This window comes from Citrus clementina, unplaced genomic scaffold (assembly GCF_000493195.1).
Source record: "Citrus clementina cultivar Clemenules unplaced genomic scaffold, Citrus_clementina_v1.0 scaffold_5, whole genome shotgun sequence".
NCBI classification, from domain to species: Eukaryota; Viridiplantae; Streptophyta; class Magnoliopsida; order Sapindales; family Rutaceae; genus Citrus; species Citrus x clementina.
In genome coordinates, this window is record NW_006262201.1 from 11,151,201 (window position 1) to 11,221,083 (window position 69,883).

General features: G+C 33.0%; 5 protein-coding genes and 1 non-coding gene across 7 annotated transcripts in view; 3 read left to right on the forward strand and 3 right to left on the reverse strand.

The window, feature by feature from the left end:
• Positions 1-10,703: 10,703 nt before the first annotated feature.
• On the forward strand, positions 10,704-12,106 carry LOC112097931 (putative disease resistance protein RGA3). The gene is made up of 2 exons (XM_024183519.1): positions 10,704-12,054; positions 12,095-12,106. The coding sequence occupies exons 1-2, from the start codon at positions 10,747-10,749 to the stop codon at positions 12,104-12,106; spliced, it is 1,320 nt and encodes a 439-aa protein (XP_024039287.1). The 5' UTR covers positions 10,704-10,746.
• A 20-nt stretch (positions 12,107-12,126) lies between these two features.
• Positions 12,127-15,643, forward strand: LOC112097700 (disease resistance protein RGA2-like). Of its 2 annotated transcripts, XM_024183059.1 has the most exons (7): positions 12,127-13,681; positions 14,070-14,131; positions 14,334-14,598; positions 14,688-14,782; positions 15,108-15,169; positions 15,452-15,539; positions 15,632-15,643. In XM_024183059.1, exon 1 carries the CDS (start codon positions 12,133-12,135, stop codon positions 13,645-13,647), a length of 1,515 nt encoding a protein of 504 aa, XP_024038827.1. In that variant the 5' UTR covers positions 12,127-12,132; the 3' UTR covers positions 13,648-13,681; positions 14,070-14,131; positions 14,334-14,598; positions 14,688-14,782; positions 15,108-15,169; positions 15,452-15,539; positions 15,632-15,643. The 2 variants fall into 2 exon arrangements, 1 of the variants encoding a protein (XP_024038827.1); XR_002905199.1 differs by lacking the exons at positions 12,127-13,681; positions 14,070-14,131; positions 14,334-14,598; ... (1 more) ...; positions 15,108-15,169; positions 15,632-15,643 and adding an exon at positions 15,186-15,220 and having other exon boundaries at positions 15,452-15,557.
• A 2,624-nt stretch (positions 15,644-18,267) lies between these two features.
• LOC112097932 (putative disease resistance protein RGA4) lies at positions 18,268-18,915 on the forward strand. Its single transcript, XM_024183520.1, has one exon. The coding sequence runs from the start codon at positions 18,268-18,270 to the stop codon at positions 18,913-18,915; it is 648 nt and encodes a 215-aa protein (XP_024039288.1).
• A 16,523-nt stretch (positions 18,916-35,438) lies between these two features.
• On the reverse strand, positions 35,439-37,063 carry LOC112098347 (probable S-adenosylmethionine-dependent methyltransferase At5g38780). Its single transcript, XM_024184449.1, has 3 exons — positions 36,944-37,063; positions 36,152-36,817; positions 35,439-35,887 (listed from the first exon to the last, which is right to left on the reverse strand). The coding sequence occupies exons 1-3, from the start codon at positions 37,004-37,006 to the stop codon at positions 35,540-35,542; spliced, it is 1,077 nt and encodes a 358-aa protein (XP_024040217.1). The 5' UTR covers positions 37,007-37,063; the 3' UTR covers positions 35,439-35,539.
• Positions 37,064-57,439: 20,376 nt separating this feature from the next.
• Positions 57,440-57,546, reverse strand: LOC112098761. The gene has a single exon (XR_002905869.1). It is a non-coding gene; the product is annotated as a small nucleolar RNA R71 (small nucleolar RNA).
• An 11,483-nt stretch (positions 57,547-69,029) lies between these two features.
• LOC112097933 overlaps positions 69,030-69,883 on the reverse strand; it is a 7,489-nt gene continuing 6,635 nt past the window's right edge. The window contains 1 exon segment of the mRNA XM_024183521.1: positions 69,030-69,145. Coding sequence (XP_024039289.1) covers positions 69,030-69,145 — 116 coding nt within the window.

The following is a 69,883-nucleotide window of genomic DNA, read 5'->3' on the forward strand; positions in this document are numbered from 1 at the left end:
TGTGAGAGAAAGCGGTTTTTACCATAAAACAATTGGGCAAGGGATTTCAGCCTAATATGGGGCTAGACAAGGAGAATTTGGGGCTGAGTCTCAGGATTTGTGAAATTGAAGTAGATTCGAGAGGTTAGAGGCCTCTAATAGTGCGAAATCGGGCGGGACAGACTCAATTTGGGGTAGATTCTAGGGTAAGGAAACTGATAATGCCTATTTTTTAAGGCGAGGATGCCTATGGATGGATGTATAAGATAGAGCACTCTTTCGCCATCAATGGACTCTTCAAAAGGAAAAAGCTGACGGTGGCCGCGTTATGCTTGGAGAGAAAGGCCCTTGCATGGTTTCAATGGCGAGAACAATGACAACCATTGATTTATAGGGTGAATTCAAGGACCGACTATTAGAAAAGCTTCAGGCCACTCAAAAGGGAGATTTGTATGAATAGTTTTTTGCTCTGACCTAGGAAAGACCAATCATGGAGTATAAGGAGAAGTTTGAGTTGCTATCAGGGTATTTGGGGGAATCCAAGAGGCAGTATTGGAAGGGAATTTTATGAAGGAACTGAAGCCAAAAATCTGAGCTCACTACACTTGTTAGGGTAGAGAGGGTTAGAGGAGTCAATGGAGCTGGCATAGACGATTAATGATAAGAACACAATAGAACGGGGTAATATGAACAATTTAGTCTGTTTTTCATACTAAAAAAGAACACCATTGATAGACAGAAAACCCAAACTTTGGGGTTTCAGCCAAAGTTCCAAAGCACACCATTAGAAGGCTAAAAAAATGCAAATGATAGGGTTATAAAGAGATTCCTAAAGGGGTCGGGTTAGTTGGGCACGACTAGGGGTGACTTTTAAATGCCTCACAGAGATAGAGATTCAAGATAAGAGGACAATGAGGTTGTTTTTTCGATGCGATGAGAAATTTTCATCGAGTCATCAATGTAAGGATAAATCACTATAAGTCCTAACTACGTGTGATGAGAAGGAAGGTAGGGAAGAAGCCAAGGAAGAAAAAGCAGCAGTTTCCTTGATTTCACCTTGAAGACGAGGTGTATTTTTAAGAAAGAAGTAATGTTAGCCGCAAATATAAAGGGTGGGAAGAACTTAGTAATTTTAGGGATAGGGTTAGTTTAGTAATTTTATTTATTGTTAATTTTAGCTCGGGTATAAATAAGAGATTAAGGAGTCATTTAGGATTTATGTTGAGTTTTGTCTAGTGGTATGAATAATTAGGAGTTTTGGGAGAGGTAGGTCAGGATTGTTCTTTATTTTGATCTAATCAATAAAAGTCAGCCCTAATTTAGCCTAAAGTCCTATCACAATTTCCAGGCAGAATTAAAGAAGGTATTGTTAAAAGGGCATTTAGCTTCCCTATGTTCGAACATGGACCTACAGAGAATAAAATTGACCAATTGATAACATTAGTTCGGTTAGGAGGTTACTTAGACTCAGTCTGACATTCATACTATGTATCTTCGAATGTCCAATACATTCAGACTATGTATCTTCGAATGTCCAATGTATTGGTATCCTTTCCACCTTTCTTCTTCGATTTTGGGTTGATTTCAGTTTTGATCTCTGCTTGTTTATTATTCCAGCTTTTCTTCCAAATCAAATGGTGCTCTATTTGTCAAAAAATTTTGCGTTGTTCTATCCTTGCTTTGACAATGCTAAATGCATTTTGTCTCTTTCCTTTCTAACAAAAACATATAAAGGACATCACATCCTACTTTTGTTGTGAAAACTTTTGCAAATTTTGGACTGTCTCAAAGGAAAGCGAAGAATACAACAAACATCTAACTCCATTTTGATGTTGGCCTAATTATAAACTGAACTTCATTATTAAGTAAAATACACACGTAGATATTAAGTAAAATACACACGTAGATAAGGCAAGAGCAAAGCTCATTACAATGGGATATTCACCACCCAATGATGTCTTACAAGAGATACAAGGCTCTCTAACTTACCAAAGCTCACCATTTAAGAGGATTACAAAAGGATATAGATATTCACCATCTAATGATATCCTATAAGAGATACCGCACTTCTCAACTCACCACTCTAAGGAATCGAACCAAGAGATATAGAGTTGCATGAAGAAACCCTAACAAGAGCACTCTTCTAAGTTACATTATCATAATCACCCTGTTTTGTAAAGTTACAATGTAATACTTTTTTGTATAGACAACTTGGAACATCCCTCCGAGCTTAGGATAAGATCTCTATCATTTAGAATTCAAATCAACTTTGAATAACAGGTCTTAGCTATCATGAGGTAAAAGAAAACAAAGCAAAATACAATTTGACATCAAGGCCAATTTCAACCGCAAGTGTAAGCAGTCAACACTCGTTTAATCATATCTTGATGTAGAAAACTCCAAATAAAACATGTAAAATTCATTGAACTCTTGACTGAAAAGCTTTTCACTGATTTGAAGCTTTTTAATTAGATCTTGATGCATTAATGTCAGTAAATTCAAAACTTTTTTGCTATGTGTAGAATTTCTAACAGTTGTGATCTTCATTGACAAAGTCATGAATTTCTTTAAGAACAGAAGTTTGAATTTAATTCCATAAAATTCTTCAAAAACTAGACATATTCACCTTTCTAACAATATATATTTTATACGTAATTAATTATGTCTAGAAAAATACAATCAATGGAAACAATTGGAGTCATAATCTTGGATTGTACTTGTCTCTTGGACTAAATCTAAAACACGCTTGTGTCACATTTACGGCTTTACATTATCTAGAATAAATCTTTTGAGATTTCTTCAGAATAAATCTTAGTTTTAGGAAAAGTGTGTCTGTTAGAGAAAATTTACTTTTCATTGGAACCCTTAACCCAGCTGGATTGAGGCTCTGTTTGTATGACCTTTTTGGTCACTCTGCTGCCAAAGATAAGTGTTTTAGTAAATAATTGCAATTTGGTTTTGGCAAAGGTAACCGATTACTGCCCACAACTATTTACTAAAGCATAAGTTCTAAATAGCATACCAAACAGTTTTAACTTGACAATTAGTAGTGTTTAAGAAACACTCGTCAACTTTCCCTTTACACTTTTGTTTTGCAACAACAATGACTTGAAAATTGATTTCATTTTTGGTAACTTAGAGCTTCAAGCACTGAGGTACTGTTTATTGAACTTTTGGGGCTTCAAAACTTGTTTTTTTTTTTTTTTGATTATATGAGACTATTGCTCAAATTACAACTTATATTACATGAGAATATAACTGATATTTACAAATCAGACTATAACTGGGACCTACATACATCAATGCTAATGGAGTGCTGTCCAGATTTTAACCGTCTCAAATATTCGAGGGATGTCTACTCCTCGCACTGGGGCAAGGAAACAATATATGTTTCGTCAGAACCGAGGTTCCTTTCGCCATAAATCTATGGTCAAAATTTTGAATATCAAAACTTTGTCTATAGATCTCTAGTGACCGGAAGCTCTATTTCCAGTGAAACATGTACGTTGCAGTCCTCCACCGATGAGGATTTTTACGATACCAAAAATAACATCAAATAAAACCAAAATGTGGTGTCGGCGCTGATTTGTGGTGATTAGCGATGGTTGATGTGGCTGTCAGTGATTTATTTTTTTGTCTGTAAATTAAATTAATAAATGTAACATAATAATAATAATAATAATAATAATAATAATATAAAGTATTAATAAATATACATAATATTAATTTCACATAAATAATGATATAAAATATTATTTTAGATAATACAATACAGTGGAACACCAAACATCATACAATATTAATATAATAAATTGTCAATACAATGACCCTTATTAAATAATGCAATACATCATAATACAACATGGCAACTTGCATTATACTGCATTGCATTGCATTAAAAGTTAAAACACGATTCTTATGTTAACCCTCCTTCGGCTGAAATTTCTAGTTGCATTGCACAATATTAAAAAGATAGGTAATACAATGAAAGGTATAAAAATAAAACCAAGCGGAGATAGAGTTTAGGTTGTATTGTATTAAAACATTGTTCATATTTTAAGTATAATCATTTAATCTTTATTATTTTATAATTATAATAAATTTATATTTATTAAATATTAATTTATATTTAAATAAAATTTAATTTAAATAATAATAATATAAGATAGTAATGAACCTAAATAAATAAATGATAGTACATTATTTTACTTTCATTACATAATAATCATATTATACCATATTATAATATGATTATACTATATTATAAAAAGTAATACATATAAATAAAATTATATTGTAATATAATAGAATTAATAAAATAACATAGTATTGTAATATCTTATTAATTAGTAATAATATACTATTAAATTTTTTATATTTATAAAATTAAATACAAGAATATTTAATTCTTAATTAAAAATTAATAATAAAAAATATTAATATATTTAAATAAAAATAATTTAATTTTAACAAAAAATAATATTATTTTATTATATACATCAAATTTAGTATTGTATCACAACTCAAAGTAATACATTCTAATGAAATAAACCATAATATAAATACAGCGTGTCAAAACTCACCATAAGAGTACTAATATTCTATTTGCTATTAATAAAATAGGGCAGTTTGGGCTATTAATAAAATAGGGCAGTTTGGGTTTACTGTTAATAACTCACCTCGAACTTTTTTCGTGTGTGTATCCCAAGAACGAGAGAAAATAATTGACGACCGACGAGTCCTCTCACAAGCTTAAACGGATCAGTCTGCAATACCTTTACTTGTATTTCACCCAATTTTTTAATATAATATCAGCTCCTGGAAAAAATTTCAAAAAAGCTGTTCCTTAATTATCTTTCGTACATTTTCTTCGTAATACGAGGAAAATCCATAGTATGATATTCATCTTAATTAATTAAAATGATTATGGAATTGATTTAACTCCGACTTCTCAAACAATTAAATGTCTATTAATATTTATAATCAGAAAATCTACCTACTGAGACCACTCTAGATCAAATTAATCTACTATATTTAACTTCAGAATGTTCATAGATAGATCGCTCAAAGCTTTTTGTTGTCGTTTACAAATATTTTATTACTTATCTTAAGCGCTGCAACTACCGAAATACAAATATAAGAGATTTTACAAGTGGTGATGCTGAGTAGTCTGCATAATTATTATGAATCAAACAAGCTATACAATTATTGATGTGGTGGAGTAAAAAGCTAGGAAACAAAAAGGAAATAAAAGGTAAGAACAGGAGAGTGTAAGATATTAACATTAGGGGAGTCCTATCATATTTTTTTAAAATATAAAGATTAAACGTGAATATAACTTAAAATATAAGAATTAAATAAGCATCTATTCATTCAAACACAACAACTAAAATTGACCTAAAATAAAGTTCTATAATAAATATGAATATAATATTATAAATAAAATATGTAATATTTTTTTAATAATTAAAATAACTTAGAAAATTAATATTATCGATCAATCATTCATGTTCTTTTTTGTTTGTTTTAAAGAATTTCAAATCAATAAAAAAAATATGCTACCTTTTCTTGATTAGATAAAAGAAAAAAATTAATTAGGGAGCGATTACTTTCTTAAATGACCTATGAACGATGAACCGCATTCGCCTACCTAATGTTCCACTACTTTTTTTTAAATTAATTTGTAGTGGTCGGCTGCATGATTTTTCAACTTTTGTTTTATTTTTTCTGTTTTTGACTGGCACGGGCCCGACCACTGCAAATTTATTTGAGAATATTATAGTTAACAAATATGTAACACAAAGTGTGAAGTCGAAACAGGAAAATTAAAGATGCTACAATGATTAAAACTTTCATTGAATTCTAAATTCAGCTTTTCAGAAGGGACTCCTTTGCATAATTGTTGATAGAATATCGACTATTAGTAAATATTTTATCATGCAGTATAAAGAAGAATAATCTAGCTCCTTTTGTTTCAGCATAGCAGCAAAAGCACTGATCTCCAAAATAATAACTCATCTAAAATTAGACAAATCAATAATCATCACTGAGCATAATAATTTCATGCCATGAAAGTACTGATACTATATACTCCACCTTAAATGAGGTGAATTTTAAATAATTTTTGAAGAATGGGTAGAGAATGAGGAAAAAATAATTCTCAAATTCTTAATGGGGTGGGGTTAGTTTTGTACTTCCCACCCCAAATCCTATTATAAATAAATATTTTTTTAGTTTTTATTCAATAATTTTATTTTATCAATTAAAATGTTGGTTAATAAATTTTCTTTTTATTAACCTAATATAAATAAGTTATAACTAAAAGAAAAACCTACATTATAATACTTATTTAACCCTAAAGCATTCTTAAGTTTTCTTTTTCCTCTTAAGATACTATTCTCTTCAAACATTTTTTAATTTTAATATTAGTTCAAGATATTATTTGAACCTTTTGGAGATTTTTTAAAACAATTTAAATAATTTGTAATATGATAATGAATTTATTTAAGTTTCTAATTTTTAATTTACTGAAATCATTTATCTATACCTATTATAAAATAAGTAAATGGAGAATAGGGTAGGGGTAGAGAAATCATTCCTCACATGAGAATTCTCCATCCCCACTCCACTAAATTTTATTGGGGAATGAGATGAGGAATAGAGGGAAAAATTTTAATGGGGTGGGTAATGAGGTAGGCCTCCCCACCCCCACCTGACCCCATTGATGTCCCTACATAAAAGAATAGAAGATCACTCACCTTTTTTTTTTTTTTATTTGATGTAACTCTAAATCAATAGTGACTACAAAACATACGTATAAGTATAGAGTTGTTAAATAAACATATGAAATGAGAGCATAGGAAATTGAGTACTTTCTTGAATCAAAGTAAAGTTGTCTTGATAACATGTTGCAAATCTAATTAGGAAGTATCTAAACTATACAAAGAACATGAAGAAAGTGTTGATAACCAAAAACTTAAACTTTGAGATGGAGAATTCTAATTCCTTTCTCTTGCTAGTAATATTGTTTGAGGAAAAATGAGATGATATTACATGTAGAGATGCTACCAATTTATAGTAAAACAAAACTTTTCAATTGTTTACAAGTGTCAACACAAAAATATTATATTAATATGATAATAGAACAATTTGGGTTTAGTAAATCTTCTTTGACTCACAATTTAAATAAATTAGAGGATTTTATATAAAGTGGTGGAAAATTCATAATAATCATAGCATATTGTCACGTCATAAATAATTTGCACAACAATTCATGTGGCACTTAAACAACTTCTAGCACAAAAGTTGCTAATTAAACCTATCGAACTTCTCAAACTAGCTAAGAAAAGATGATTGTAAAAAAGCTAGAGAGAAGAGTGCAATGTAGCCAAAACGAATTTTATTACTTGAAAGAGAGAATACAAGAGAGCATTACAAGTATGCTTGATCTACTTATGCTTGGTGTGTGATGTTGTGCAAAATGGTGGATGCCATGCCCTATTTATAGGGAGGCTTGCCTAGATCTAGAGAGTTCTATGCAACTTGCGTAAGTTGCCTAGTTATCTACTAAGTTCTAGAGTACGCAACTGTAGAATTATCTAGATATTTACAGTTGCTATTGTATTATAGAGATTTCTAAAATTGGATTGGACTTGGTTACCTTGGATTTTGGATTGAGCGCGCCTTGCTACTTAGCATACTTCGTGTTTGGGCAGTCTTTTATTGAGCTCACCTTGGCAGGCTAGTTTGGCCTCCTTTAGTGGTAAATTTGAGTGGTCCGTGACAATATGCTATCTTTTCTTAGTTTTAAAAAAAATTAATTATATAAACCTTTCTTTAAAAATGACTCCGATGAATTTGCATTTGTCTTTATATAGGAAAAAAAAGGCCTGACCACTATAATAAATGTGTTTATTTATTGGTAATCGGAATTAAATTAATGATATGTTTACTTGCTTGAATGAGAGAAGGAATTTGAATCAAAGTGATGGGCCCAAACTAAAATAAGGAGTGATTACTAGAGTTCACATTCCTATGGGAGGAGGTGCAAATGGGAATCCCATTCCCTGAGGTAACAATATTACCCCCACTCAAATTTTAAAATTCTTATTTTTTCCTTCCTTATATATTATTATTATTATGAAAAATTTATTGATGATGATGATGATAATTTTTATTATTTTTATTATTATTATTAATTACTATTACTTTTATCAAAATAATTAGTACTATTTTATTTTATAATAATAATAATAATAGTATTGATAATAATAAAATTTTTATTATTGATATTATTTATAATCATTATATTAATAATAGTAATTATTATTATAGTAATTTTATTACTAATATTAATTATATTTAACAATTCTCATTTTATCATGACATGCAAACATAATGAAGTTATGTATTGACTGTAGACTAAAACAGATTCACTACTTTATGATACTGATTTGGCCTACCGGATAACAAAAGTTGTCGGCCATACGTTAAAGCTAAATTGAAAAGTATAATATTAAATAAATTGTCAGGAGATGATTTTATCTGAAATCTCACTTGCACGGTCCCGATCGCATACAAATTTGTGATGAAATTCATAATGAATTTATATATCAGGGCGAAATTGCTTTATATAGTTTCATCAACATATGTTATATCATAAAAAATATACTGATGTTTATAATAAAAAACTAATGACTATATTATATCGAATTTATTAAATATGAATTCAGAAGATTCATCGATAGATTGCTATAAGTTTTATGTTGTAGCTTACAAATATTTTGTTACTAATTAGAAAAGTAAGAAATTTTACGAATGCTGATGAAAAGTAGTCTGCACAATTATTATGAATCAGAGAAACAGGGGAGATCTAGACAATTATTGACGTGGTGGTGCAGAAAGCTAGCCCCAGACGATGACTCCTTTGGGGGCTCCTTTGATTTCCAGCACAAAAGCATTCTCATTGACATTGACTCAAGGGTAAAAATTAAATGTTTCATGTAGTATAAGAAGAATTAAAAAATGCTTGAATGAGCATTCTTACAGAATTCATAAAAGCTACTTTCTTTTGAGCATTTTCGCAACAAAAGCAATTGTAACATTTAGCATTTAATCTAATATTAGAATGGCCGATGCGATCGTTTCCCATATCTTGAAGAAACTGAATTCGTCTACCTCATATTGCAATAAGATAGAAAAAGTGACATGGACAAAACCAGTGTTCATACTTTAAAGATGCGACAAATTTGAGAATATTTATAATTATGTACGACAGCTAGTGGAGTAGAATCAGGGAAATTAAAAGATGCTACTACAATTACTAACGTATGGGTTGGGGATAAGCATAAATTTTTCATCTGGTGCCAAATTCCTCCAAATAAAGAGGGGGGACCCCTTTGCATAAATGTTGATTAAATATTGGCTAATATCTTATTAGAAATTAAGATATGTTTATATATATATATATATAGTCGTTATCTCTCCATAGATTTCCACATGAAACAACATGTAAGCATAGTGTTTTAGGCCATCGTCGATAGTTTTTCAGCGGTGAAAGTTATTTTCTTAGACTGTGACATGTCAAATTCGGACTCTATTTTGCGTGGATGTATGCGGGAGAGAATTTATATATGAGTGATGATACAGTCATAAACTGCTGTACAAACTGATATTATACAAACTGATGTGGCATTAATTCATTGGTTGAATGAAAATATAAAATAATATAAAGAAATCATGTGGGCCAAGAAATATTTAATTCAACCAATAAATTAACACTACATCAGTTTGTACAAGAGTTTATGACTATATCATTACTCTTTATATATATATATAAATTTGTTAATTCAAAATTTTAAAGTACAAAAAAGTTTGGGAAAACTTTAAAATCGTGAGGTTTTAAAATTTTCTTAGACCTTTCCTGCATATATATGTAACCTCTTTCTTTTTTCTTTTTTTTAATGCAGACACTCTGTTAAATCATACGACTTAATAGAGTTAATTTTCAATATACTATAAAGTCGCATGGTTTAATATCATTAAAAAATTAACTTTATTAAGCCATGTGGCTTAAAAGTGTGTTCCTATAAAAAAAAAATGACGGCGCCCGCACTCGAGAAGGAATGTGTGTGTGCGCGTGTGTGTATATATATATGGGATGTATACTTGAGATTAACTAGTGATGAAACTGGGAATTTTTTTCTCAACCTAAGCCAAAAATATTTCAATAAATATTGATCATGGAGACTAATAAGATTTTTTAAGTTATACATAATAATGTTGTAGGGACTAATATGAGTATTACTAATTTTATTGAGATTATTAAAAAAACAATGTGCTAATTTACCAATATGATTTTTCCAATCTTTTTTCTTTTCGTTATTTATTCCTTTGTGAATTTGAGTAGTACTAATAACATTAATGCTTGATATTATTTTGTGCTTATTTTTTAAATTAGTAATTAAATCTGAACCCTTATAGTAGAAGATTACGGAAAAGTGAACACACAGAAATCATATAAATCATTACTAGATCCAAATTTGTGCTATTTCATATATAATTTGTGAATATTTATAATTACGCATCACAACTAGTGGAGTAGAATCAGGGAAATTAAACATTCTACAATCATTGACGTGTGGGGTGGGGATAAGCATAAACTTTTTCTATGCAGTATAAAAGAATGCAATAACTCCTTTTCTTTCAGTATCATCGCAACAAAAGCACATCTAATAACTCTTCAGAATTCTCGTCTTCTTTGTCAGAATGGTTGATGCGATCGTTTCCTCTCTCCTGGAGCAGCTGATCTCTGTTGCGGCTGATGAAGTGAAACAACAGGTGAGGCTTGTGACTGGTGTCCGAGAAGAAGTGAAAAAGCTTACCAGCAATCTTCAAGCCATTCAACTTGTGCTGGAAGATGCAGAGAAAAGGCAAATGCAGCACGACAAAGCTGTTACTTTTTGGCTGGATCAGCTCAAAGACGCATCTTACGACATGGAAGATGTGTTGGAGCAGTGGAGCACTGCAAGGCTCAAATTGCAGATTGAGGGCCTTGACGATGACAATACTCTTGCTCTTGCTGCTCATAAGAAGAAGGTATGTTCCTTCTTTCCTTCTACCTCAAACTGCTTCGGTAGTTTCAAACAACTCAGTCTTCGTCATGACATTGCTGTCAAGATTAGAGAAATCAATAAAACGCTGGATGATATTACCTCTCAAAAAGATAGGTTTAAATTTGCTGAGAATGTGAGTAACAATGTCAAGAAGCTAGAGCGAGTGCGAACCACCTCCTTGGTTGATGAGGGGGAGATTTGTGGTAGAATTGACGAGAAAAATGAGCTGTTAAGCAAGTTATTGGGTGAGAGTAGCGAACAACAAAAAGGGCTTCGTATCATCTCACTGTTTGGGTTAGGGGGTATAGGTAAAACAACCCTTGCGCAACTAGCCTTCAACAATGAGGGGGTGAAAAGAAAGTTTGACATAGTTATATGGGTGTGTGTATCAGACGCTTTTGAGGAGATTAGGATTGCTAAAGCAATTCTTGAGGTTTTAGACAAATCTGCTTCTAGTTTAGGCGAATTCCAATCTCTTATGCAACAGATTCAGGAATCTATTAGGGGGAAGAAATTTTTTCTTGTTTTGGATGATGTGTGGGATGGAGATTACAAAAAATGGGACCCGTTCTTTTCTTGTCTAAAGAATGGCCACCATGAAAGTAAAATTCTAATTACCACACGTGATAGGTCAGTTGCACTCCAGATGGGATCAATAGATATTATCTCTGTCAAGGAGTTGGGTGAAGGGGAATGTTGGTCATTGTTTAAGCAGGTAGCATTTCTAGGTAGGTCGTTTGAGGATTGTGAAAAATTAGAACCAATCGGACGAAAAATTGCATGTAAGTGCAAAGGCTTGCCTCTTGCTGCAAAGGTAATTGGGAATCTGTTGCGCTCTAAAAGAACAGTAAGCGAGTGGCAAAGAATTTTAGATAGTGAAATGTGGAAGGTGGAAGAGATTGGGAAAGGTCTTTTGCCTCCTTTGTTATTGAGCTATAACGATTTGCCCTCCAGTTCTATGGTGAAACGATGTTTCTCATATTGTTCTGTCTTTCCAAAAGACTACAATATAAGGAAAGAGGAACTAATTACACTATGGATGGCTCAATGTTACCTTAATTCAGAAGAAGATGAAGAGATGGAGATTATTGGAGAAGAGTATTTCAACATCTTAGCAACACGCTCTTTCTTTCAAGAGTTTGTGAAAGATTATGATGATAATGTTATGAGTTGCAAGATGCATGACATAGTACATGATTTTGCCCAACTTGTAAGTAGAGAAGAATGTTTGTGGGTAGAAATTAACAGTAGGAAAGAATCAGTCATAAACTCTTTTGGTGAGAAAGTCCGTCACTTAGGGTTAAACTTTGAAGGAGGAGCTTCATTTCCTATGTCCACTCCTGAATTTAATAGATTGCGTACCCTCTTAATTTATGATTTAAGTCCTTACAGTCCGTCTCTTAATGGCAGCATCCTTGTGGAGTTATTTAGTAAAGTGGCATGTTTAAGGGCACTAGTTATAAGGCAATGGTTCGTACCCTTAGATGACCAAAATTTCATTAGAGAAATTCCAGAAAATATTGGAAAATTGATACATTTAAAATATCTTAATTTATCTGAATTATGTATAGAGAGACTGCCTGAGACTTTGTGTGAATTATATAATTTACAAAAGCTAGCTGTTAGATGGTGTACAAATCTTAGAGAATTGCCTGCGGGGATTGGAAAGTTAATGAACATGAGGAGTTTAATGAATGGTCAAACTGAAAAGCTGAAGTACCTGCCAATAGGGATTTCCAGATTGACCAGCCTTCGAACATTAGAAAAGTTTGTTGTGGGTGGAGGTGTTGATGGTGGCAGCACGTGTAGGCTTGAATCTCTGAAAAATCTTCAACTCCTTCGTGAATGTAGAGTAGAAGGGCTGAGTAATGTATCGCATGTAGATGAGGCTGAGAGGTTACAACTTTACAATAAGAAAAACCTCCTTCGTTTGCATCTTGAGTTTGGTAGAGTCGTAGATGGGGAAGGCGAAGAAGGGAGGAGGAAGAATGAGAAAGATAAACAACTTCTTGAAGCCTTACAACCGCCTTTGAATGTAGAGGAATTATGGATTTTATTCTACGGAGGCAACATTTTTCCCAAATGGTTGACTTTGCTAACCAATCTAAGGGAACTAAAACTCTTCTCGTGCGTTAACTGTGAGCATTTGCCTCCACTGGGAAAATTGCTTCTGGAAAAACTCACCCTATACAATTTGATTAGTGTAAAAAGAGTGGGTGATGAGTTTTTGGGAATAGAAGAGAGTAGTGTTGATGACACATCTTCATCTTCATCAGTTATTGCCTTCCCCAAATTGAAATCACTCAAAATTGAGGACTTGGATGAATTGGAAGAGTGGAATTACAGGGTTACGAGGAAGGAAAGCATCTCCATCATGCCGCGTCTTTCTTCCTTGGAAATTGATTGCTGCCCCAAATTAAATGTGCTGCCAGATCACCTTCTTCAAACGACGACACTGCAGGAATTGAGTATTAGGGGGTGTCCTATTCTAGAAGAACGTTACAGAGGAGAAGACTATCATATGATATCGCACATTCCCCACACCAAGTTGTAAATTCTCGAACGGTTGCAATTACCATCCCCCGCCGGTAATTTCTGCTCCTCCCCTGTTTTACTTTGTTGTTACTTGTAATGAAATTAATAATAATAATGATAATCATTATATTTTGAATTAGATTTCTATATTTTGCCCATGTCTCACAGGAATATGCAATATTTTCTGGGAACTTTTCCCGAGACACAATTTCTTTGATGCTTTGTAGCAGTGTTTGAAAACTAAAGTATCAGTTTTACCTTTTCTAATGAAAATCCTATTTTTGATATATATAATTTGTGTGACACTCATTCTTGAGATTTGTGAGATGGATAGAGTAATTGTGTAACTGTTTTACTACATTAGCCCATTTTGTTTTGAGGAAATGTCAGAACTACATTAGCAATTCACATGTCCATACTAATTTGGTTTTACTGATGCAGGCAGCAGAGCAAGTCTATGAAAATGACAAGTACTGTGAAAGGATTGCCAAAATGTCCTGCTGGTAATTCACTTGCTTTATTTTATAGAATTTTATTTCCATCTTCTTCTATTGATATCTGTGTTGCGTATAACAACAACAGAGAAGTTAATAATTGAGTACTGCGTTGCACTAGATTCCCTACTAGTACTGCGTTGCATTTTTATCTTATCTAATTTATAGAATTTTCATTTCCACCTGCATTGCATTTTTATTTTATTTTTAGGTTGACTTTTGAAGACTCTATGGAGAAAATTGGGGTAACCAAGGATTATCACTGTGGTTATTGTGCAACGTTTGGTTTCTGGACTTTGAAGAAGTGATGGCCGGGTCTGCTCTGTTTCAATTGTTGATGGATAGCCGCCTGAAAGTTATGATGATTATTATTGGTTGTAATAACAATTTGAGGTACTCAAAAGCTACAAAGCAAAGCACATGTAGGCTGATCATATGCTTCCATGAAGGAATTCGGTGTTGACACTATTATGCAGGTAACCACAGTTTATAATTTGCACAGATCTGCATTGTCAGAATAACCTTTAATATTCATTGTGTTTCTTTGTGTTATCTTGATATGTAGGGTATCGTCTTCAAGGATTTGTAAGAGCGTTTGCAGTAAAGTTACCAGCTCGTGCAATTGCACTTTCATTCGGAGTACAATTTTGGATTTTCAAGGTTTGTATGTTTGGTTGCGATTAAAATGTTTAGTCACTCATTCCTAATCTTTTCTGATTTTCAAGTTATTTAATATTTGTCCATAAGCAGTTTTCCAACTCAGTGAGAATATCTTTTTTTTTTTCTCCACACATGTTTCAATGCTTGTACCTGTTTTGGCCGATTTTTCTAACTGGTAGAAATTCATTTCCAATGTTTCCTTTTGGTTTGAGCACAGACAGAAATAAACAGAGCTCTGGTCACAGACAGAATATCATCTTCTTTGGTATTTTGTCTCTTAGGTCTAATCTTTAGTAAAGTTATTTTTGTTTCTGTAAGTTATCAGGTTAAGGATACCAAGCAGCTTATTAAGGCAAATGTCAGAATGAAGATTGCTCACCGCACCCGGTATGTATGATGGCGAGGAAGATTAATTGTTCACAAGCCAATTTGATGAGTGTTAGATTTTTGGCTTTATATATTATTAGAGCTCTTCCTTTTGAGAGATGTCTGATCAAATTTGAGTAGAGAATCTTCGATGAGAATTTTGTTGTAAGAGTTTCACGGTAGTGAACATTGAGAGCTTGAAGTCTCTTGAGAGAGAGAATCGTTATCCTTTCAATATTGGTAAGCTCTCATTTGTTTGTAAAAGCATCTTTATATATCGACTGTGTTTCCTTGTGCTATCAGGTAGAGTATCATCTTCAAGGGTTTGAAAAAGTCTCTGTAGTAAAGTTCCAACCACGTGCAATTGCTATGGACAGGCATATTCATTTGAGTAATTCAGTTTCAGATTTTCGAGGCATGTATGCTTAATTAGTTTTGATTAAAATATTTAGTCAATCATTCTGAATCTTTCTGATTTTCAAGTTCCTTAGGGCCACAGCCAGTTTTTCAAGTCTGCGTGTGGCTGCAAAAAGATTGATGGTCATAAAATTATCTTGAGGCTTGAGGCATTGCGTTTGAGCGCACACAGAAACAGAGTAAGGGAAAAAAACTTGACAGTAGAAGGTGCTCTAAATATAGCAAAAGTATATTTCTACTTCTTGTGGCTATTTTACTTTTGTTTCTTTTGACATCATATTTGATTAATTCGTTCGAATTCGCACTCTCACTCATTATTTAAAACCATTTTCAGGTGGCTTGCAAGCTAATTAAGTTAATGCAAAAACAATACTCTATACAAAGAGGAGCAAATTGAAGGTGATAAATGCGTGTATAGTTGCCAAGTCGCTTATTTTACTTCTTTCCTTACACTAAGATGACTCTGGATTTGAATTTCCATAACTAATTGTTGGGCTGGTGCAGATTTTCTTAAGAGGGCCTTTAAGCTACCTTATGAAATTGGAAAGTTATTATTGCTTAAAGCAAGCACCATCTTCTGTTGCAAAGGCTTTCCCCACATGATGAGATGCAGTGATTGTTACCAGCCCCGTGTTTGTTAACTCAGGTCGGTATTATCAACTACGTCCTCTTCTTCACCATTTAAAGATTAAAATTTAGAACGCTTGTTTCGGTTTCTTGTGTAATCAGGCTAATAGAGCAAATATCAGAATGAAGATTGTTTAGTGCAACTGGTATGGCATGGATGATGATGGTGAGGAAGATTTTTCACAGGACAAATAGAGCCCTCCATTTTGTGAAATGTCACCCTCAAATTTCATTTGTTGAGCATTTGAAGTGAAGCTAATGCCTTAATAATAAGACTTTCCTGTGAAAGTTTCATTTGAGTGAATTTTGGGAGATTGAATGTTCTTAGATTGAGTGAGAAATTAAGCACATATCAACGATTTAGGTCGTCGGTGAATGTTTTTCTTTAATATTCGTACACTCTCATTTCGTAGTAAAAATCTCTTGACAGCTATTGGCTGTGATGTAGGCTAATAGCCAAACCATGAAGAATTATATTGTCATTTCTTTATGCCTGTTTTCTATATATCATTTCTATACTATCAAGAATGTAATTTTGCAATTATTTAACTCTGCTTCCGCTAACAAACAGTATTACAGGTGACAGCTTGCAGATTTTTTTCGCCCTTTTTCTTTCTCCATTAAAATTGCCAGAAAAGGAAGTGATCGGCTTGATTTTAGCTCCTGCAAAATGTGCTGGAGGCAATGTCTTTTGTATCAGCAAGTTATCAAACATTGTAGTCTAAATAAAGAATCCTGAATTGCTTCCCAAAATTTCAGGTTTTTCATCTCTCAGTTTCTTAAAAGCTACAAAAGCAAACCCTATGTGGGCTGATATGCTTCCACTGATCAGGAAATAATTTGGTATTGACACTATATATTATGCATGTAACAGCAGTTGACAATTACTTCCAACTTAATTACTTTCCAACAAATATATATTATCCAACAAATTTACCCAAATTTGTCATAGTTGACAATTCGCTTACAATGTTTCCTTGTGTTATCATGTGTGAATTGAAAGATTGAGAAAGGCTGATTTTAACAAACTTACGCAATTGAAGAGTTTGAAAAAGCATTTGCTCTAAAGTTTCCAGCTTGTTTAATTGCTGTGAAGAGGCACATTCATTCTGAGTACATAAGTTTTAGATTTCCACGGTGTGTAAGTTTAGTTGCCACCGAAATGTTTTGTCTCTTATTCTTAAAATCCTTTCTAAGTTCCCAGTTTTTTTGGGCTAACACTAACAGTTTTACGAGTGTGCAAGTGGTTGCTAAAGATTGATGGTTATAAAAATTATCTTGAGGTCTGAAATCTTAATTTTCTGTAAGTATCTGTATTTGAGTACAAATGTTTTAGACAAGATTGATGCATTACATAGTGCATGATTTTGCCCAATTTCTAAGCAGAAAAGAATGTTTCGATAGGAATTTATCATGGTAGTGAGGAATCGGTCATAAACTCTTTTGATGAGAAGGACCATCACTTAATGTTAACTCTTTAGGAGACTGTTCATTTCCTAACTCCATTCATAGACTTAGTAGATTGCGTGCCCTCTTAATTTACGAGGTTAGCAATTTGTCTCTTGATAGTAGCATCCGTCTAGAGTTATTTAGCAAATTGGCATGTTTTAGTGCATTAGATATGAGACGATTAAGTTTTGGTGAGATAAATTTGATTGAAGAAATTGCAGAAAATGTAGGAAAATTAATACACTTAAAACACCTTAATTTGTCTGATCTAGATATAAAGGAACTACCTGAGACTTCGTGCGGGTTATACAATTTACATAAGCTAGATATTAGAGGGTTCCGGTCTCTTTGAGAATTACCTCCATGAATTGGGAAGTTGATGAATATGAGGAGTTTACTGAGTGGCGAAACTGATTCATTGAAGTGCATGCCAATAGGGATCTTAAGATTAACCAATCTTCGAAGATTTGATAAGTTTGTTGTGGGTGGAGGTGTTGAACACGGCAAACCAAGTCGTCTTGGATCTATGAAAATTGAAAAACCTTCAACTCCTTCGAGACTGTGGTATAGAAGGGCCGGGTAATGCGTCATATTTTGGTGATGCTATGAGACTAGAATTCGCTAAAATGAAAAATCTTCTGCTTTCGAATCTGTCTTTTGATGGGGAAGATCGAAAAGTAAATGATGAGGATGAACAACTACTTGAAGCCTTACATCCGCCTCCGAGTTTGGAGGAATTAGGGATTCTGTATTACAGAGGCAGCATTTTCCCCAACTCATTGATTTCACTAACAAATTTAAGGACTCTAAAAATCCGCTGGGGCAAAAACTGTGAGCATTTGCCTGCATTGGGAAAGTTACAATCTCTGGAAAAACTCACCATAAGTGATTTGAGGAGGGTAAAAACTGTGGGTAATGAATTCTTGGAATTAGAAGGAAGTACTGATTATGACCCGTCTCCATCTTCATCTTCATCTTCATCTTCATCGGTGACTGCCTTCCCGAAATTTAAATCACTCTTCATTTGGAAAATGTCTGAACTGGTAGGGTGGGATTATAGGATTACTAGAAAGGATAACAACTCCATCATGCCACGTCTTTCTTTCATGGATATCGGGAATTGTCCTAATATGAAAAAACTGCCCAATTACCTTCTTCAAACAACGACAATGCAGAGATTAAAGATTCGGAATTGTCCTCTTCTACAAGAACGTGACGGAGAAGGAGAAGACTGGCGTAAGATATCTCATATTCCCCACTTAAGAGGCATATGATGGAGGTCCATAACTAAATTCTCAAACGGCGGTAATTACTACGCCTGCAGGTAATTTCTTCCCTTCTAGTCACTTCGCTCTCTATTTCTATTTGGGAGAATCCTTAGAAATTTTTTTTTGCGACACTCATGTAATAATGTTGATAACAAAAATTATCATTGCAGCAGTTTGGTATTAATTTTCATTGATCCACAAATCTAAACTATTTATGTATAAATAATGCAGGCAGCAGAGAAGTTCATATAACCGGATCTGCTCTGTTTTTGGTTAAATGCATTCTCTAAGTTCATGTGTTAACAGTAAAAGGAATAGTGATGGCCGAATCTGCTCTTTTTAAATTCAAGCAGTTGATGCTTTCTGAAAATTGTCAAGTTATGGATTAATTGCTTACTGAATACATGATATCTCATGGTTGTTAAGGTATATTTCTGAAAACCCTCCTTTCTTCACGCGTGTTTCAATGTTGGTTGTAAAAACGATTTCATCTCTCAGGTTATCATGTCCAAGGTTTTGAAAAAGCTTTTGCGGTAAATTTCAAATTAAACTTGTACAATGGCTGTGAAGGGGCATATTCAATTCGGTACGTCTCTTGGTGCCATCCACTAATGCTAGTACCGTGTTGTGTATATCTAGTTGCGATTAAAATATTTAATCTCCCCACCTTAATCTTTTCTGGTATTCGGCAGAAGATTAACAGTGAAAATTATTCTTTAGGTATACAGTCTTAATTTCCAATAAATTGTGTACAAAGTTCTCTATTTGTTATACGGGGACTGAAATTTTACGTATCATATCAATCTTCAATTTTCGGTAATTCTGGTTTATTTGCTCATACAGAGTGCTTGTCTCGGCTGATTTGTCTTATTCGTAGAAATTCATTTCCATTGGTTCCAGCACAAACAAGACCAGAGAGCTCTGGGGAAAAGTATTCTATTTCTTCTGGTATTATGCCTTTGTTTCTTCTTTCATAATATTTGTTCGACTTCAGGCTCTCATTCAGAGTATGAAGCCTTTTCCAGGCATCTTGTTGCCAAATTTTGCTGCCATCAATAGATTTTTCCAATGAATTGGAGAAGATAATGTTAAAAGGGCATTTAGCTTCCCATGTTTGAACATGGAACTACAGAGAGTAAAATTGATCAATTTACAATGTTAATTCGGCTGGGTGGCTACTTATACTCAAGTCTGATACTCAGGCTTTGTTTCATCAAATGTCCAATTTATTGGTATCCTTTTCACGTTTCTTCTTCCATGTTGGTTAATTTGTACGGTTGGTTTCAGTTCGGATCTCTGCCTGTTTATTATTCCAGCTTTTCTTCCGAACCTTTTTCCATCCTTCGCTAGCTTTTTGGCAATGCTAAATGCATTTTCGCAAATTTTGGACTGTCTCGAAGGAAAGCAGACAATGTGACAAACATCTAATGCCATTTATGGCTTTACATTTTTTGGAATAAATCTTTTGAGATTCCTGGCCTAATTCTTTGGTCCCAAAACTTGTACTAATCTTAGATTTGCTTGCATCATCTTCGGGAAAAAAGAGGTCTGTTAGAGTAAATTTAGTTCTCATTGGAACCCTTAACCCAGCCGGACCGAGGCTCTGTTGGTATAAGCTTTTTGGTCACTTTGCTGCCAAAAGATAAGTGTTTTGGTAAATAATTGCAACTTGGTTTTGGCAAGGTAACTGATTAACGGCCGCCACTATTTATTAAAGCATAATGTCACGGGATGAGTGTTTTGCGCAGCTAACCCGTGCGGCACTTAAACAACTTTGCCGAATGTTGCTAAGTAAGCCTAGAGATTCTCGAACAAGAGAAGAGAGCAATTGAGCCAAAGAAACTTGTATTGCACAAAGAGAGATTACAATGCTTGTTGGATACAAATGCTTAATGCCATCCCATATTTATAGGGGAGGCTTTGCCTAACTTTGCCTAACTTTACCTAACTTTGCCAAACTTGGTCAAACTCTAGAGTATTTTACAATTTCCTAGCTATTTGCATGTGCTGGAATTGTATAAAGTATTCTAGAATATTTACATATTCACATGTGCTAGAGTTGCCTAGAACCTTTCGGAATTGGGCCAAGCTAGCACTCTTGGCCTTGTGTTGGCTCTCTAGCCCGAAATTGGGGCAATTGGGCTAGCGAATTGGGCGGTCCGCAACAATAAGTTCTAAATAAGATACCAAACAGTAACACTCGTCAACTTTCCCTTGACAGTTAGAACTTTTGTTTTACAACAATAATGACTTAAAAATGATTGCATATTTGGTAATTCAGAGTAGCAAGTACTGAGACGCTGTTTATTGAACTTTCGAGGCATTTCAGAGTAGCCGGCACCCATGTTTGGCAATTTTCGAAGTTACAACGTGGTGCTGTCTATAATGCACCACAATGCAAATTTTGGCGCGTTGCTCAAACCCGAGAAGGACCTTGAGTTTTGCTATATGTACGAGCAAAAGCTATTGATAATTAACATAAAAATGAATTTATAATTTAATAAAATTATATTATATTATAATAAAGTGTATTATGTTCAGCTTTTTTATTTTATCTTTTTATATTATAATAATTAATATATAACAGTAAATTTTTATTATACAATTTTTATTACATTTTTAATTATTTGTATTTTTATTATATTATTTAACAATACTGCATTATATTGACATAAAATAATTATTTAATATAATTAAAAATAGAATAATAACAAATTTATATTTCCGAATTCAAAGTAGACGTTTGTAGAACTGAGCACCAACTAAAAGGAAAGAAAAGAAAACAATAAAATATTATAATAAAATTGAAAATAATTAAAAATATATATTATGAATTTACATTTATTCATTAATTATTATTTTAAAGATTAATTGTCAATGATAACAGCTCTAAATCACTGTCACGGCCATCGACCGCTAGATTTAGATGTCTATTTGAGTTTATTTTTAGTACTATTGGAATCCTTGCTGCTTAAGCATTGCATCAGTATATGTTTCATTGGAAACCAAGGTCCCTTTCGACACAGATTTATGGTCAAAATTTTAAATCTCAAAACTTTGACCATAGATGGAAGATCGATTTCTAGTGAAACATGTACCTTTGTAATCCTCCACTGATGACGATTTCGACAATACTAAAAACAATATCAAACAAAACTAAAACGTTGTATCGGTGGTGGTTCGTATGCTTGATCTGACTGTCGATGATTTATTTTATTTTTATTTTACAAATAAAATAATAAATTTAATATAATAACAGTATAAAATATTAATAAATATACAGAATAATAATTTTATATAAGTAATGGCATAAAATATTATTTTAGATAATACAATATAATGTAACACCAGATATTGTACAACATTAATATATTACACATTTAATACAATGCAACATAATACATTGTACCATCATTAAAGAATCAAATACATCATAATAAAATTTGGCAACTTGCATTACACTGAATTGCACTACCTTAAAACATTGTTCTTATGCTAACCCTCCTTTGGCTATAATTTCTGGTTGCATTACACAACAATAAAAAGATGGCTAACACAATGAAAGGTATATAAAATAAAACCAAGGGGAGATAGGGTTTAGGCTTAATTGTATTAAAACATTGTTCTTATTTTAAATATAATCATTTAATTTTTATTATTTATAAATTATAATAAATTTAAATTTATTAAAATATTAATTAAATCTAAATTTAAATAATAATATAAGATAGTAATAAACCTAAGTATTTAACAAATAAATGATAATATATTATTTTACTTTTGTTATATAAAATCATTTTAATTATTTTACTTTAGATATATATAAAGTATTTAATGTTATTTAATCATTTATTATTTTCTAACATATTAAATGTAACAAAATAAATTAAACAATTATATTTGACATTAATAATAAAAACAATTTTTTAATTTAATAACATAATATAATTTATATTATATTGAATAATTAGAAATATTATATTTTTTGAAATAATAGTATATTATTCAATATTATAATATGATTATACTATATTATTATTATTATTATTATTTAAAAGGTATACAGGTGGGCAAAGCCCAAATTTATTTTTGGCCACTTACCTTCCCAAGTAAGGATGGCCAATGGGCCAAGCGGCATATGGCACAGCACGGGCATGGCACGTGTCCGTACAACACGGCATGGTACGAGCATATTTCGGTAGGGCATGCGGCATGGCAAAACACGCATGTGGGTTGGGTTGGGCTCAGAATTTTAGGCATGTGTGTGCCTTTAAAGCATGACATGATTAGATATTGGTCAAAATAAGACAAATAAAAGGGCACGTAATAAGCACACTTCATTGTTGGGTTAGGATGCGGCCCGTAGGCCATCAATGGCATGTGGGCCAAAGTATTATCAAAGTACAACTTTTTAATGAAATGTAAATATAAAATGTTATGATTTTGTAAATTAAAGTTTTAATATATTTTATTTGCATAGGCTTTTAAAAATTAATTTAAGTCTTAGTTTAAAAAAAATTCTAATTGTTTTATGTTTATAATTTATTAAATGAATAAATAATATCTTTATTTTGATAAATAAAATTATAAATATCATGATCTTATAAATGATAAATCAAAAAATTTATATTAATGTAAATGAAGTATTAATAAAGGTTATTTCATGCTTAACAATTAATATTTTGTATTTTTGTACTTGTGATTAGTCATAATCCACATTTTGTAGTTGTTGTGAATTCTTATATTTGTTATTAGAGAATTGAAATTTTTATTTTTATTAACCATTATTATGATCTATGAAATTAAATTTATGTATTGTTGTATTATGGCTGTTATTGTGAAATTAAATATTTAGTTGTGAAATTGTGATACATTGATAATGAAATATTAATTGTTCCCTTAATAAAAATTATTATTATTATTATTATTCTTGTTGTTGTTATTGTTATTGTTGTTGTTTCTGTTATTATCATTATTATTATTATAAGTGGATGGGTTGATGGGTTTGAAAAAGAACGTCAGGCATGTGCGCTTGAAAAAGCACGCTAGGCATGTAGAAAACAAGGTTAATGGCCTTTCTTTGGGAACAGCCTGAGCACAGCACGTGTGGGCTTGTACCATGGGTTGTGTGTAATACCCTAAGCAAATCCCACATCAGCAAAGCACGAGAGAGATAGTGGGTTTAAAAGAGGTGATCCACACCTTAATTGGCAAGATGGGTTTTGGAGTGTATGGATGCCCTAGGAACAAAATCGTGCGGGCCTTGTTAAGGCCCAAAGTGGACAATATCTTGCTAGGTCTTAGTTGGGTCATGACATTATGGTATCAGAGCGGCTTCGTGTGTCCTCTTGAGCGATGGTGGGGCAAACCTTATCGAGGACACTGAGTCCCTAAGTGGGGTGTATGTAACACCGTAGATGAATCCTACATTGGCAAAGTACAGGAGAGATGCTGGGTTTATAAGGAGTTGATCCACACCATAATTGGAAAAACGCGTTTTGGGGCATATAAGCGCACCAAAAACAAAACCACACGAGCCTTAAAGCGGACAATATCTTGTCAGGTCTGGGTTGGGTCATGACAGATGGTATCAGAGCGGCTTTGCGTGTCCTCTTGAGCGATGGTGGGATGAACCTCAGCGAGGACGTTAAGTCTCTAACGGGGGGTTGTATGTAACACCCTAGGCAAATCCTACATCGGCAAAGCACGAGAGAGATGCTGAGTTTATAAAGGGTGATCGACACATTAATTGGCGAGACGCGTTTTGGTGTGTATGGGTGCCTCAAGAACAAATGGTGCAGGCCTTTGTTGGTAGTTTTTGTAATCAAATGCTATTGGTGTCAATGTGCAAGTGTACACAACAAGTAATAAAGTGATGAATATTCAAGATTGTCTCACAGGGATTGATGATACTTGAAATATTGTAGCAATCACAATAGTGCAAACTAATTTAAATCCGAAGTTAACAAACGTAAAATGTGTTCTATCATAATTAATGATTGTGAGAGAATAAAGTAAGTAAAACAGTAATGAAATAAACTAAACTAAATGTGTCTAAGATTCAATTGAGACCATGGTAGTTGAATGATCAAACTCTCCTTATGGGCTGACTGTTTTTCATCAAGTTGACTCCAATTGTTACGCCAAGTGCTGCAGCACTGGGCAGAATTAATCTGCATCCTCAGCTGTCCACCCCACAAGGTGAGCACCTATGTCTAGTGTGTCACAAATCTTAATTTCAAGTATTGCCCTTATGGGATTCAAGATAACTTAATCCAAGAAACTTAACTTAAGATCAAGTAATACTCTAATAATATCTGCTAAGACATGCCCTTTTGCTGCTCTATCTTAACTGGAACTATTAAATGGGTGGTCAACCGAAATAATAGTTATATTAATAATAACTACTAGAGTATAATGCTACAGCAATGACATAACAACACATAAGAACAGTCTAGAACCCATTGGATTGTTTGTCACTCAACTATAAGAAAATGTAGTTCATATTCTGAATAAGAAAAACAAACATAAATATGTTGTTCACGGGATACATTAGAACAGTCAAAAGAAGAAGATAAATATAAGTTGAGCATAGTGAAAGACAAATTCGAATAATTTTGCAAGATTCCTCAAGATTGCCGAAACAATACTCTTCAATTCCGATCTTCTTCTCTTTTTATCTCTAATGATTTTAATGATACTTCCCTTGCCGCCCTTTCTATGTAGTGCACGCCTCTCTTTTATACTGTAAACTAGGGTAAAAATAAAAGTCCATAGGCATGCATGAGTTAAATTAGGAAATCTGCAAATCGCGATTCTACAGCTGACTCGCACCTAAATTTTCTCTCGCATTGCTCCCAGATTGCTATAGCACTGGTTGCTCTAACATCCACTACAATACTGCATTATTCCCGATTGTGCTTTACTTCTTTTGTGGCTATCTTATTTCCTCCTCTTGCTCATCCACTATCTCACTATCCCCTCATGAATTAAGACTTTCTGAAAACCTACAATTATGCACCTATTTTTAGCACCAATTACTTTGATTCAAACAAAACTTATTAAAACTCAACTAAAATGAATGTTTATGCAAAATACAACCAAAATGTAATAAAAACACCTTATTTGTTCTCTAAGTGATCTTAATTTAAGTCTAGAATTGATGTAGTAACTTTCATTACCTAGAGTTATCAGTCTTGTTAAGGCCCAAAGCAAACAATATCTTGCCAGTTCTGGGTTGGATCATGACAAATAGTATAATAGTGACTCTGCTTGTCCTCTTGAGCGATGGTGGGGCAAACCTCAGCGAGGACGTTGAGTTCCTAAGGGGGGTGTATGTAACACCCTAGGCGAATCCCACATCGGAAAAGTACGGGCGAGATGCTGGGTTTGTAAGGGGTGATCCACACCTTAATTGGCAAGATGTGTTTTGGGGTGTATGGGCACCCGGGAAACAAAACCGCACAGGCCTTGTTTATGCCCAAAGCAGACAATATCTTGCCAGATCTGGGTTGGGTCATGACAGATGGTATCATAGTGGCTCTGTGTGTCCTCTTGAGCGATGGTTGGGCAAACCTCAGCAAGGACACTAAGTCTCTAAGGGGGTGTATGTAACATGCTAAGCAAATCCCACATCAACAAAGTATGAGAGAGATGCTAGATTTATAAGGGGTGATCCACAACTTAATTGGCAAGACGCATTTTGGGGTGTATGGGCACCCTAGGAACAAAACCGTGTGGGTCATGTTAAGGCCCAAAGTGGACAATATCTTGAAAGGTCTTGGTTGAGTTATGACATTAAATAAATGATTTGAGATTTAAAAGAAATAAAATAATATAAAATACCCTTGAATATATTAACCCAAAATATTATATTCTATAAAAGAGATATATAATAATAATAGTATAACAAAAATAACAGGTGTTATACTTTCTCTCCCCCTAAAGAGAAATTTGGTCCTCGGAATTTAGAACGTCACTTTATTCTTCAAAAAATTGAGGGTACTTCTCCTTAATCTCTATTTCTCATTCCCAAATAGCTTCCTCTATAGAGTGATTTGCCCAATGAACTTTCACTAGTGGTATGACTTTTCTCCTTAAAACTTATTCTTTTCTATCCAGGATCTCTATTGGTTGCTCCTCGTACGACATATCATTAGAGATCTAGATGGGTCAGTAATCCAAGACATGAGAAGAATCGGCCACGTACTTCCTTAACACAGACACATGCAATACATTGTGAAGTCTTAAAAGGCTTGGTGGCAAGGCCACTCGATACGCCATTGTGTTAATTCTCTCTAAAATCTCAAAAGGCCCAATAAACCCAGGGTTAAACTTACCTCTCTTCCCAAAGTGGAAAACTCCTTTCCAAGGTGAGACTTTTAAGAAAACATAATCCCCAACTTGGAATTCTAGATCAAGTCTACATTGATCAACGTAACTCTTTTGCCTACTTTGAGCTGTACAGAGATGCTCTCGTATCAATTTGATTTTTGTCTGCAGTAATTTGAACTAATTATGGCCCCAATAGTTTCCTTTCACCAACTTCATCCCAACAAATAGGTGACCTACACTTCCGCCCATATAAAGCTTCAAAAGGCACTATACCTATGCTAGAGTAGAAGTTATTGTTATAGGCAAACTCGACTAATAAAAAATTATCTTCCCAATTACTTCATATCCAACACACAAGCTTGTAACATGTCCTTAGGAGTTTGGATAGTCCTTTCTGATTTTCCATCAGTCTAAGAATGAAAGGCAATATTGAACCTTGGTTTTGTCCCAAATTTCTTCTACAAACCACCCCAAAATATAGAGGTAAATCGTGGATCTCTATTCGAGACAATGGACACTAGCACTCTGTGTAATCTCACTATCTCATTTATAAAAAGTTGCCCTAGCTTCCATAACTTTTTTAGTACTCTTCATTGGCAATAAGTGCACTGACTTGGTTAATCGGCCTACAAGAACCCATATTGAGTCCCGACTTTTCCTTGAATGAGGCAATCCATTCAAAAAAATCCATGGTGATATGCTCCCACTTCCATTTTGGAATAGGGAGTGACTGAAGAGACCCAGTAGGTCTTTGATGCTCAATCTTCACTTGCTGACACACTAAGCATTTCGAAACACAATCAACAATATCACCTTTCATATTCCTCTACCAGAAATTTTGCTTCAAGTCATGATACATTTTAGTGCTCCTAGGATGAGCACTAAGACTTGAGTCATGGCCCTCTCGCATAATCTCCTTTTTTGATCGAGCAATTATAATCTTTCACCAACTCTAACCATCTCTTTTGCCTTAAGTTCAATTCTTTTTTAGTGAACATGTACTTCGAACTCTTGTGATTTGTATAGATTTCACAAGTTTCACCATAGAGATCATGTCTCCAGATCTTTAAAGCAAAGACCACAGCAGCTAATTCCAAGTCATGAGTGGGATATTTCTTCTCATAACTCTTTAACTATTGAGATGCATATGCAACTACATTACCATGTTGCATTAATACACATCCTAGTCCATTTCTAGAAGTATCACTATAAATGAATAGCCACCACCACTAGAAGGAATTGTTAAAATAGAAGTAGAAACCAATCTATTCTTTAATTCTTCGAAACTTTTCTCATATTCATCATTATATTCAAACTTGATGTTTTTCTTAGTCAATTTTGTTAATAGAGCAACAAGACTAGAAAATCCCTTTACGAATCGCCTATAATAGTAAGCCAAACCCAGAAAGCTTCTAATCTCAGTAACATTAGTTGGTTTTGACCAATTCACTATGGCCTCAACCTTGGCTGGATCAACAGAAATGCCCACCTTAGTAACCACATGCCCTAGAAAAACTACTCGGTCGAGCCAAAACTCACACTTTTTAAACTTTGCATAGAGCTTTCTTTCTCTAAGTGTTTGAAAAACCACTCTTAAATGTTCCTCATGTTCCTCTATAGTTTTAGAGTACACTAGAATGTCATCGATAAAAACAATGAAAAATCGATCAAGAAAAGGTTGAAAGACTCTATTTATCAAGTCCATGAAAAGCTACTAGAGCATTGGTTAGCTCAAAAGGCATCACAAAGAACTCATAATGCCCATACCGCGTTCGGAATGCTGTTTTAAGAACATCCTTGTTCTTCACTTTCAGCTGATGATATCTAGACCTTAGATCGATTTTGGAGAATACTGTTGCACCTTGCAATTGATAAAAAAGATCATCAATGCGAGGAAATGGGTATCTGTTCTTGATGGTAACTATATTTAGTTGTCGGTAATTCACTGAGAAAAAAATGTTTGAATTTAACGGATTCAGTGGCTTCCAAAATACTTTGGTAGTAAGGCTGGGGTTTTGTTAAATCCCATGGTTTAAAAAACCAGCCTTTAGGGAAAAACTTTGTAAGGGTTTGAAATGGATCAGAATGGTAAAACCCTTCTTCAATAGTTAAAATGTTTTGGGAATGAGTTTTATCAAACCAAACCGAAGTTTTTTGTGTTGGTTGTGAAAGAACGATCTGAGACGACGAACTTTCACCAGAAACAACAACATTTTGGGAAAAGGATTTTGAAATTTCTTTTGGGCTTTCTTTTTCAGAAATGTCCTTTGAGGACATTTGGCTTTGGGAGAAGCTGCTTTGTAGGGCGAGCATAAGCTCGGGTGATTTGGAAATGGATTTCATCCATTGATTTACTTGTTCTTGGTTAGAGAGGGCTTTAGATTTTGCTTCTTCATCTTCGATCATGTCAATCCAAGATTTGATTGGCATGGCAGATGATAGTAATTTGTCTTGAGGAGGAGAAGAGTGGGAATCTTTAGGAGTGGCTTTAGGTTCGGAATCTTTGGCAATGCCTTTTCCTTTGTCTCTTCTTTTTGGTGGCATTATCTGTTTTGAAGAAATTCCCGAGTTAGAAAATCAGGAATATAATTTGTATCTCCTTTAATATATTCAATATCAAAATAAAAAACACTTAATATAGCTTGCCAACGTGCAAAAATCTGTTTAGATGCAATGTTTTGAACATCTTTTTCTAAAACATGTTTTGCAGCTTTGCAATCTATCCTAAGTAGAAATTTTTGATTTAATAAGTCACTTTGAAATTTAGATATGCACAAAACAATGGAAAGAATTTCTTTTTTAATGGTTGAATAATTCTTTTGACATTCATTCCAATGTGCAGAAACATATTGAACTATTTGTTCTTTGTCATTTTCCTTTTGCTTTAGTATGCCTCCATAACCTAAATCTGATGCATCAGTTTTAACTATTTTAGGTAATGCAGGGTTTGCAAGAAATAAACATGGAATGTTTTTGACAGAATGCTTTATTAATCTAACAACTTTTGTATGTTCATCTGTCCAGGGAGAAGGATTCTTTTTTAACCTATTATGCAAAGGTTTAGACATCCTATTAATGTTAGGACAGAAATCAAGAACATAATTTAGACTTCCGAGAAATCTTTGTAATTGGGTTTTGTCAAGAATTTTATCGGGAAATTTATCTGCAAACAAAAGAGATCGCTCAATTGGAGTGATAGTTCCTTTAGAAATATGATGACCAAAGAATCTGACTTTTGTTTGAAATAAAGAAACTTTAGAACTAGAAATTGCCAATCCAGCCTTTCTGGTGACAAGGTAGAAAGTCTTTAAATGTTTGAAATGTTGATCAATTGAGTTCGAAAAAATCAACACGTCATCAATATAAACATGATAACTCTATGAAATGAGAGTTATCATGGCACTTTTAGACTTAAATTAAGATTACTTAGAGAGTAAATAAAGTATTTTTATTGCATTTTAATGATAGTTTGCATTAACATCTATTTTAGTTTAATTTTAGTAAATTTTGTTTGGTTTCGAATAATTATGTGCTTAAAACATATGGATAATCGTAGGTAATTGGAAGCTCAAATTTCAAGGAAAGGATGTTGTTGCAATGGGCTTGCAAAAAGAACAAAAGCACATGGCTGCAGAAGAATTGAAACAAGTCTGGAACAGTGCAGATGTTGTAGCAATTGCTGTAGCAACCATTACTGTAGCAAACTTGGAGCATTGACAAAGAAGATTTCGCGTGAGACACTTAACAGATTGCGATTTGGAGTTTTCAAATCTGGAAGATACGCGCCCTAGAATTGCAGTTGCCCTAATTTTAATCTATAAAATAAGTACACACGCAAAGGAAAAGGGAGAGCCGTCAACCAAGAATAAAAACCGAAAAGAAACAAGAGAGAAACATAATCCAAGAGCAAAATTAAGGGCTGCATTAGAGGAGAATTTGCAGAAATCAATCAGGAACCCAGTCCTTTTTAGGCTTCTCTTGTTTTCTTGTTTATTCTTTAATCACGAGGATGTGATGGCTAAAACACTATTATTTATGTTTCTTTTTATAGATTATGAACTAAATTTATTTGTAGTTGAGTGATAAACAACCTTGATGGTTTTTTAACTGAATATATGTGTTGCTGCCTATTTGCTATAGCATTTTATTTTGATAATATTTATTTTTATTCATTATTTTTAAGCTGACCACCCATTTAATGTTATAAGCTAAGAAAGAACCACAAAATGGCCTATTTTAGTGGAACATACAAGAGCAATAATCAGTTTTAAATTGAGTTTCCTAAGTTGAGTTTTACTTGATTCCAAAAGGGTCATTCCTTATTCAAGATTAGTGATGAACTAGAATACTAGAATACTTATCATTATATTACTTGTTGTGGACACTTGTACATTGACACCAACAATACAAGAAAAAGTTACAACTGTAATCAATGTATAACCATGTAGAACCGTCTTTCTTCTTCACAAACAATACCAGAGCTCCCTAAAGAGATACACTAGGGCGAATAAAACCTTTATCAAGAAGTTCTTGCAGTTGAACCTTTAATTCCTTCAACCCAAGAGGTGCCATACGGTAGGGTGTTTTAGAGATAGGTACAGTGCCAGGTAGCAACACAATAGAAATTTTCATTTCTCGATCAAGAGATTAATTTAGCAGAATACAGAGCATTATCAAAGGGATTTCCAATGTCTGGATTATCTTCGTAAAATATCTTTAATGATTACAATTATTTTATAAATATTCCTTCTATGCTAGCTATACATAAATTTCATGCATTAATGACTATAGTTTTGGCCATTAGTTAGGATAGCAGTCATGGGCGGTCCCAATTAAGGCCCAGGAGGGGCTTCAGCCCTTTCTGGACTAATAATTTTTTTTTTAAATGTATCGCAAGCCTCTTCTAAAAATTAAATCAAAAAGATTTGGACACATTTTTCATGTAACAAAAGACTTATGGTTCAATGGTAAGAGTGTTATTTTGATGGTTTTAAAGTCTTGGTTCAAATCTCAAAACAATAGCCAGCCATAAGAACAACTCATACATGATCAAAATGTATAACCATCAAATGTTGATCAAATATATGTAGCTGATTCGCAACAGCACTTTCATGTTCATGATCCTAATGGCTTGGGAGAAAACTTATTCATTGAATTAGTTATTCCTGACAACACTAACACTTTTGAAAATATTTCAGGCGCAAGAATGCTTCGAATATAAACCAAGTAGAAGCCTCAGTAAACACACATAACATGATTCCATGCTAGTGATAGGACGCTGATCACTCAACATGCTCTTTTATTGACAGAACCAAAAACTTACAAATCAATACTCAAAATTCCATGCTAGTTTAAAGCAATAGAGGAAGAAATTCATGCCTTGAACACAAACCAAACATGGTCCTTTATTCCTCGGCCAAAGGACGTGAATTTCATAGGATCAAAAAGGATCTTTAGAACAAAGTTCAAAGAAGACGGAATTGTGGACCGCTACAAGGCTCGCTTGGTAGCTCAAGGATTTTATCAAGTTGAAGGATTGGACTTTGAAGAAACTTTCAGTCCTGTGGTGAAGCCAACAACAATATGATTAATCTTTGGAATTGTCGTCACTACAAATTGGAAAATGAGACAACTAGACGTAAAGATTGCATTTCTACATGGTTTTCTCAAGGAAACAGTCTTCATGGAACAACCACCAGGATTTAAAAGTCTTGAGCAACCTGACCATGTTTGCAAATTACAACATTCTCTCTATGGTCTCAAACAAGCACTTAGGGCTTGGTTTGACCGTTTATCTCAATTTCTTCTCTATATTGGTTTCACTTGTAGCAAAGCTGATTCTTCCTTTTTTATTTATGAAACTAACACAATAATTGTTCTTATGTTTGTTTATGTAGATGATGTAGTAATAACAGGAAACAACAATGACTTCATCGAGAATCTCATTCATAAGCTTAGCACTGAATTTGCATTAAAAGATCTTAGGCAACTCCACTATTTCCTTGGCTTAGAAATAAAATATATCTCGGGTGGAATATTTAGTGCTCAATCACAATATATGAAGGACTTGTTTAATGTGTCAAAATACTTAACTGCTCTTACTTGAAAACTCTAATGGCCATAAAAGATCAACACAAACCTGGAAACAACAAGCACACCAATCCTACCGAGTATAGACAACTAGTTGGGGCACTTCAATATTTAACTTTTAGTAGAACAAATATTGTTTAAGCTATGAACAAAGTCTGTCAAAAATTTCAAAGCCCCACAATAGGCGATTTGAGTGCAGTAAAAAAGGATACTTAGATACCTCAAGGGAACAATACGAACTTTGCTTTATCTCTCAAAGCTCTCTAACTTTAAATGGTTTTTGTGATGCGGATTGGGGTGGCTATAAAGTAACTCGAAGAAGCACAACAGGATATTGTATATACTTGGGGATCTAATTCTATTTCTTGGTCCTCAAAAAGCAACCCACAGTTTCCAAGTCAAGCATTAAAGTAGAATATCGATCTCTTGCTTGAACTACTGCAGAAATAACATGACTTACTTTTTTGCAGCGTGACATTGGCATTCCCCTCTATCAATCACCACACTATTTTATGATAACCTTAGTGCACTACATATGACTATCAATCACCACACTATTTTATGATAACCTTAGTGCACTACATATGACTGTCAATCCAGTGTTTCATGCTCGGTCCAAACATATTGAAATCGATTACAATTTTTTCTAAGAAAAAGTCGCACTAGGAGCACTCATCACAAGGTTCTACCCTCTAGAAAACAAATTGCTGAAGTATTTACAAAACCACTACCAAAACAATCTTCTTTCAATTTTGATACAAGCTGGGAGTTCATTGTGCTCCACCCTCCAACTTGAGGATGATAAGGAAAGAACTCAATCATCGGAAAATCATGGAGATTAATTTAGCGGAATGCAGAGCACTATCAAAGGGATTTCTAATGTCTAGATTATCTCCATTAACTATCTTCTATGATTACAATTATTTTATAAATATTCCTTCTATGCTAGTTGTACATAAATGTCATGCATTAGTGGCTACTGTTTTGGCCATTAGTTAGGATAACAGTAGCTTAAGTTTAGACCACTTGCTCTTTCAATCTCACGATCTGTCTTGTATAAATTCATGGTTTTAGTTTCAATAAAGGTTAACCAATTCTCTCATGCTTCAATTTTCTTTACTGGTGATGCATGTTTTTTCCAACTTTTGTTTCATTTTGCACTTTTTGATTGGCACCGAAACGACCACTACAAATTAATTTGAGAATATTATATTTAAAAATTATGTACTACATCAAGTTAGTGGAGTCCAAATAGAGAAATTAAACATGCCACAGTGATAATATATACACTTATATATATATATAGTCTTTCTATAGTGTCAACGTCATTTTTTTTTCATGTGGGCACGTTGTCAAACTGTGTGTGGTTAAATGGATTTGGTTTTTAATGCTATTAAATCACATGGTTTTATATTGTACTGAGAATGAACTCTATTAAGTTGCAAGGCTTAACAGGCTGCACTAACAAAAATGAGGTGCCCACACCTGAGAATGATCATATATGTATATATAAGTTGTCAGTTGATATAGAAAAGACATGGATTCACCTGTCAAAAATTATAATAAAAAATTGTCTGGAGATGATTTTATATGAAAAGTGCTGATACTTACCCTGAGTCAAACTCCAAATGGGCTTCTTTGTTATATTTTCTAAACTTCTTATGGAATTGTAAAAATTATTCAAGGATTTACACTTAGCTAGCCTTGATTTTTTTATTAGCTAGATAATTTCTTCATCAATCTCTTCTACATCTTTTTTTTATAGAATTTTTATTATACTTTTATAAAGATCTAAGTGATTATCATATTTATAAAGATCTATAAATTCTGAACATAGCACATGCATTTATAATTCTTTGTCTTTATTGACACAAACCAAATTTTTTCTTCTAACATGTCTGTATATATTCCCAATCTATTTTCCCATCTAAGGTATATGCCAACAATGATTTCACATAAATTTAACAATCTCTATTTTATTAATAACTTAATACTCTTCACTAATTGCATCTAAAAATTTATTGACTGATGTTTCCACTTTTATGAAATGGAGTTACAATTACCGTCTCATTTAATATAAATTCTAGAAAACAATTAAGGCCCAACATGCTTTCTTTTGTGCCAAATTGAGTTACGATATGATAGCTAGCCAGCTCTTGACTGAAATTTATTTGCCGAAACATTTCTGAAAGAATAACAAATCTGATCAATTTAATTCATCTCCAGTGCGCTTTAGTAGGACGAACAAGTCAATCGGGTTCTGAAATTTCTCAAATCTAGAGGCATTCTCTTCAACCTTTACAGTGAAATGGTTGAAAAACGGCTCTACGAATTCACCCCCGAAATGCTCCATGACGACTCCCTCATATACAGCTCTTACTGCTGAAGTGCGACATTTAGCGAGGAATGTTGATTGCGACATACGATCAGCCAGTTGCTCCATTCTCTCAATTGTGAAATATTTATTTGTTTTGATTATTGACTCCAGCTCCTTAGGGGTTGGGCGGTGATTAGGGATGTTGAAGGAATTGATTTTTTCTTCGCTGGTTATTCCCTGCAATATAAAAAAAAAATTACTTTTAAAATTTAGAACAAGAATTTCCCCGTAATAATCTGAGTTTAGCCTGAGCGAAATTCACTTAAATGGTTGATGATTAATAAATAAAAAAATAAACATAGTTGATTTTCAGCCATACAATACTATTTTGCAATAAGCATAAAATTATTAAAATTTCATAAGAGTAACAGGAGAAAAGCCTATTTCTATAATTTAATACAATTATTATGGATTACGGTTTTTCATATTTTAAATTCTTACCATTTTAGCCATGTCCATGAGGCAAGATCCAAAAACATCATAAAATACACCAAGAGTAGTCTGAGACAATGGAATCCCATCGGGTACAGCAACTATAAGAATGAACATCAAGCCTCCAGCCACTAGTTCATGTGCTCTAGCGTTCAGAAATGACTCGATGTCATTCTTGAACTGAGCTGAATACGCTTCCGCTACTTCATTTACAAATCTTTTATTCCGAATACTTTCTCTATTCCAGGCCAGTGAATTTCCGCCCGCTATTTCTTTCGGAATCTTGGAGAGCCAATGCAGGGCATAGGATGAGTTTATAATATGTAAAGTTGACTTGGGAAACAAGCGATTCTGGAAAAAACCCGGCACACCGGCAGCAAAATATTTTGGTGAATGTGGAAGGGCTTTAAAGAGTGTGTTAAAGTCATTCTCGGGATGATCATTGAAGAACACTTGGAATTCTATAGTTGAAGGGTTTTGGTGATCAGCTTGTAAGAGTTTCAGCTCTATAGCTTCAATGATATTTTGCACAACAATGAAGGTGTTAGGTCCAGTTGAGCAGCCCAAGTCTGCTACTCGAAAAGTACTTGAAGTATCAATTTTCAGGAGCTTCAAGTCAAGCTTATCAGCTATGGCTTCATTGATCAGCTCCTTTGCACGTTCCATAACTCGCCCCTGTAGATATCGATTCAATCGAATCAATTCTGTTTGCAAAGGGGCTAAATGAAACTAAAATTCTACTTTATTTAAATTTGTGCTTGATTATTTTTCTTTAATATTTGTTTTTGCATAGAATTTTACCTGGCCGCTAGAATTTTTTGCATAGCTGTGAGCACCATCTCCACCAACCATGGGTTGTGCCATTTTCTCTTCTTTTTTAATTTCAGAGCGACGAAATAATAGTTGTGCGATTCAAAGATGCTTTTGATGTAGTTTCAAATTGCAATGGGACAACAACATTTTATAGATGTTCGTGCCAAAACATCGCTTGTGCCCATACACTTAAAATCTGCTGTATTGATAATAGGTAGTTGGATTGGAATCTTATTCACGTGAATGAGAAACAAAAATTTGTGGGGACAACAAGAATAAAGAAAATGTCTAATATTTTTTATATAAATTTTTTGAATACTTTAATTGCGTGGGTGGGAACGAGCAAACAATTATTAATAAATTTTTTACTCAAAATACCACTTTCATCGTGAGAGTCCACTATTAAATTGTACAAGATAAATAATTCAAAATTTGTATAGAAATTTTAATTAAAATATTTATGTTACAATATGCTTACTTTACATGTACGTAAACCCCCATACTTAGAATTATCTTTCTCTCTGTTTAACTACTTTTCTTATCTTTAAACATTTTTTCGCGCATGTGCATCCTAGCTCCGGGGTTGGCTCTTGAGAATTGGTGTCCCATAAATAAAATAGAGAATCACAAATGTACTAAACTTTTCCAAATGTGCACTCTAATGTTTGCTTCATGTACTTTCTGCTCATGATTCGTAGGAGTTAAATACTCTTTATTATTTTATATATTCATTCAATTAATCATGTAAAGTCACACTAATTTAAAAAAATAATTTATAATTTTAATATTACGTAAAATTTTAGACAAGGATCCTCTCTTTATCTTTTTTTTTTCTCTCTCTTCTTATCGCTTCTTATTTTATAAGTTGCAAAGATTAAGCTTTGTATTTGTATTTTTTACTTTATTTATAATAAGTCAATCTTCTTTTACTAGATTATGAAGATAAGGAGAGGAAAGGATAGCAAGAAATGGGGGGAGGATCCTAGTCCCAAAAGTTTTTAATTTTTTCTTTTTATTTTGGTGGATGCGAACAAAAATATCTGAAATGCTAGATCTTTTCAACAATATATATAACACAAAATTTGATTATTTTTTATTAGTACAGTTAATTCGAACAATTTATGTTAGTCTTGGACTTTGCTTTTCCCTTTGCCTAACTCTTCCAATTGTTCTCATTCCATTTCATTGTCAATTTTCAAGCATGATATTGTTCTAAACTCTCCTGTGTCATCGCTTGATAATCATCTTCTTCGCTAGAAATTTAAACTAAATGAAACGAAAGAAAAAGAAAATGTCATGTGGTGTCCATGTATTCTTATTTGATTATTCACTTTCTTTTCCTATACTTAATTAATCATTCACTTGACCAATGGATTTATGTTCTGTTATATTGATAACGTATTCATTGTAATTTGGACCAAAATAAAAGATGGAAAATGCTTGGTGAAAAGAAGCACGAGAGAAATAAAGAAAAAATGGTAGAGAAAGAGTGAGGACAAAATTCTCTCGTCTTTCTCTCATACTTCTCTACACCTAGCACTACTCATAAAAGATTGTATGGTCCATATTTCTTGAGAATAGAGGATAGAGGATGTGGATGACTTTCTCCAAAGCAGCCACTTGCATTTGTTTACTACTTTCTTTCTTTTTTCTTTTTTCTTTTTAAATTACTGGAGTATAATTCTTGAGGAAACAAAATCCTTTGAAGATTTAATGCAATTCAATTTTTTTGTTATATTTTTGACTTTGAGGGTTGTTAGCATGTTGTGGTGTTATTACTTTTAACATTGTGTGTTTACTTTTAACTTTGTATTTACCTACTGTGGAAATCATTGAGATTGCTGTGTTGAGGAGTTGTTGCTTTTACAGGCATTGCTGATCATTTTCCGTATTTCTGCGTTTGAATTTCTGGGTTTATTGACTTGCTGGACATAATTCCAGGTGGTATTGTCGATTGATTGGTAGGCTAGACTCTGATTCAAGGAACATGATTTACTGGACATGATTTGCTTTATTAATTTCTATTTGTTTTTTTTTTAGTTCTAGATTTTTCAGCTAAGAAGTTATTATTTTAGTATTACAATTGTTACGGAATTTCAGTTCTTTTCAGAGATTATATTATCTCATTATATATTTATCTATCAAAATAAATGTAATTATGCAAAATTAATAATTAATAATAATAATATTGGCGCCAAAAATAAATTTATTCCCGCAAAATTAAATTTAATAATCTTAATATGTAGGACAATACTAGTGTGCTTTAATTTCCACAACATAACAGATTTTTGTGGTCTGAAAAATTGACGATCGATGAGTCCGCTCACAAGCTTAAACGGATCAGTCTACAATACATTTACTTATATTTGACCCAATTTTTTAATATATTATATATCAACTCTTGGAAAAAAATTTTACAAAATGTATCCCATTAGAAGATTGTTATATTATATAATCATTTAACATACATAATTATGCTGCAATCGTTGGATGAAAATTCAACAGTTGTGAAAATAATGTAATTCTTTATGTTATATTTTCACAACTGTTAAATTTTTATTTAACGATTACTACATAGTCATATATGTTACATAATTATGTAACATAACAAAAACTATTAATTAATTATCTATCATTTATTTTCTTCCTAATACGAGGCAAGTGCATAGCATGATATTCATCTGAAGTAATTAAAATGATTATGGAACTGATTTAATTCCGTTTTCTCAAGCAATGTGTATCAGATCTCGGAGTTTGTACTTGACCTAATAAATTAAATTTATATATTTATTGACGATTGTGGACTAAAACGTATAGAAGCACTGCCTACTTTCAAATGAACCCATGAATTAATGAGGGTATGGCTTTGGCCTGCCAGATAATAAAAGTTGTCGGCAGATATAGAGGCATAGATCATCAACGTTAGGCTGTAATCATAAAATCGAAAATTATAATAAATAAAATAAATAAATTGTCAGGAGATGGTTTTTTTTCTGAAATTTCAGTTGCGTGGTCCTGACCACATTCAAATTTGCCCGAAAATTCATAATGGATAAATATAATTGAACGACATTAAATTATATAATTTCATTAATAGTATTATACAATTAAATATCTATTAATATTTATAATAAAAAATCTATTTACTAAGACAATTCTAAATAAAATTAATCTATTATATGTAACTTCAGAAGATTTATCGGTAAATTGCTCTAAGCTTTTTGTTGTAGTTTACAAATATTTTGTTATTTTGTAAGAAATTTTACAAGTGCTGATGCTGAGCAGTCTGCGTAATTTTTATGAATCAGAGAAACGGGGCAGATGCTATACAATTATTGGCGTGGTGGAGCAGAAAGCTAGTCCCTCTTTCAATTTCCAGCATAAAAGCTGTGGGGACTCTAGGGATGGTAATGGGCACCGCCCGCAGCAGGTTTGCCATTACTAAATCCAAATTCGCACAAAATTTAAATTACCAAACCCACCCGCAACCCGTAGCGGGTTTTGATTTTTTAAAAAAAACCCACCCGTAGCGGGTTTTAACAATTACCAAACCCGCAATGGTATCCGGTGGATTTTTTGCGGGTTTCCAGATTTAAAATCACAAATGTTTAATATATAAATTTATAATAATAACCTCAAATTCCATATAACATACTCAATTTTATATTTAAACAATGTAAATGAAAAATTAAAATTTCCACATCAATTCAGCACAAATGCTCAAATTTAAGTATAAATTACACAAATCTATTTAAAAAACACAAACTAGTATCTAAAAATAATAATTACATTTCATATTATCATTTAAACAAGCTCCAAGAGAAAATATACATTTCATTCACTACCATAAGCACCCATCCAACACAATGCCTATAATAATAATTAAGATTAATATTTTCAAATACTAATTTGAAGGGAAATGTCTTTAGTTTTCTTTAGGTTGTGACTTTAGAATAGGAGATGAGCCACATACACACATACACAACTTTGAGCCTTTGGCTATTTGGTAATTTGATTAATGACATTATTTTCTTTATACATTTTTAGATTAAAATTAAATTAAAAATATTCAAAAAAAATATTACGGGTTTGGTAGATATCCATGCGGGTATCCACAGGATATAAGGTTAATACCAAACCCACCCGCATCCATGTGCGGGTTTTAATTTATAATACTAAACCTGCCCGCAACGGGTAAAATTACCCACAACGGGCGGGTTTTGGCGGGTGGATATGGGCGGGTTTGCGGGTTTACGGGTACAATTGCCATCCCTAGGGGACTCCTTTAATTTCCAGCATAAAAGCATTCAAATTGACATTGATAAGGGTAAAAATATTAAATATTTCATGGGTCCGCCTGCCGTGCAACAGTTGCACGGTACACTCAATTTTGTTTTTTTTTTAAATTACACTATACAACCCTATATTTTATAAGAAAATTGAATAGATACTATAAGTTGTAAATTTTTATATATAGGTCCTTTTTTGAGATAAAATCATAAAATGACTTTTGAAAAACAATTTTACTGTTATTATTATTATTACTTATTAATGTCATTATTATTATATTAATATTATTATGATTAAAATTTATTATTTTAATTGTTATGATTGCTTTAATTAGTCATTATTATTATTTATTGATTTTATTATTGTCACTGTTATTAAAATATATTATTGAATTATTATTAAATATTGTTAATATTAATAAAATTTATTAATTTTATTATTCTAATTATTATATTAATATTAATGTCGTTGTCGTCATCATCATTATTAAACTTTATAAATTTTTTTGTTTTGACTTTTAAGTAATACTACTGTCATTATTATTATTTTACCTTAATTAAGCATCAAATATATTTTAATTATTTTTTAAATTTTTTATAATAAAAAAATAAAAAAATAAATTATACTGTTTTAAATAAATATAATTATTTTTTAAATTTTTTATAATAAATAAAAAAAAATAAATTATACTGTAATATTATTTTATTATATCATATTATATTTATTTAAAAATAATTAATATGAAAATAATAATTTAATATAATTAATAATAAATTTAAAAAATTTTAGTTTAATATCAGTACAAAATTAATGCAGTACAGGATAATACCAATTACCAAATGTTGTATAATATTATTATAATTATTATAATATACTAATAATGTAATATAATATAATATAATACATGTTCATTACATAATACAATACAATATAATATAATATAATGTGCCAAATGGATTTTTAACGTTTTGAGTGATAATGGTCTAGAGGGATGTAGAAAAAATAAAGATAATCATGGCAAATCTTTTGCAATGGTTGATTAGCTATCATCACAAAGTTTAGGCTAATACAATAAAAATTAAGCAACTACCCTATATTTAAAAGAGCATTTAAAAACCAATAAATTTACTATTTAATTATTTTTAATCAAGAATAAATAATAAATTAATATTACAACAAGATTCATAAGCTCAAATATCTTTAAAAAATGATAATTCTCAAGAAATATGAAGCTCAAATGCTTTTGAAATATTCTTAAAAAAAATAAACTAGCTTCCTTTTATATTATTCTTTGTTTATCTTTCTATAACTTTGTTCGGCTATATATATATATTGACATTTTATAGGTAAACTAACATATTGTATGTATAAATAAACTAACATGTTAACTAATGCTAAAAACAAAAATGTAATAAAAAAGTAAAATTTTGAAATATTATAATAATAAAATTTTACAACCTAAGACTTTTTACATGTTTCTTATTTTAAAATTTCACTTTTATTTTATTTTATAATTTTCTAAATTATCAAGGTTAATAACCTATGTTCTGAATACATATTCAGTTTATTTATTTTACATTAAATATATATTATATAACTAAAAATATTATTTACATTTATCAAATTTTCATGTGTTTAAAATTTTTATGTGATATTACATTATTATATTTACACCATCAATCACTTTTATGATCAAATTAAGTCAATGGATCAAACTTTAAAAAATTTAAGACAAAAAAAGTTATGTAAGTGAATATTTAAAAACTTTTAGCTTTTATGATTTTGTAATAAACATTAGAGGCTTAAGTGTCAATAACCAATTGAACACATCCTGGCCATTGAACACTTTAGCCATTGATCCATTGGCTGAGTTGAAAAAAGACAAAATTGGGGTACCGTGCAACTGTTGCACGGTAGGCGGACCCATATTTCATATAGTATAAGAGCAATGCGAAAATAATTAGTATAGGTTTTTAAAGAGAACTGATATTAATATGTTAATAGATTAATTAGTAAATACAGATTTAGATATACTATTGTCCGCACTAATTATAAGAGCCTACCACTACTACTCTTTGATTGTATTCAATTTTTCTTGTAAGCTCAAGTGTTATTTATTTATTTATTTGTTTGTTTTTGCCTATTTTGTGTGGCTACTCTTTTAAATTTTTAATATTAAATTCTTATCTTTGAATGAAACTAGACTAATACTTCAAGTTCTGAGGTGAAATTGATAGATGGTACAATCTATTGCAGAAGCACGAGGTTGAGCAATTACTAATACTGCAACTTTTAGATAAATATAAATGTAGTGATAAACAAATGCAAAGTAAATAGGACACAATAATTTACGTGGTTCGGCATAATGCCTACGTCTACGGACAAAAATTAGAAGATAATTTTACTAACAAATAAGAATTTACAAAAGTGGAAAGAACTCACAAAACCTACAACTCCAATACACCCAAACGAAACCTCACTAGAATACTCAAGTGAAAGTTCCCTCAAATTCTCTCAAAGAGCTCACTTACAATTGCTCTCTACTTCTCACAAATTGGGATGCTTTACAAATGCATTATACTCCTCTATTTATAGGCAAAGCTTACAATATGAATGCATGAAAAAAACTTTGGCCATTTTCAATTTTGATGGCTTTGGTGTGACTTTTGGTGAAGAGATCATGCTAGCTCAACATAGGTGTGCTTGAAATTTGCATGCTAGGAATTTGTCTTCAAATTTGCCTCTCCAAAGTTGAATGCATGCATGTGAATTTGAATTCCAATTTTGAATTTTCCAACAATTCTTCACCTCGACGAAGATTTTATCTAAATCTGAGTCGACTATCACCAAACCATCCTCCAGTCTTTGTCTTCTCTAACTATTTTGAAACTTGTAAGATATTGATCAAGTTTAGATCGTCGTCACCACCTTAGTAAACATATCTACGGGATTCTATGCAGTCTTGATTTTCAAAAGAAGAATCTTTCCCTCATTAACAATTTCTCGTAAAAAATAAAATCGTACGTTGATTTGCTTCGTACGCGCATGATAAACTTGGTTTTTTGTTAAATAAATAGCATTTTGACTGTCACAATACACATTAATGTGCTCCTGTGCAAATCCTAAGTTTTCAAGCAAGCCTTGTAACCAAATAGCCTCTTTAACAGCCTCTGTAATTTCCATGTACTCTGTGGTGGACAGTGCAATTGTAGACTATAGTGTAGATTTCCAACTGATTAGCTCTCCAGCAAAAGTAAATACATATTCGGTGGTTGACCGTCGTTTGTTCAAATTACCAGCATAATCAGAATCAACATACCAGATCACACCTTGACTAAGTGTATCATCTTGCTCAAATAGTAAACCAACATTTACGGTCTTCTGAATGTACCGTAAAATCTATTTTCACAGCTTGCCAATATCCTTTACTAGGATTATGCATATACCTACTCACTAGACCAACTACATGTGAAAAATCAGGCCTTGTACATACCATTGCATACATCAAGCTACCCACTGCATTTGAATACGGAACTTGTAACATGTATTCTCATTCCGCATCTGTTGAAGGAGATAATTATGCAGGAAACTTGAAATGAGAAGCCAACGGAGTACTTACAGGTTTTGTTTGTTCAATCATGTCAAACTGCTATAGTACTTTCTTTAAATATTGCTTCTGAGACAAGCTTACTTTGCCACAAGCTCTATCTTTGCATATCTCCATGCCAAGAATCTTCTTACCTTCACCTAAATCTTTTATATCAAACTCTTGATTGAGTTGAGTCTTCAACTTCTTAATCTCATTTTTTCTCTTTGATGCTATTAACATATCATCGACATACAATAGCAAATAAATGAAAGATCCTTCTTGTAGCTTGTGAAATTACACACAATGATCAAATTTATTTCTTGTGTACCTTTGTCCTTTCATAAATCTATCAAATTGCTTGTACCATTGCCTTAGAGATTGTTTCAACCCATAAAGCAACTTTGTTAATTTGTAAACCCAATTTTCTTTTTCTAGCAACTTTGAATCCATCAGGCTGAATCATGTAGATTTTCTCTTCCAAATCACAGTGTAAAAATACAGTTTTTACATCAAGTTGAACTAGTGCAAGATCAAATTGCGAAACTATGGCTAGTAAAATTCAAATAGACGAGTGTTTCACAACCAGAGAAAATACCTCATTGTAGTCTATTCCTTCCTTCTGAGTGTAACCCTCCGCTACCAATCTAGCCTTGTATCGAATTTTTTTTCTTTTTTTTGAGGAAATCCTTCTTTTTTTACATATAGGCATTTGCACCCAATCACTTTTTTTTTCCTTGAGCAGTATAACTAACTCCCAAGTTTCATTTTTGTGAAGAGATTGCATTTCTTCATTTATTGCTTTCTTCCATTGTATACTTTCTGGGTTACTTATAACTTCTCTATAAGTGGAAGGAACATCATCATTTACAATTGGAAGTGCATAGGCCAACATATCAGCAAAGCGAGCACGTTTGTGAATCTCTCTGCGTGGCCTTCTATATGTAATTGAATCTTGTTGTTGTAAAGGTTTCTAGGTCAAAACCTCTTCATCATCTTCAGTTGATGGAGAATCACCATTCGCATTATTTACACCAGCTGGATCAAATCTAACTTTTTCAAACTCCACCTGTTGTAAAATGATTTAGTCTTGTCATTCTCTTGAGAATCTTTTTGTTTCAACATGGCTGATTCATCAAAAGTTACATTTCTACTTAACATAATCTTCTTCGTAATAGGACACTAGAGACAATATCTTTTTATTCCACCAGTTATACCCATGAACAATACTTTCTTTGCTCTTGGGTCCAACTTAAATTCCTTTATATGATAATAAGCAGTAGAACAAAAAACATGTAAAGAATTATAATTAGTAGCGGGATTACCAGTCCACATCTCTATGGGTGTTTTCTCTCAATTGCAGCTGATAGCTAATGATTGATAAGATTGCACGCATATACAACTGCCTCAACTCAAAACTCCTTGCCCAATCTAGCATTGGACAACATACACCGAACTTCTTTAGTATAGTCTGGTTCATGCGTTTTGCAACCTCATTATGTTGTGGTGTATCTCGAACAGTGAAGTGTCGCACAATGCCCTCATCTTGGCATATTTGAAGAAATGGAGCATTCTTGTTCTCACCACCATTGTCTGAGCGAAGTCTTTTGACCTTTCGATCAGTATGAGTCTCGACAATTTTCTTCAATTTCATAAATATGCCTAAAACTTCGTTTTTATTCTTCATCAAATACATCCACACTTTTCTTGAATAATCATTAACAAAAGTAACAAAATAGTGCATACCTCCCAAAGAAGCTGTTTTGGTAAGTCCTCACACATCACTGTGAATATAATCTAGAATTCCTTTTGTACCGTAAATTGCTGAACCAAACTTTACCCTTGTTTGCTTGCCTAAAACACAATCATCACAAAATTCTAATTTGTGAGAATCTGTACCTTTCAATAAGCCTTACTTCACTAAAGTCTGTAAAGTTTTTTTACCAGCATGTCCCAAACGCATATGCCACAACTTGGTTGCTTCTGAATCTGTATATTTTTTAGAAACTGTTGATGCTGATCCAATAACTGTACTTTATTGGAAATAGTACAAGTTGTTTCTTCTTATGCCTTTCATCACCGCTAGCGCCCCAGCTACTACCTTCAACAATCCATCTCTCAAAGTGATTGTGAGCCTTGTAGATTTTGGGACTCCTAATAAGATGAGATTTTTCTTCAAGCTTGGTACATAGCAAACATCTGTCAAGACTTGGATTGAGCCATCATGATTCTTTAATTAGATTGTACCTATTCCCATAGTTTTACAAGCACTGTCATTGCCTATAAAAATAACTCCATTGTCTAGCTCCTTGAAGCTAGAAAACCAGCCTTCGCTAGGACACATATGATAAGTACAATTCGAATCCAAAATTCACTCATTTGACTGACATATCAACGTCATGCCAACCAGACTAAATTCTAATTGCTCATCATGCTCTATTACACATGCATCAGAAGTAGCCTTGTCCTTTTGTAACTTAGGACAATTTTTTTTCCAATGCCCTTTCTCGCGACAAAAAACACACTCATCTTTGGCAGGTCTCCCTTTAGACTTGCTTTTTTTCCAGGTTTGCGGTCTTGTGAACGACCTCTCGCTGTCAATGCTTTTATAACTGTATCTCTGTGATCTTTTGTATCTTTCTTTCTGGTCTCAGAGTTGTACAATGCACTGCATATAACATCAAATATGACATTGTCCTTCCCATGAAGCAAAGTAGTGGTGAGATGATCATATTCATTAGGAAGGTAATTCAACAATAACAGTGCCTTATCTTCATCTTTAAATTTCTCATCCAAATTTAGCAAATCTGCCAATATTTTGTTGAATGAATTCACATGGTCATTCATTGACATGCCATGTGTATATGTAAATCGATAGAGTTTCTTTTTCATTAAAGTTTATTTTCAAGGCTTTTCTTTATATACTTTTCTTCCAGTGTCTCCCACAATTTCTTTGCCGATATCTCCTTCATGACAGAGTATTTCTAATCTTTAACAAGATATAGACGAATAGCACTACATGCCTATTTATTGATCTTTATCCACTTCTTGTCATCCATCATGTCAAGTTTTTCTTCAAGAGTCAACTTCCAACTCTTGCTGACATAAGACATTTAACACCTCACATTGCCACATACCAAAATCATTGGTATCATTGAATTTGTCCACTTCAATCTTTACATTAGTCACAGTAGTCCTTGCTGATGACGATGGTGATGATGCCTCTGCCATCCTTTTTTATTTCAAATGATCGGTTTGTTCAAAAACTATTTACACTTGAAAAACAACCTTTATGATATTTATTTCACGTGAATAAATGCACCAAGAAAGTTCCCAAGAGAATGGAGGGGTCACAACGGTCCCACTTAAAACCCAACTCCTTACCTCTTATCGCCTTGTTGACAGAACTTTCCCAAACATGTAAAAATACACACTACTTACAATAGACTATCTCCCAAGTATAAATGGCCGTCTATACCATATCAATAAACAGTATCGTATTTGTAAACAGTTTCATATATGTGAACAATGTTGTATTCATAAACAGTACCGTATGCCCCAAGCACGAACCTTCTGCTTCGATACCAATTGTTGTTGAAGCACGAGGTTGAGTAATTACTAATACTGTGACTTTTGGAGAAATATAAATGTAGTGATAAACAAATGTAAAGAAAATATGACATAATAATTTATGTGGTCTGGCGTAATGTCTACGTCCACGGGTAAAAACTAGAAGATAATTTTACTAACAAATGGGAATTTACAAAAGTGGGAAAAACTCACAAAACACACAACTCTAATTCACCCAAATGGAACCTCACTAGAACACTCAAGTGGATGCTCTCTCAAATTCTCTCAAAGAGCTCACTTGCAATTGCCCTCTACTTCTCACAAATTAGGATGCTTTACAAATGTATTCTACTCTTCTATTTATAGGCAAAGCTTACAATGTGAATGCATGAAAAAAGCTTTGGCCATTTTCAAATTTAATGGCTTTGGTGTGACTTTAGGTGAAGAGATCATGCTAGCTCAATATAGGTGTGCTTGAAATTTGCATGCTAGGAATTTGTCTTCAAATTTGCCTCTTCAAAGTTGAATGCATGCATGTGTATTTGAATTCCAATTTTGAATTTTTCAACACAATTAGCTTACAAGCAACAAATTAAACTGATAATTAACACCCTTATGTTTGGTTGTCAATCATAGTTAGTTTAATTTATGGTCATCGCAGAAAACGCCAGTGACTTAAAGTTTTTTACACGTCAATTCCTTTTATTAAATCAATCAATTCCAAGTTGATTAAAGTTACATATTTATTGACGTTGTGGACTAAAATGTACAGAAGTGTTAGTTAAAGGAATTGATTGATTTTTACATGCCAAAATCGTATTCAAGGACTTAAATTAAAGGAATTGATTGATTTTCACATGCCAAAAGCGTATTCAACCAAAACAAAAACTTCAATTTGAACAAAATTGAAAACAATAATGATACGGCATGGAAGATTGTAAAGAAAATACCCTCAATCTACTCGGCAATAATATAGGACATAACGAAAAAATACGGTGGTAAAGGAAGATTGTAAATAGAGAGAAGCGGAAGCTGTCAAAGATTGTCACCGACGAAATAGAGAGAAGCCAAAGCCGTTGAAGGAGCTGGCGAAGTCATAAAGTGAGAGAAATAGAAAAACAAGAAAAAAAGAGAGCTTTTTATTTGAATTTTTCAGCCATATGGTCTTTACACTGTTAACTTTGAGTCACTTAACTTGGTGATGTGTCTAGAGCTACATCAAACGCCAACTCAAGTTGTACAAAAGAGTTTGCACAATAGTTTGTGGTTATATTATTATTATTTTTTACATTCATATATCTTAATTTTCACAACATCTTTGGGCTGTGTGGTTAAAAAATTTTATGATTGGTGAGTCTTCCCCTTACATCGCTCATAGGTCAATCTACACTGCAACATGTTGGGAAACAAACTCAAACAAGTAAGTACAATTAAAGAGAAACAAAACTCTTTACCTCTTTATGTGATTAAAATGGATGTGTACCGCAAAAAAATAAGCAAAAAAAATAAACCAACAAAATCCAATACAATAAACCAATCACAAGAGACATATATTTTACGTGTAAAACCCAAAATGGCAAAAAACCACGAGACTGTAGTATGATATAATCTTCCACTATATTAATGAGATTACAATACAAATTCTTCTCTAGATAACACTAGAGGTTAAATACATCAAACATTTCTACAATCTTGGTTTGCAGCAACAGACAAATTTCTATCTCTTTAACAAGTGGGTATCTCAAATAACAATCAACGAGAGGATAAAATAAAAATCAAGACTAGTTGATTTGTAGAGGCCGATGTCAAGATCTTACCCTTTAAATTTGACAGAAAATAAAATTAAATTCATCTTTTAATCGTCCAATCAACTATTCAAATTCTTATTCCCAAAACAAAAAAAAAATTATCATTGTCTTTTTCTCCCTCTCTCGTCTTTTTGTGATTGTGAATCTTGCTTCTGCCTCGACTTGTTCTTCTTTGTATAATGTTTTTAAAACCTAATTTTAATGGAAAATTTCATCTAGCCCTTTCAAGTTTTCTCTAATTGCTTAACTACCCATACTTATAAAGCCTTAGGCTTGAGCCACCCAAATGAGATGGACCTAACAAATCGTCCCCTCCAGATCATATGGGAGGCACTACCAAGCTTGCTTTCTGCATACAACTTTTCAGCTTCCCCTTGGGTAATGACTTTGTTATTATATCGAACCCATTCTCCGTTGTGTGAATCTTTCCAATCTGCAACTATTTTTTCTCAAGCACGTCTCATATATAATGATACCTCACATCAATATACTTGGATTTTGAATGGTATGTCGATTTTTTTATCAAGTGAATCGCACTTTAATTGTCGTAGCACAACATAACTGTCTTGTTTCATATGCAACTCTTGTAGGAAATTTTTCATCCATAAACTTTCTTTACAATCTTTAGTGATTGCAATATACGCTGCCTTAGTATGAGACCGCTTCCTCTGTAAAGATGAGCAAATATCCCGATAGAGATTTACTATAATTAACATCTCCTGCCATATCTGCATATATATTCACCTATAACATAGGTTTATCATCACCAAAATTTAAACATGCCTTGGAAGTGCCTCTGAGATATCTGAGAATCCATGTAATTGCTATCCAGTGTTCTTTAGCCAAATTAGAGAGAAACCAACTGATTATAGCAATGGCATGAGCAATATTTGGTCTTGTTCAGACCATGGCGTACATCAAATTGCCAGCTGGTAAAGTATAAAGAATTCTTTTCATCTCTCGCTTCTCTTTCTCACTTATAAGATAATGCTCGGAACTAAGCTTAAAATGGCCTGTAAGTGGATAACAAACAGATTTTGCCTTGTCCATGTTAAATCTTTCAAGAACCCTTTTAACATATGCATTTTAAGATAACCATAGCTTCCTCATTTTCTGTTGCAGGAAATCTTCATTTCAAGAATCTGTTTTGCCAGTCCCAAGTTCTTTACTGCAAAAAACTTGCTAAGCTTTTTTTCCAGATTTATCAATCTTACTAGCATCCTACCCAACATTCAATGTGCCATCTACATGAAGTGAAAGAACGATGAAATCACCATTACCAAATTTCTTCACAAAAGCACAAAGGTCATACGCAGTCTTGTCGAAGCCATGATTCTCTATAAAAGAATCAAACATCTTGTACCACTATCTTGGTGCCTATTTTATGCCATATAAACTTTTCTTTAACTTACATACAAGTTTTTCTTTACCTTTTGCAATAAACCCTTTAATTTGCGCCATGTATATTTCCTCCTCTAGGTCACCGCGTAAGAAACTTATCTTTACATCGAGCTGTTGAATCTCCAAATTCAAGTTAGCTATTAATCGCTGAACTACTAGGATAGAGGACATCTTCATCTAAGAGAAAATATTTCTTCGAAATCAACACCTTTCTTCTAATTGAAATCCTTCACAATTAATCTAGTCTTTACTAACTCATAATTGTGCTTCTCATTCAAGTATTTAATCTCTTCTTGTATGGTTTTAACCCTTTCACTTTCATCCTTGTGAGATATAGCTTTTTCAAAACATTCTTGCTCCCTTTCATCTGTAAGTATTACATATTTATGTGGAGGATATCCAGTAGAAGGTCGTCGTTCTTTAAAGGGTCTTCTCAATTCTGGCTTAATTGCTGGTGCACGTGATTCTGGAGGTGGTTGCTCAACTAGTTCTACTAGATCATCATTATTATCCTTTCCAGATTCCCCATGATCATTGTGAACTACATGTGAAGAAACTGAAGTTGGAATGACAAGAATATCTAGAGATGACTAAGAATGGTTACTCTTCTCCACATCACCTACTATTTGATCTTTTAGAAACATAACATCTCTACTTCTGATTAATTTTCTTGCCATTGGATCCTATAATCTATACTTAAATTCTTCATGTCCATAGCCTATGAAAATACATTCCTTAGCTTTATCATTAAGCTTCGATCTCTCATCTTAGGGATGTGAACATATGCTCTGAAACTAAAATACTATCAAATGTTTATAAGAAACAACTTTCTCGGTCCAAACTCTCTCAGATACATCACCATCTAATGGAGCTGAAGGATAAAAGTTAATTAAGTCAACTGAAGTACGTATAGCCTCTGTCCAGAAAGATTTAGGAAAATTAGAATAAAAAAGCATACACCTGAAATATTTTATTCATCGTTTCTACAACATCATTCTGCTGAGGGGTTTTTAGTACAATCTTTTTAAGTTTTATTCCATGAGATCTGCAATACTACTTAGATGGTCCTCTGTATTCACTACCATTATCTGCCCTGACATATTTTAATTTTCTTCTTATCCCTCTCTCAACATAAGCATAGAAAAGCTTAAATTTATTAAGCACCTAGTCTTAGATTTCAAAGCAAAAGCCCACACTTTTCTAGTCATTAATAAAAGTCACAAAATAAAGTACACTTTCTATTAATTTACTTTGTATCATGCAAATATCAGTGTGAATCAAATAAAAAATTTGTGACTTTCTAGATGGAAAAAAGCTTTTAAAAGCTACTGTGTTTCTTTCCAGTTAAGCAATAAATATAAGTCTTGAGGGACATACCTATAAAGCTGGGTAGAAATCTTTTCTGGCAAGAGTTTCTAAACCTTTCTCACTAATATGTCCAAGCCTTTTATGGTACCTCTTTATATCAAAATCTTTTACAGCCATATTTACATCTTCTTTCTTGAATTTGGTTTCTATCACATACAAAGTATTTACTTTTTTCTCTTTAGCTAATACTAGGGAGCCTTTGGTGAGCTTTCATTTTTCATCTCCAAATTAATTAATATAACCATCATCATCAAGCTTGCCTGTAGAGATTAAATTAAGGTAAATATCTTACACATGTCTGACATCTTTAAGTAGCAACTCACGATGTGTAGTAACATGAAACCAAGAACCCGAATCAATCATCCAATCGCTGGTATGACAAGTGAGATTTACAAATCTCTCATCATAAACAATATTCATATCACTATCAATTATAGCTACAATGTTCTCTTTGTCATTTTTTTTAGCATCACCATTTTTTTTTGTCTGTTCTCTTTTCCACAATCTACACTCTCTTTTAACGTGACCTATTTTTTGACAATGAAAGCACTTGACATTTTTCCTCTAAGACTTGGATTTTCCTCTAGGATTATCATTGTTCTATGGGCAGGAATTTCTACTTTGGCTTATCCCCTGCCTTTTTTGCTTTTCTGAAATAAGTTCACCTAACTTAAAGGGAATTGCTTCAACACACTTTCTTTTAAATTCTTCATTCCATAGCCTATTTGTAACCATATCCAAGGTTAATTTCCGACTTGGCCCTGAATTATTCACCAACACCACTACTGTCTCTTAACTGTCAGCCAAAGAACTAAGTTATAACAGCGCTTGTCACTCATCATCTAAGACAATATTCATAGTAATCAACTGATCAACTAAGCCCTGAAACTCACTAGTGTGTTTAGTTATACTACACTCTTCCTTGTATTTCAAGTTAACAAACCTAAAGGGATGAAATGCGACATTTTGACATCTAATGCAAGGACACCCTATAATATCACCATTATTAGAGTTTTCAAGAGCAAAATCAACAAACATATTCACCCCAACTATCCAACTCTTATCCATTTTTTAAACCAAATGAGATCGTGACACAAAATATCAAAACATGCATTCAATAACATGCAGAAAACATGCACATATAACATTTTTTAATTCATATTATCTACTATTGATCTACTTCAATCATTGTAAGTGAAATAAACTAAATAACATATCATCATTGTTCTGGACTAGTTTACATAAATTTAGTTGTCATTGAGCTTCATTGTTCAATTTTAATTTATTTCAAATTATTTTAAAGCTTCATAGCAATAACTTATTTCATGTCAAATATCAAAGCTATTGAATAAGGTTGTCATAGCCAATAAAAATATATGTGAAACATGCATATACTAGCAAAAATCTCATGATAAAATTCCAAACAAAATATGTAAAAAAAAAAACCTATTATGAGCAAGAGTTATTGACCCCACCATAAAATGTAAACAAAATCCATCCAAGTAAAGCAAGCGTTGTGTTAAGCAAAAGAAAAGGCAATAGGAATTAATCACTATACCTGCTAGCTATAGTTTTAATGTTTTTGCTCAATTGAATATGACTATGCACAATTTTAAAGAAACAAAAATCATAATAAAATGCTTTATTTCTGTTTGTGTATACATATATGCTAATATAATTCCAAAATATATAATATATTGGAAAAAATCATCACCAAAATAATTTCTGAAAGTAACTCATTCAATGTCAATAGGTTTAGAAAAAGAAACAAAAACGGAAAATGATAAAAACAAATCAATCAATAGGAAAGGTATAAATTTTCATGATACTAATAACATCAAAGTAGGCATTCACGTCTTATTCTGATATGAAACATAGATATTCACAAATAATATCATCATAATTTCACTTTTTAGAGAGCAATTTTTCCATTAAATGAAAAAAATAGTATTTGATATTAAAATTCACAGCTATTGTATAAGATTATCATAGCTACAGAAATAGTAATCAAACCAACACAAATATATGCAAAGCACGCATCCACCAACTAGCCAGGATGCATTCAAATATATAAAGGATCACAGTTGAGAAACATAATAACAAAAGGTAGTATGATTGAATCACTTTGCCTATTGCATTGTGACTACCCTTGAATAGTCTTGCTTAGCTAAAACGCTCTTGTCTTTAGTCTAAAGCAAAAAAAATCAAAAATCAAAACCTCAATGCGAAACTTCAATAGAAAAATGTTAATATACATTGCTAAAGGATGCATGTTGATAACTCCATGAAATGAGAGTTATTATGACAATTCTACACTTAAATCAAGATCATTTAGAGAGTAAATAATGTCTTTTTATTACATTTTCGTTACATTTTGCATAAATATTTCTTTTAGTTTAGTCTTAATAAGTTTTACTTAATTTTGAGTAATTTGTGCTCAAAACATATGCATAATTGTAGGTTTTCAGAAGCTTATAATTCATGAAAAGGATGCGGATGCAGTAGGATGGCAAAAGGGAGGAAGAATATGGCCACCAAAAAAGTGACAAAATCTGGAGCAGTGCCGTGCTGTAGCAGATGAGGGAGAAGCCATTGCTGTAGCAATCCTGGAACAACGACAGAGAAAGCTTAGCGCGGGATATCTGCAAAATAACGATCTGCAGTTTCCTAATTTGACTCATGCACGCCCTATGCCTTTATTTACCCTAGTTTTCAATTATAAAAAGGGGCGCACATCACATAAAACAACGGCAAGGAATTAATATTGAAAAAATCAAGGGAAAAAGAGGAAAACAATTAGAATTCAAGGGAATCGATTCTGCATTAGAAAAGAATCCAGCAGAGTTATTTGGATTCAATCTTTATCGTTCTCCATTTGTTCTTTTCTTTACTCTTGATTGAACTGATGTATTCTATAACCAATATTTTGCTGTTTGGTTTTCTTTTTCAAAGTATAAACTAAACTTGCTTGTGGTTGAGTGACAAATAATCTAAATGGGTTTTTGACTATTCTTATGAGTTCCTATATAATTGCTGTAGCATTTTACTCTAATAGCTTTGATTATAACTGTTGTTTCTGTTGACCACCTATTTAATGGTTTAAGTTAAGATAAAGTTGCAAAAGGGCTTGTCTTAGTCGATTTTATTAGAGTAATACTTGATATTAATTTGAGTTTCTTGGATTAAGGTTATCTTGAATCCCATAAGGGTTATACTTAGAGTTAAGATTTGTGAAAAACTAGACATAGGTATTTACCTTGTAAGGTAGAGAGAGAAGACGCTTATAATGCCATGCCTTAAGTAGAATAGCAACTGGTCATTGTTAAGATATTTAAAGGTATGAGAGATCCAACATGCTACAGCTGAGGATGCAAAATAAATTATGCCCAATGCTGTAAGAATTACTGTAGCAACTGGTGCTAAGTTGATGAAAAGCAGTCAACTCATAAAGAGTTTGATCATTCAACTACTTTATTCTCTTTTGATTCGTCTACGTAATTTATTTAATTTATTTCATTAGTACGTTTCTTTATTTTATTTCTTTACAATTGTTGGGTTCAGTAGTAATCAACTTTAAATTTGTTCATCTTGAATAGAGTCAGATTGTACTACTGTGATTGTTGTATCATTTCTAGTAACATCAATCCTTGTGGAGACGATCTTGAATATTCATCACTTTATTACTTGTTGTGTACACTTGCACATTAGCATCAATAACAATTGAGTAAGAAATTAACCAACATGTTTTTAGCGCTGTTGTCGGGGATTGATTGTTATTTTCAAAGTGTGAAGTATATCTTAATAGTGTAAATTTAATCTGATTTGTTTTATCTATTGACAGATCAACACTTGCATGCGCAAAGACAGATATGTTGTATTCCAATTTGATCCTGAGATTGCAAGGACTGTAAGGAGACTGCGAAGAGAACAAAGAAATTCAAAAACTATTTCAGACATGGATAATCTGCAGGATGTGGGAACTTTAGACCCTCACTGGCCATTGCAACCTATCAACATTCAAAAGGAGTAGAGTGAGCATGTTAATTAGAGACAACAAGGCAACAACAATATCATTAACATGGAAAACGATAGAGACAGGGCTATCAAAGATTATGTTGTGTTAACTCTTCAAGTTGTACATCCTAGAATAGTCAGACTTGAGGTGGAAGCCGTAAACTTTGAACTGAAGCCAGTGATGTTTCACATGCTGCAAACAGTGGGTCAATTCAATGGACTACCAACTAAAGATCCTCATCTCCATCTTAAGTTAATTTTGGAAGTGAGTGACGTTTTTAAAATTGCTAGAGCAACACAAGATGCTTTAAGACTTCGGCTTTTCCGTTACTCCTTAAAAGATCGAGTAAGAACAAGATTGAATTCCTTACCATCTGATTTCATCATTACATGGAATGAATTGGCTAATAAATTTTTAATGAATATTTTTCACTAACCAAGAATGCAAAATTGAGGACTGAGATCACTTCCTTTCATCAACTGGAAGATGAGAGTTTATATAAGGCTTGAGAGAGATTTAAAGAACTACTCAAAAGGTGTCCTCATCATGGTATTCCTTGTTGCATACAATTGGAAACCTTTTACAATGGGTTGAATCCAAGTACGAGATTGATGGTTGATGCTTCCGCAAATGGACCCTTATTATCTAAATCTTACACTGAAGCTTATGAGATTCTGGAGAGAATTGCCAACAATAATTATCAGTGACCATTAACTAGATAGCCAGCGGTAAGAGGAGCAACATAAGTATATAATATAGATGCAATTACAGCATTATCAGCACAAGTAACCTCATTGACTAAGATAGTGAAAGCCATGACGTCTGCTCTAGTAGCAGTAAAGAAAATTGCTGAACTGACTTGCATGTACTGTGGTGAAGAACATGAATTTGATAACTGTTCTGGAAATTCAGTATCAGTAAACTATGTGGGTAATTTGAACCGACAACCTCAAAAAGACCCGTACTCAAATACTTACAACTATGGATAGAAGCAACACCCAAATTTCTCATAGAGCAATTAGAATCAAAATGTTCCAACTTTGAGTAGATAAAACAGAAATAGTCAACCACCTAGTTTTCATCAGCAGAATCAAGGGAAAAAACACACCAGCCATGATCATCTCACTTCATTAAAAACATGATTAAGGAATACATTGCGAAGAATAAAGTAATTATGCAAGGTCAAGCAGTATCTCTAAGAAACCTGGAAAACCAAATTGGTTAGCTTGCCACAGCAATGAGTAGCAGATCTCAGGGTAGCTTGCCCAGAAACACAGAAGATCTAAGAAGAGAAGGAAATGAGCATTGCAAAGTAATCAACTTAAGATTTGGAAAGAATGTTAATACCCATGTGGAAGTGACTAAAAAATTAGTGGAATTTAAGCCCTTACAAGAACCAGTTTAAGATGACAGCATGCTACAGTAACCTAGTCATCAAGATACTGGTATTAGTAGTCAAGCTGCAGCAACTATGGAAGAAAATCAACCAATAAATGATGACAAAGAATTTGCAACACTAGTGGCAACATCTTACAATAAACCAAATGAGCAGAGATTGGTACCTCCTAAAGCTACCCAGTAATTTAGACATCCACCTCCTTTCCCACAAAGATTCCAGAAGTAAAAACAAGACAAGCATTTTAGTAAATTCTTGGAAGTGCTGAAGCAATTACACATCAACATCCATTTTGTAGAAGCATTGGAGCAAATGCCTAATTATTTGATTTTTCTAAAAGACATCTTGGCAAGAAAGAGATGGTTGGGAGAATTTGAAACTGTTGCTTTAACACGGGAAAGAAGTCACATGCTCCAAAGTAAGATTCCTAAAAAATTGAAGGATCTAGGAAGCTTCATAATATCATATTCCATTGGAACTAGGTACAATGGCAGAACACTCTGTGATTTAGGAGCCAGAATTAATCTGATGCCATTATCGGTATTTAAGCAGTTGGGAGCAAGAGAATACAGACCAACAACAGTCAATCTGCAGTTAACTGAAAGATCCCATGCATATCCTAAAGAAAAAATTGAGGATGTACTAGTGAAGGTTGACAAATTCATTTTTCCAGTGGAATTCATTGTATTAAACTTTGAGGCTGATAAAGAGGTACCCATTATACTTGGAAGACCTTTCCTAGCAACCGGGAAGACTCTGATAGATGTGCAAAAAGGAGAGCTAACAATGAGGGTGAATGATCAACAAGTCGCATTCAATGTACTAGAGGCTATTAAGAACCCTGATGACGCAGGAGATTGTAATTTTCTGATTGTTGTGGACTTTGTTGTAGCAGACAGAATTGACAGATGATGCAGTAAAGAGATCATCAACGTTGCCACCTTGAGAGCTTTGAAGAAGAAGATGTTGCAGCAAATTAAATAAATTAGATGGAATGAAAGCAATCTAACAGACATAATAGATTTGTTGAACATCTGAATCTTTTAAATAGGGAAGTAAAAACAACTTTACCATATATTGAATCACCTCATATTCTTGAATTAAAATTATTACCCTCACATTTGAAATATACTTATCTTGGTCAAAACAACACACTCCCTGTAATCATTTCATCTATTTTGGATGCAGGTCAAGAACAGAGCCTGGTAAATGTGCTTAGGAAATACAGAAAAGCAGTTGGATGGATTATGGCAGATGTTAAAGAGATCAGCCCATCCATATGCATGCATAAAATTTTGTTAGAAGACTACTACAGCAATTCAGTGGAGCAATAAAGAAGAGTAAACCCCATTATGAAGGAAGTTGTGAAAAAAGAAATCATCAAATGGTTGGATGCTGAAATCATATACCCAATATTAGACAGTTCATGGATAAGCCCAGTTCAATATGTACCAAAAAAATGAGGAATAACAGTTATGAAAAATGAGAAGAATGAACTTATTCCCACAAGAACAGTGACTAGATGGAGGGTATGTATAGATTACAAGAAGTTCAACAAAGCCACTACGAAGGATCACTTCCCACTTCCATTCATAGATCAAATGCTGGACAAACTTGCTGGAAAATAATACTATTATTTCCTAGATGGGTATTCAAGCTATAACCAAATTGCTATAGCTCCAAAGGACTTGGAAAAGACTACATTTACCTGTCCTTATAGAATTTTTGCCTTCAGAAGGATGCCCTTTGGGTGATGCAATGCTCCAACAACTTTTCAGAGATGTATAATGTCTATTATTTCATATATGGGGAGCAAATATTAAAAGTCTTTATAGACGATTTCTCAGTCTTTAGAGAGACATACATTGATTGTTTGCACAACTTGAAAGAAGTTCTTAAAAGACGTGAGATAACTAACTTAGTACTTAATTGGGAAAAATGTCACTTCATGGTGCAAGAAGGCATAGTGTTGGGTCATAAGGTGTCCGAAAATGGCATAGAGGTAGATAAAGCAAAGATAGAAGTTATGGATAAACTGTCACCTCTAACTTCAATCAAGGGGATTAGAAGTTTTTTGGGTCATGCTGGATTTTATAGAAGATTCATAAAATATTTTTCCAAGGTAGCTAAATCATTATGCTCCTTGCTAGAACATGACAAACCTTTTCATTTTAATAAAGACAGTTTTCAAGCCTTTGGAGAATTAAAGAAAGCTTTGATCACTGCACTAATGGTTATATCACTAGATTGGACTCTACCATTTGAACTGATGTGTGATACCAGTGACCATTCTATTGGGGCAGAGGAAGGATAAGATTTTCCACTCTATATATTATTCCAGCAAAACTCTTACTCAAACTCAGATTAATTACACCACTACAGAGAAAGAGTTGCTAATAGTAGTATTCGCTTTCGATAAATTCAGAGCTTATTTGGTGGGTACACAGACCATGCAGCCATCAAGGCCATCAAGTACCTAATCTCAAATAAGGATGTTAAACTTAGATTAATAAGATGGATCTTATTGCTTAAGGAGTTAAATTTAGAAATTAAAGATAGAAAAGGGACTGAGAATTAAGTAGTAGACCATCTGTTGAGGCTAGAAACAAAAACAAGCACATTGACAAAAAAAGACATCATTGAAACTTTTCCTGATGAACAACTGCTAGTAGTACAGCAAGCATAAATGATACAGCAATCAAGACCTCCATGGTATGTAGATTTTACCAACTACTTAGTAAGTGGATTGCTACCATATGAGTTGAAGTTTCAGTAGAAAAAGAAATTTCTTCATGATGTTAAAAGCTACCAGTGGGATGACCTGTATTTATATAAGTTATGTTCAGATCAAGTAATACAAAAATGTACTTCAGAGGAAGAAATTCCTCACATACTGGAATCTTGCCATGCTGCAGTATATGAAGGACATTTTGGTGGTCACAGAACAGCTGCTAAGGTTCTGCAATCAGGTTATTAGTGGCCTTATACTTTTAAAGATTCTGATGAATTTGCTAAATATTGTAACACGTGTCCAAGGACATGAAACATAACTCAAAGACATGAAATGCCATTGACAAACATTTTGGAAGTGGAGTTTTTTTATGTATGGGGAATAGATTTCATGGGTCCTTTTCCACCATCCTTTGGGAACCTATATATCTTGGTTACTATGGATTATGTCCCCAAATGGGTAGAAGCTGCAGCATTACCTACCAATGATGTTAGAGTAAAAGTGGACTTTCTTAACAAAAAATATTTTTTCTAGGTTTGGCACTCCTAGAGCAATTATTAGTGATAAGGGTACTCATTTTTTTAACAAACTATTTGCTGCAGCTATGGTAAAATATGGAGTCAGGCATAAAGTAGCAACAACATATCACCCACAATCCAATGGCCAGGTAGAAGTATCTAATAGAGAGATTAAGAAAATCTTAGAAAAAGTGGTGAACCCATCAAGGAAGGACTGGTCCCTGCACTTACATGACTCCCTATGGATTTATAGAACAACATATAAAACACCACTTGGCATGTCTCCTTACCGAATTGTGTATAGGAAAGCATGTCACTTGCAACTCGAGCTAGAGCACAAAGCATACTGGGCATTGAAGTAATTAAATTGGGATATACATACTGCAGCAGAGCAAAGGAAACTTCAACTATGTGAGCTTGAGGAATTACGTATGTTCTCATATAAAAATGCAAGAATTTATAAAGAGAGAAAAAAGCACTAGCATGACAAAAATAATCCAACATAGGCAATTAATCTCTGATCAACTAGTACTACTCCATAATATGAGGCTAAGATTGTTTCCATGTAAACTAAAATCTCGATGGTTTGGACCTTCAAGCTGCTCAGAATTTATCCTCATGGAGCTGTTGATCTTCTAAATGAAAAGACAGGCCAAGAATTTAAGGTCAATGGGCACAGGGTCAAGCATTATATACACTCAGCTGCAAATTGTTCAAAGGAGGTCTTACTCCTTAAAGAACCAAGTTTATAAGCTATCACGTAAGGTCAGGCTGAAAGACCTTAAATTAAGCACTTAATAGGAGGCAACCCATTGCGGAGGCAGTCACTTCAAATGAGATGGATCCTCATTGGTTTTGTTAAACGTTTTTCCTCTTATTTTATTTTATTTTACTTTAATTATTCTTCTATTTTTTATTTGTTGTTATTTATTTTTACTTCCCTCATTTAGGATTATTTAATTTTTCTTTTTTTAGGATTGGTTTTATCTTTAGGATTAGTTTTATTTATTTTTAAATTTCTTAAGCGAAATGAATATGACAAATGGATTCCATACTGACAATTGGGGTTGTATTGTTAATAGAATACATAGGCAAGCCATGCGTCAATAGCTATTAGAGGATAATATGTAATCGTAGCTAGAGCAAACGATTGGGTGTTACAACAAACAATAATACAATTACAATAACTTAAAGATAGAGCCTCTCATTTATCATTGAAGATGATATGTGATAGATGGGTGGATGAATTTGGATAGAAATTGAGGAAGAATATCTCCGAAATTAATACACTAATTTCTCTTGCCTATTTTTATAGGATATGCTTAATGAATTTTAAAAAAAATATTCTTCCATAATTTATCTCTTTTTACCGGATTTGTTTTCATTTAATTCCACCTATATAAGGGAGTTACTGTGCTTAGTGACCTCTGACACTATTTTCCCTCTCCTTCGTAATCACGACTCCAGTACTTCTTAATTCCTTTTTCTCATTTTACTCTTGGGCATATGACCATCGAATTCTTACCGCTATAGCAATGCCAAGGTACAAAAGGACAGCCAGCTGACTAAAAGATCCTTCACGCTTCCAAAGTTACCATGCGGAAGAAAAATATAAAGAATTCATTGAACCACGTAAGATTATGGAAGAAAAAAGGTTTCAGTTTCCACCTCAACCACATGAATTGAGCAAACATTATACAATACTGCAGCAAAACACGGGTGGCTAGAGTTTTGTAACCATCCTTGAGACCCAATATTACGAGTAGTGAATAAATTTTATGCCAATTTGGTAAGCCCTGGTCAGCACAACATATGGGTAAGAAACTCGCTTGCTCCATTAGATTCTAGAGTTATAAATGCTTTCTATAATTTACCTACTGAAATTAATTGCGAGTATGCCAAGTTGCTTGACAAATTAATCCCGCAAAGATGGAACAAAATTTTCACGACACTTACAGTAGAGGGTGCATCATGGGCTAATGAGGAAGGGCGTGTAATTAACAGAATTAGACTTAAAACCCATTGCTAAAGTATGGGTGAAATTTCTGAAATCCAGACTTATGCCAACCACCCACACCACTACAAGAACGATTGGTACTGTTGTATGTTATTATTAGAGGATTTCTCATAGATGTGGGAAGCATTATCGAAATTTGAGACTATGCCATGAAAAATCATAAACTAGTTGTCTTGCTATTTCCTTCACTCATCACCAGCATCTGTGTGGTATCGAGAGTTCGTCTTGATGCAAAAGATGAGCATGTCAAGAACGATGGTGCTCTTACTGCACGCACCATCGAGAGAATTGTTGGTGGTTAATCTTTTAACAGACAGGAATAGAATTGTTGGTGGTCCAATCAGCAATAGAAAGGAAACGCATTTTAATTGGTGGTCCATGGATCTTTGACAAAGCTCTTTTGATTTTAATAGAACCAACAGCTGGGTGAGTTATCCTAGCTAGATTTTACAAGGGCACTTCTTTGAGTGCAAATTCACAACATTTCAATAGTTTGTAATACTGTTAAGACTGAGGAGATATTGGGAATGTCGATTGGCAAAGTTCTTTGTTAAAAAGTCAGCAAACAAAGACAACTTTTCAACAAACACACAACAAGCATGCAAGCTTTGGAGAAAATACAAAACTTGTTGAAACAATTGGCCAAAGTTGGCACCAACCCTTGACAATTAATTGGCAAGTTGACGGAGGAGCCACATGCATTTCTTTTGTTTTTCAAGTCGGCGCCAAATTGCAGGACTTTTGCCAACTACTTGAAGACTTTTTACAGTGAAGCTCAACTATAAATAGAGCCTCATTTAGAGAGAAATTAGCATCCCAAAAATTGTTAAGCTTATAAGTTTCTAAGCTTTTGAGAGTTCTGAGAGTGTGAGCAATTGGAGAGTGTGTGTGAGAGTACTGGGTGTATTTAAGTTATGGGAAAGTGAGATTTCTTTACTCAAATTTGTACTCAAATAATTGTTAATAGTACAATTATTTTTCTTTTGCTTTCGTGGACGTAGGCATATTGTTGAACCACGTAAATTTTGTGTCCTTTATTTTTCTATAATTATTTGGTGCGCTTGATTCCGCATTTCGCACACAACAAGTGGTATCAGAGCCGACGGTTCGTACTTGGGGGATATGGTACTGTTCTCAAATACGATATTGTTCATGTATATGGTACTGTTCCCATATATAGTACTATTCACGTACGGTACTGTTCATGAATATTGTGGAGACGACTATTTGTATTTGGGAGATAGTCTATTGTAAGTAATGTGTATTTTTGCATGTTTAGAAAAGTTCTGTCAATAAGGCGATAAGAGTCTAAGGATTGTAGTTTTTAATTGGGATTAAGTTCCTGTCCAGTCTCCTAGGAACTTTCCTGGTGCATTTATTCACACGAAATTAACATAATAGAGGTTGTTTTTCAAGTGGAAATAGTTCGTTAAGAAAATGGTAGAAGGTTAAACTTCAAGAATTAAGGAGAGATCTACTGAGATTATTTCAAAAGACATTTCAGGTGGGAAGCAAGATTTGTCAAATCGCTATTCAGCACCTATTATAGGAGGCTAAAAGGTTGATGTTGAAAAGTTTGATGGGAAAATCAATTTCGGCATGTGGAGGTGCGAAGTTATAAATGCCCTTATTCAAATCGATCTCGATGTTGTTTTAAAAAATAAAAAACACTTGTATAATGAAGAAATTTGGGATCGTATGAACAAGAAAGCTTGTGGTCAAATCAGATCTTGTTTGACCAGGGCGGTGAAGTACTTGGTGAAAGATGAGGAGTGTGTGGTGACTTTGTGGCGTACATTAAAGGAGAAGTACCTGCTGAAAAGTCCTAAAAATTGTCTTCATACAATGAGCCAAGTATATGGCTTTCAAATGAAGCATGGGGTGTCAATGCACGATCATATCTCAAAATTTAAAAAGTTACTTGCTGATTTGAAGAATCTTGATGAAGATATTAAGGATGAAGTCAAGGCTATGATTCTGTTACGGTCACTACCAGAGGAATATAGTCATTTTTGTGACTACCTTGATATATGGGAAGAGTGTGATTGTCTTCAGAGATGTTTGCACAGCATTGACTAACTTGGAGATTCGGAATAATGATAAAAATTCAGAACAAGCATCGTCTGAAGTTTTGGTGAGTAGAGATTGAGTGATGGAGAAAAAGAAAAAGCATGGTGGAAAGAATTCTCTATCTAAATCAAGAAGTAGAAATATAGCTCGAGATGAGTGTGCCTTTTGTCATGAAAAAGACCATTGGAGGATAGATTGTCCAAAGGCTCAAAAGAGAGATGAGAAGAAACCAGCAGCAACAAATATGACATGAAAAGATGAAGACTCTGATTATTCACTAAGTATTACACCTGCAGCATACCTAGCTAGTTCGAGCGAGTAGATACTTGATACTGAAGTAACCTATCATTTATGTCCTATTAAGGAATGGTTTACAAATGACACAACTTAAACGTAAATTTTAACTCCCAAGTATAAGAGTGTCTTGTTGTATTATAACTCGGTGAGTCCGAGGTCGATCCACAGAGAAAAGATTTAATTAGTTTATTTTATTTTATCTAAAAATTGAAATTAAAACTTGAATATAAACAACTTAATTTAAATGAAACTATGGAATTGAACTAGTTAGGGTTATGGATCCACTCTTAGAAATAAATAAAACTTAATAAATTCTTTTTGCCAATTTGTTTTAGATTTATTACTCAAAAGATTAATTATACAAATTATTATTATTTTCCCTTTAATTTTATGGTGGATTAAGTATTTATTGTGCCAAAATTTAATTTGTCTACAATAAGTCAAAATACCATTTCATCATGCCTTATATTAAGATCTTAAGAATTTATTGTGCCAAATTCATTTGTTTGTCTACAATAAATCAAATTTTCAAAATATAAAACATGTATAAAATTAAATAGAAAATAATTTAATTTATAAAATTAAACATAGAATTTGATTAAATCATATTTATTTCTTAAGAGTTTCACCTTCCCCTAACTAATATTATTTAGTTAAGCATAATTAAAATAAAAAGAAGTAGTAAAATTGAATTACTTATAATTAAAAGAAATAAAAACAACTAAAATTGGAAATAAAACTAATTTTATTAATGAAAATAATTATACAAAATATTAAAAACACACCTGGAAATCAAGATTACAAGGAGATGGAGAGAATTTGAGAAGAAGAGAGTTGTAGAGAGATGATTAAAACATAAAAATGAGGCTCTATTTATAGAAAAATAAATTCATAATCCAGTGCTTTGCGGTCCATCATAGGCTTCATGCATGTGCTCCTCACAACCCTTAGATCAAGATCCAATGGCTGGTCAAACTTCAAAAGTCAACATCACACATGGCATCACTTGACTCGTCCGATTTACCCAAAGAACGGTTGAGATTTGGCGGGTTAATGGGTGGATCGGGTCGACCCGAGTACAAAGATTCGGATCCTCCAACTTGCTTCACCAACCATTGCCACGTGGCACAATCATGGCCATTGAATCATGAACGGTTGAGATTTAGTCAAGATTGCCAGTTATCCCATGCACTCATATATATTGTAAGCTCATTTCATCATCCAATCAGTGCTCGGTCAACAGAAAAAGTCAACTTTTTTTACACAAGCCCAATTTTAAGCCGATCTTGACTGATCTTAAGGTTTTCGGACCTCCGGAATCCAAATTTGACCTCCGTTTATCTGTTTGGAGCCTCGAAGTACGTGAAATTAATAATTTTCCTAATAAACACATAAAAATACACAAAATTAAATATATTTAAAACATAATTAATAATTCATAATATATTACATAAACACAAATATAAATTATAACATAAGCATAAAATAACATATTATCGCTTGATAATTAAACAATTTTTAATACTAATCACACCCCCCAACCAGCTTATTGCTAGCCCTCTAGCAATTAAAGCGTTATATTAAGATTTATAAAATTCACATGCAAGTTAATAGTTGTTCATCTATCCTCTAAATTACCAAATAAATGAACTCTCCCAAATTCCTTTACCACATTGATGTTCACTCATTATCCAGAATATCATCAAACCTTCTTTTGTGCTCAAGTAATTAACACAATACTTATGGGGCTTCATTAAAAGAAAAACAACATTTTCGTTCTAAAATTCATTAGAAATTATATCTTTAGGCAATAGATTATTCACACATTTTTTTTTATATTACATTTCTAACCCGTGTAGCGAGCTTTAGGTCAATGACTCCCAGACCAGTTGGCCTTAGGGCACTAGGTGTTGAAGCACCCCTACGGACTTAATTACTCGGGTTTCTAATAAACAAACAATATATCTATTACCCATGTAGCGAGCTTTATGCCAGTGACTCCCAGACCAGTTGACCTTAGGGCACTAGGTGTTGAAACACCCCTACGGACTTAATTACTCGGGTTTCTAGATATAACAAAATTAAAAACATTTTTTCTTCTTTTTTTTTTGATTTTTTTTTTGGTTTTTTTTGTTTTTTTGTTTTTGGAAATATACACTTTCTACTACCTTAGATACTATTCCTAATAAATCAAAAGAACTAAATGCTGTAAAACTTTAACTTACAACCCACTAGTATGTGTTATAGTGTGTGTGTGAAGAATGATTCAATAATACCTGTTAAATGAGTAAACAATTAAATAACTTAATAACCAAGTGGAGAGTTCACAAATTTGAGTAATTCAAAGAAAAGGGAACAAAAACAACTTACTATGAATCTCAAAATCAAAATATAATACAACAAGACTATTAGGATGCGTCTCAAAAGTCGTGACTCTTTACACGGCCATCCTAGACAAAAAACAATTTTTTTTTTTTTGGTTTTTTTTTTAACAAAGAAAAGAAAAGAGAAAAGAGAAAAACAACACACATATTTAAAACATACGTCAATTATCCCCACCCCACAACCTAATCTAAACATTATCTTAACATTTTATAATTTTACAGATATGTAAAAAATAAAAATAAAAGAGAATAATAAAAGAAGAAGAAGAAGAGATCTCACCTGAACTTGATGCAGAAGCTTAAAAGCAAATAACAAAGATGAAGAAAAAGTCAATTTTTTTTTTTAACAACACCCTTAAGATTAAGAAGATGCGTTTCTAGAGAGACTACATTCTCTATATCCTGCCATCTTCGACTCAAAATTGTCCTAAGTTAGTCTTTATAGAAAAAAAAATTTTTTTTTTTGTTTTTTTTTTTTTTGTAAACACATAACCAGGACTAAGATATTCCACAATTATCAACTATTCCTTCCCCCCAACCTGAAAAAGACATTGTCCTCAATGTTTTAAAGGGAAAGAGAAAGAGTGTAGAAGACATCACATGAACACTATAACAGAAAATATTTACAAACGGAGAGTTAAATCTAAATCGCACTTCTTATTACTGCTACTGTTACCGTTACCGTCATTAGTCGACCAATTCAGTGCAACAGTCTGTGGATCTGGCTCTGGTGTATAAGCTTGCAAAAGATCAAGTAACTCATTAGCAGTAGAAGCAGAGATAAAGAGTTTTTTTACAGAATGTGGAACAAAATGATTCTTTATTGCATGGTTAATAAAAGTTAGCAAGCCGTCATAAAAATTATTAACATTTAACAAACCGATTGGTTTTTGATGAATGTTCAAGTGGGCCCAAGATGCAAATGTAATTAGTGCCTCAAAAGTTGCAAGATCTCCTGGCAAGAAAATAAAAGCATCAGCATGATTCATCATTTCAGATATTCTCTCTTGCATACTTGATACCACTAATTCTTCTCCAATTGGTGGGCCAGACATGCACACTAGCGGTTTCATGGGTTTTGGGATAATGCCGAGTACTTGGCTTCCTCTGGTAAAAACAGCTTCTGAGACAAGTCTTGATAACCCTCGTTCACCTCCTCCATATACAAGATGCAGTTTCCTCTCTGCTATGACACGACCAAGATCTACAGCTGCCTGAACGAACTCTTTGTACTTTCCATAGTGAAACCCAGAAAGCACACAAATGTTTTTGAATTGTTTACTCGAAGATGATGCCATTGGACTAATTTTTCAAAAACAAGTTGTGAGTGTTTGAAAAATGAGCTCATATTTAAAGATCTTGGTAACATAAATAATGAGAAACAGCTGTAAATGGGTTGGCAATATTTGTCAAATGACGAGTAAAGCTCGTGCTCAATAATTCAAAAACAAACAGTAAAAAAAAAAGTAATGATTAG

What these genes read in the sequence shown, in the direction of transcription:
- LOC112097931 (XM_024183519.1), top strand. Translation starts at nt 10,747, where the DNA reads ATGGTTGATGCGATCGTTTCCTCTCTCCTGGAGCAGCTGATCTCTGTT.
- LOC112097700 (XM_024183059.1), top strand. Translation starts at nt 12,133, where the DNA reads ATGGCTCAATGTTACCTTAATTCAGAAGAAGATGAAGAGATGGAGATT.
- LOC112097932 (XM_024183520.1), top strand. Translation starts at nt 18,268, where the DNA reads ATGAAAAATCTTCTGCTTTCGAATCTGTCTTTTGATGGGGAAGATCGA.
- LOC112098347 (XM_024184449.1), bottom strand. Translation starts at nt 37,006, where the DNA reads ATGGCACAACCCATGGTTGGTGGAGATGGTGCTCACAGCTATGCAAAA. An exon ending in CAAAAAATTCTAGCGGCCAG is followed by an intron (nt 36,818 to 36,943) that starts GTAAAATTCTAT and finishes CGATATCTACAG; the next exon opens with GGGCGAGTTATGGAACGTGC. An exon ending in TCATGGACATGGCTAAAATG is followed by an intron (nt 35,888 to 36,151) that starts GTAAGAATTTAA and finishes TTTATATTGCAG; the next exon opens with GGAATAACCAGCGAAGAAAA.